Raw genomic sequence first — 69,238 nt, 5'->3', positions numbered from 1 at the left:
GTGACAATCATAGCGGGGGCGGCGGTGGGCGGGGCGGTGTGTGTGGGTGTGGTGATCGGGGCGCTGTTGTATATGAAGAAAAGAGCCAAGCCGCCCCCGTGTTACCCGCCGCCCGAACCCAGGCAGCGGTATCCTATCCCAAGACTGTGGAAGGATAGACGGCCTAATGCTACCGGTGAGTGTGTGTGTGTGTGTGTGTGTGTGTGTGTGTGTGTGGATGGGGAAGGGGAAGGGTAGGGGTCGTTTAAGTGTGTTTGTGTGTGTTTGTGTGTGCTTTTGTGTTGTTTGTGTGTATGGGGCGGTTTAATCTCCATCACTGTTCTCTCTCTCTCTCTCTCTCTCTCTCTCTCTCTCTCTCTCTGTGTGTGTGTGTGTGTGTGTGTGTGTGTGTGTATCTCCATCCTCTCTCTCTCTCTCTCTGCATCACCATTCCTCTCTCTCTCTCTCTCTCTCTCTCTCTCTCTCTCTCTCTCTCTCTCTCTCTCTCTCTCTCTGTATCTTCTCTCCCTCTATTCAACCTCCATCCATCTACTCTCTCTCTTACCCACTCACCTACTCTCCCCCACTCACTCATTCCACTCACCCACGCAGAGAAGCCAGTTGCAGATGAAGAGCGCGTGGAATTCCTGGAGCAGTTGGCGTGTCTGCGCGGGGAGGCCACTAATTTCCTAGAGATGCTTAGCCACACCCAAACCCGCTTCCGTTCCCTCGGCAGCCCTGACTCCCCCACTGACACCAAGGCGAAGGCGTACAGGTGAGAGAGAGAGAGAGAGAGAGAGAGAGAGAGAGAGAGAGAGAGGGCTGCGTGCGTGAGTGTTTTCTTTTCATAAGTTCCGCTACAGGTGTTAATAACTTCTACTACACCCTGTCAAACCTTTAAAAACCACAATAACTTCCACTACAACCTTAGTAACTTCCTCTACACCCCAATAACTTCCACTACACCCTGTCAAACCTTTAAAGACTACAATAACTTCTAATATAACTTTAGTAACTTCCTCAACACATTAATAACTTCCTGTACAACCCAGTAACTTCCACTACAGCCTGCCATACCTTAAAAACCCCAATAACTTCCACTACAGCCTGCCATAACCTTTAAAAACCCCAATAACTTCCACTACAGCCTGCCATAACCTTTAAAAACCCCAATAACTTCCACTACAGCCTGCCATAACCTTTAAAAACCCCAATAACTTCCACTACAGCCTGTCATAACCTTTAAAAACCCCAATAACTTCCACTACAGCCTGCTATAACTTTTAAAAACCCCAATAACTTCCAATACAGCCTGCCATAACCTTTAAAACCTCAATAACTTCCACTACAGCCTGCCATAACCTTTAAAAACCCCAATAACTTCCAGTATAATCTGCCATAACCCTAAAAACTTCAATAACTTCCACTACAGCTTGCCATAACCTTTAAAAACCACAACAACTTCCACTACATTCTATTAACTTCCACTACAAACAGATCGCGAACATTAAAAACCCCAACAATTTCTTTTAAAACAACCCCAAATGAACGAAAAACCTCAATAACCATCAAGAACCATCACAACCTTTATAAACCCCAACAAGACCACTACAACTCCTTAAACACTTACCAAAAAGTCCCACACACACTTTGAAGACCTCATTAAGTTACTCTCCTGCCTTCTAAACAGTTTTAAATAATCCTTTAAAACCCCATCAAAACCTACTTACAACCTCAAAATCACGTAAAAAGGAACCCCCCACATTTTGAAAACCCCACTAACTTAACCTAATCTAATCTAACCCCTCTATTAACTTCAAAAGACCATCGGAACCTTTTAAAACCCCATTAAAACCTACTTAGAACCCCATAACCACTTAAAAAAGACCACCCACACATTTCGAAAACCCCACTAATTCAACCTAATCTAATCTAACCCTCTATTAACTTCAAAAGACTATCGTAACTCTTTAAAAACCCCATCAAAACCTACTTACAACCCCATAACCACGTAAAAAAGACCCTCACACATTTTTTGAAGACAACCACTAACTTAATCTAACCTAACCCAAGCCAACTCAACCACAATTAACTTCAAAAGCCATCAGAACCCTTTAAAAACCATCAAAACCTGCTAATACCCCATAACCACGTAAAAAAGAACCCCACACATTTTGAAGACCCCATCAACTTAACCTAACTTAACCCAACCCAACTCAACCCCAATTAACTTCAAAACCATCAGAACCCTTTAAAACCCATCAAAACCTGCTAATACCCCATAACCACGTAAAAATGACCTTTACACACTCTACAAACCCTCTCAGTTACTTTTCTAAACCCCAGTGATCTTTTCCCCTCCAGGGCTGTAGTGAGGGATCTGTCCAGGGTTCTCACTCTTCTAAATAGACGAGAGGAGCACATACTGACTGTTCCTGGTGACTGGCGGCGGCTCCTCTCGTGGGCTGCTCGTGTCCTAGCTCGCTACAAGAGACAGAAGACAATGAAGGTATGAGATCTCGTATTTCTCACTTCTCTGCTTCACCGCCTCTGTTTCTAAAGGCTGTATTAAGTTCACACGAAGTTTTTTTAAAGTGTTTTTATGGTTCTAGAGGCAGAGTGACGAGGTTTCTATATTATTAACTGGAGAAACACTCTTGAAAATCCCGTTAGTCATCTCTGTGGCCTTTGAAAACAGTCAGGGTGAGAGGAAAGCGTTTCTGAACTAGAGAGAGAGAGAGAGAGAGAGAGAGAGAGAGAGAGAGAGAGAGAGAGAGAGAGAGAGAGAGAGTCATTGTGATATAAAAAAAATGAAGGGAAAAAAAACTGAAAAGATGAATGAAAGTAAAGAGATAGAAAAAGAAGGAAAGAAGGAAGGAGAGAAGAAAGTAGATAAAGAAAGAAAAATATACAAAAAGAAGAGAAAAACCTACGAAACAAACTAAAAATAAGACAAAAAAAAAAAAAAAACTGGTAAATGAACAAATACTCGTAAGAAATAAAGAAATAAAGAGAAAACGAAGGATTTTTTTACATGAGCAGAGAGAGAGAGAGAGAGAGAGAGAGAGAGAGAGAGAGCGATGGTGAAAGTGAAAGTTTTTTTTTTCTCGTGTGAAGATGAGGGAAGAGAGAGGAGAGGTAGAAGGTAGAGGTAGTAGTAGTAGTAGTGAATAGGAGTAGCAGCAGTAGTAGTAGTAGTAGTAGTAGTAGTAGTAGTAGTAGTAGTGATGGTGGTGGTAGTAGTGGTGGTAGTAGTGGTAGTAGTAGTAGTAATAGTAGTGGTTGTGGTAGTCGTCTTAAACATCATGTCTTCTCATTCTATTTTACATCTATTATCCACCACCACCACCACCACCACCACCACCACCACCACCACTCCTTCATCGCCTTCTACAGGAGAGCGGTGACCTGCCCACCCTGGACCCCCTATACGCTGGAGGCACTCTCTACCAGACCCGGAGGCAGACACAGGCTCAGCGGTGCCGCCTCGTGACCCAGGGAGCGCCACCCCCCCTCCCAGCGGTCACCCCCACGCCCCCCTCCACACACAGAGACTCTCCATTGAGCTGTCAAGGTAATTGTGTGTGTGTGTGAGTGAGAGAGAGAGAGAGAGAGAGAGAGTGTGTGTGTGTGTGTGTGTGTGTGTGTGTGTGTGTGTGTGTAATTTGATACGAGAATAATTAGTGATGTAAAAAAAAGTAAGAAAAAAAAGTAAGGTTAGGTTAGGTTGGATTAGGTTTAGTTAAGGCTGGTTTCAGTTAGGTTAGGTTAAGTTAGGTAAGCTTAAGTAAGATTGGGTTAGGTAGGTTAAGTAAGGTTAGGTTAAGTTAGGTCAAGTTAGGTCAGGTTAAGTTGGGTCAAGTTGGGTCAAGTTAGGGTCAAGTTAGGGCAAGTTAGGTTAAGTTAGGTGAAGTTGGGTCAAGTTAAGGCAAGTTAGGTTAAGTTGGGTCAAGTTAGGTTAGACTAGGTTTAGTTACCCTCCCTTACAACCATTCATTTCCTAACTCATCTAAAGTTAGGTTAAATAAGGTTAAGTTAGGTTACTCTCCCTCACCGCCACTCAATTTATAACTCACCTATTCTCTCCCTCATTCCTTAACCACACCTCTCTCTCTCTCTGTTCAGGCACGCCCATCAGCAGCCAGATGGGGTCCCGGTCTAACTCCATGGTGAGCCTGACGCCGATAATCCTGGAGGAGGCGGAGGAGGAGATGGAGAATGGAACCAGGGACACGGAACCATTTGAAACCTCACACTACAACCTCGACTTTGAAACTACTGACAGGCAAACACAAGAGGCCCAAAACAAGTACCTGAGGGGAAACACTGATGGTTCCCCCAACAACTACAACAACTACAACTACTACAAGCCCCCGACGCACATTAGTCAGAAGGGAAAGCAGTGCATGACAATTAGGGAGCAAATATTAAACCTTCGCAACATGGAGCAGAGACAAGAGGCCAGGAATGTTGACAAATACTTGACACCAGAGGGCAGTCCAGTCAGGGAACACACGCTGGTGGTAGGGACAGCAGAGACACAACAGCAGGAGTCCCCAAGCGTTACTTTAGGACCTGCTGTGTTTGAACGTAGTGCTGTTAACGCTGTGCTGCCGGGAAAGGATGTTTACACGAATGTTATACGTAAACCAGTGCTGCCAACCGTGATTCTGGCTGGCGATCCTTACAGAGATGATACGATAGACAGAAAAGAGCATTTAAGAAGGGAAACTGTGGTAGGTCAGCGCAGGTCACCCAGAAGCTGTAAGATGCAGGCCAGAAGACAGGTAGCAGTGCCCAGGTGTGAGCTGACCACTGACCTGTGACTTGTATATGTTAGGTCAAGGAGATGGAAAATAAGAGGGTAAGACAGTTAGACTCTCCCGTTTGGCTTGTAAATATAGCGTTAAGGAAAGGGAGAGAACAAGAATACAAATTTCCTGTAAATATGTGAAGAAAAGAAGACAAGATTAGAGTTTTTCTTCGACTTGTAAATATAAAGGAGAGAAGAAAAGAGAAAAAGAGGAAAAAGTATCTTCCTTGTAACGTGTAAATAAAAAGAGAAGGAAAAATTGAAAGAGGAAGAAAAAAGAAGACAAGAATTTCCTGATAACTTTGATATAGAAAATGAAAAGAAAAGACAAAAGAATAAAAATGAAAATAAGTAAAACAATGAAATGACAAAAAAAAGACGAAAATAAGAAAAAAAAAACTGAACTAGCAAGAATTGAAGTGTTTTTATTATCTATCTTCATTTTTAAACCGAAATTTGAGGAAAGAAAAAAAAGAAAGGTAAGATTTGTGACTCGTAGATAGAAGGGCAGTTATTTTTTTCTCATTCTTGTCACTTTTTTTTGTAGATAATGATGGAACTGATGCATTTATTTGTTTGTAATGAGATTAATATAGTTATTACTTTATTAGATGTAGTTGATTTCTCTCTCTCTCTCTCTCTCTCTCTCTCTCTCTCTCTCTCTCTCATCTTTATGTGTGTTTTATTATCTAACTTTCTCTTACTTTCTTCTTTTCTCCTTTTCCTTCTTTCCTTCTTTCCTTCTCTCTCTCTCTCTCTCTCTCTCTCTCTCTCTCTCTCTCTCTCTCTCTCTCTCTCTCTCTCTCTCTCTCTCTCTCTTCTACCTCAGTCATCCTGCTCAATGATAATAAAAATAACAATAATGATAACAATAATAATGATAATAATAATAACGCCCCTCATTAATACAGTATTCCTAGTCATTTCTCATCACACGTAACAGATTAATAAGAGAAAAAGCACCAAAGACTTTCCTCAGTGTATAGAAATGCATAAATGTTTTTCCTTCCCATCGCTTTCCACGACAAAAAAAAAAAAAAAAATGAAGATGTGTTTTTCGTGTGGATGGAGACGCAAGATAAGCTCAACATTTCCACCTTATTCCTCCTTTATTACTTTTCCTTCCTAGTGTTTTTCTTCTTATCGAGGAGAAAAAATAGTAAGTTCGTGTTTTTATCATTTGAAGACATTAATCCCTGTCATTTGGCTAACTCTATCGGCTCTATAAGGAGATTGGCATGTGAGTGGGCCATTTTTTTCTTTTTTTTTTTTTTTTTTTTTTTTGGCCAGTCCTCCTCTCTTACATCAAAAATGACATAGACTATATATGTTTTACTTTTTTCTTTTTCTTTTTCTTTTTTTTTTTTTTTTTTGTTGTCCTTGGCCAGTCCTCCTTTCTTACATAAAATAAACTATATATATATATATATATATATATATATATATATATATATATATATATATATATATATATATATATATATATATTTTTTTTTTTTTTTTTTTTTTCATTAGTCATGACATTTTTCTCATGTCATTACTTTTTTTTATCATGTCAATCACTACAATACAGTTTTTATCTATTTTTTTATCATATCAATCACTACAATACGATTTTTATTCTTTCTTATCATCGTATCAATCACTACAATACGATTTTTATTATTTTTGTAATCATATCAATCACTACATGTTTTTTTTCTGTTTTCTTTTTTATTAGTCATGGAATTCACATCTTACTTTTCCTCATATCAATGCGTATAGTTTTTATCCGATCATCATATCAATCTACACATGTTTTTTATTCGTTTTTTTCTTTCTTTTTCTTTAATAAATCATGGCATTCACTCTACATGTTACTTTTTCTCATATCAATACTTTTTTCATCATGTCAATCACTTCGTTACTTTTTTCATATTCTTTCATGTATTTTCACTAAACAAATGACTTTTTTTTCATATCAATTCGTATTTTTTATCATATCAATCACTTTTATGTTATTTTTCTCATATTTTTTCATGTATTACTTTTTTTTTTTAATTAGTCATTGTATTCACTATCCGTGTTATTGTTTTTCATATCAATACCTTTTTTTTTACATCATATCAATCACTACATATGTTATTCTTCCGTCTTTTGTTCATGTATTAAGTTTTTTTTATAAGTCACTTCATTCATTATTCACATTTTTCTCATATCAATATCATATCTTTATCATATCAATCATTTTCTTATTTTTTTTCATATTTTCCATGTATTTCTCTTATCAATTAGTCATTTCATTCACTATTCACATTTTTCTCATATCAACTCATTTCTTTATCATATCAATCACGTTTATGTTATTTTTCTCATATTTTTTTTATTTATTTCTTTACTAAATAGTAATTGTGTTCACTATCCGTATTATTGTTTCTCATATTAATGCGTTTTTTTTTTTCATCATATGAGTCACTGTCATTTTTTTCATTTTTTTTCATATATTTCTCTTTTTTCATGTCATTGCATTCATTATCCACATTTTTCTCATATCAACATTCATTTCTTTAACATATCAATCACTTTATTATTTTTTTTTCATATCTTTTTTATCATATCAATCACTTCCTTATTATTTTTTTTCCATATTTTTCCATGTATTTCTTTTATTAAATGGTCATCGTATTCAGTATTCATATTAATCTCCATCACATCAACGCGAAGTTTCATATCATATCAATCACTACATGTTATTTTATTTTTCTCGTTTTTCCTCGTTTTTTTACATATTAATTCATATTAATACTTTTTGCTTCACCATTAATTTTCTTCACCCTTGTATAGCATTGTCTTGTGAATAATGACACGTAACGACAGTATACAATGTGCACTGTATGTATGTATGTATGTATGTGTGTATGTACTGTATATGTATATTAGATGTATTACTTTTGTGTATTTTGTAGTAGTAATGAAAATAGTACTAATCTCAATAATAATAATAGTAATGATGATAATAGTAATAATAAAAAAATAATAAAAATAATATGTATAATGATTGATAATGTGTTTTTCGTTGTCTTCCTGAGAGAGAGAGAGAGAGAGAGAGAGAGAGAGAGAGAGAGAGAGAGAGAGAGAGAGAGAGAGAGGGCACAGGTGTTCTTAGTGTGCTAATTACAGGTGTATGTGACGTAGTAGTAGAAGTAGTAGTAGTAGTAGTAGTAGTAGTAGTGGTGGGTAGTAGTAGTAGTAGTAGTAGTAGTGGTGGTGGTGGTAGTAGTAGTAGTAGTAGTAGTAGTAGTAGCGGTGGTGGTAGTAGTAGTAGTAGTAGTAGTAGTAGTAGTAGTAGCAGTAGTAGTAGTAGTAGTGGTGGTGATAATAACAGTAGTAGTAGTAGTAGTAGTAGTAGTAGTAGTAGTAGTAGTAGTAGTAGTAGTAGTAGCAGCAGCAGCAGTAGTAGTAGTAGCTTTATATTTTCATATCTGACTATAATTTTATATTTGTGAACTAATAACCATTTTTCCCACACCAGAGAGAGAGAGAGAGAGAGAGAGAGAGAGAGAGAGAGAGAGACCAGAATACATTAAAGTGAATGCATAAATGTTACTAAAAAGAGACAAAAATTAATATCTTTACTTAATTTCCTCATTTTCTTTTTCTCCCCTCTTCAGTTTATTTTCTCCTAAGAGTTCTGAAGCAAAGTGAAGAAAGAAAGCGAAATAATGGTAATCTGTTCCATTTAGTTTGATCAGCTGACGTCAGAACTAACATCTATCCTTGAAGATACGTTAATAGCAGGTGTGTGTGTGTGTGTGTGTGTGTGTGTGTGTGTGTGTGGGGCGCGTCACCTGTGGAGCTTTCGGAAATGAGTTTAAGTGCTCAGTGGTAGTCTTACTTCACACAGTGCCACTCCTCGCTACTCTCCGGTCAGTACCTCACACACACACACACACACACACACACACACACACACCGTAAGCCGCGTTAAAGAAAGAAAGTGAATAATTTATGAATACAAATTTAAAGATTGCAAACTTGAAAAACCACAACGGGAACTTAATATTTGTGAACTGACACCACACACACACACACACACACACACACACACACGCCATCACTAACAACAACAACACTATTTACCAACGAAAACAAGCCCCAACACCCAAAATCAAAACAAAACAGTGAACATAGCAAGAAATTATCATCGTGAGTCGGCAAAGCGTGAATAAGAAGCAATACTGATTTTACTTAACTCTTTTGGCAGTGATTCAGAAGCGATTCCCAGCTCAAGACACAGTGATAAGGAGTTTTCATAAGCACTGGCAGTATAACGTGGATTTAACAAGGAGTCAGTGTACGAGAGTTTTCAAAATAAATAGTTTCACTTCTTTCACTGCGGTACGAAACAAATACTGCCAGATGTATGATGTATAGCTTTATTGTCTGTAGGAAAGAAAAGGTGGTTTAAAAAGGCATATATACTGTAATTTCTATTCAATTTAACCCCTCCAGTACCATGACGTGTTTCCATATTCATTCTGGTGACTATTTGGTGATTTTATACAGCTTCAGAAACTCGTGTAGGGGATTGAAATAGTGAAGACCGTTGCCATTAATCTTCTGACCTCCATAGACCCTTCCTAATGACAATAAAATGGTCTAATCGTACATAAATCTCCAGGTAAAAAATGTGTCCCAGTACTGAAGGGATTAAAATAGTTAAGACTGTGACCATTAATCTTTTGACCTCCATAGACCCTTCCTGATGTCAATAAAATGGTCTAATCGTACACAAACTCATGAAAAAAAATTAATTCCAGTAATGAAGAGTTTGATATTGATTCAGCTAACTCTTAATAATTCATGTAGCTCTTTGGAACATTAAACTCGTCCATTTAAACTCGCAATACTACAGAATTAATGCTTTTAAACCGAGAATTCTGACACACACACACACACACACACACACACACACACACACACACACACACACACACACACACACACACACACACACATCACACTTCATGGATTTTAAGTCAGAATCTGGAAAACTTCGTGAAATCGTGTGAAGGGAAACGGTACACTCATTTTTTTTTTTTATTTATTTTTTCTTTAGGGTAAATGCTTTGTAGTGAAGAGATACTACGAATTGACTTCTTTTAAGAGGAAGGTTTCAAGACATTTGTCCCTTTCTTTCGTCTGGCTCTTTGACCTGCAAGGGGACTAGTAATGAAGTGGGTCTTTTTTTAATATTTTTGTTGCCCTTATCTTGTTTTCTTCATGCGTATACAAGAAATCAGTCATTTAAGTAACTTCTTTTCTTGGTAAATGGTAAACAGTCATTCAAGTAACTTTTCTTCATGGTAAATGTATTGTAGTGAAGAGAAACCGTACTTTCATTTAAGTAACTTGTTCTCATCACTGTTATAAGAAATCAAAGTCATTTAAGAAAAATTGATTCATGATAAATGCTTTGTAGTGAAGAAAAACTGTACAGTAGAACCCGCACTGTCATGGAATTAGTTTGTTCTCTTCACTGTTATAAGAAATCACAGTTATTTGAGTAACATTGATTCATGGTAAATGCTTTGTAGTGAAGAGAACCCGTACTGTCATTTAATTAACCTGTTCTCTTGACTGGTATAAGAAATCACAGTCATTTAGGTAACATTGATTCATGGTAAATGCTTTGTAGTGAAGAGAACCCGTACTGTCATTTAACTAACATCTTTTCTTCATGTCATTTTAGCAACTTCTTTTTATGGTAAATGCTTTGTAGTGGAGAAAAACCGAACTGTCATTTAAGTAACTTGTTCTATTCATGCGTTCATATCAATCAGTTTTGCAACTTTTTTTTTATGGTAAATGTTTTGTAGTGAAGAAAAACCGTACTGTCATTTATTGTTCTCCTTACTGCATGGTGTAAGGAATCCCAGTCATTGAAGTAACTTTTCACGGATATAAGTGCATTGTAGTAAGTGTATTGCCATTTAACTTACACTTCCCTTCACAAGTATAGAATATTCATAAGTAATAAATTTCTCTTCTCATTAATGATTAATCTGCAGCAAGCATTTCATTTCCTAAGATTTCGTAATGCTAGACCAAAACCAAACTGCAGGAAATGTCTTCAGTTCACACGTCGCTATAAACTCAAAGAAATAATAATAATAATAATAATAATAATAATAATAATAATAATAATAATAATAATAATAATAATAATAATAGTAATAATGACAATAATGGTAATAATAATAATAATCAATAATAATAATAATAATAATAATAATAATAATAATAATAATAATAATAATAATAATGATAATAACATTAATACTACTACTAATAATAATAATGACAATAATGGTAATAATAATAATAATAATAATAATAATAATAATAATAATAATAATAATAATAATAATAATAATAATAATAATAATAATAATAATAATAATAATAATAATAATAATAATAATACCAATAATGGCAGGAAAGGCTTTTTATCAAGTAAGAAGTCGTGTGTACTGGAACGCATAATTCATCATGAAATTTTGGTGTGATTAAACCATTTCATTGACATCAGGAAGAGTCTATGGAGGTCAGAGGATTAATGGCCACAGTCTTCACTATTCTAATCCCCACATGAGTTTCTGAAGCTGTATAAAATCACCAAATAGTAAGCAGAATGAATATGAAAACGCGTCATGGCACTGAATTGGTTGAAAAGTGAAGGAAAACTGTTCATCTCTACCCAGTGCAAAATTATCTAGTAAAAAAACAACAACTCTTACCCAATACAAGAGTTGAGAGAGCAGTGTTAACCCCTTCAGTACCATGACGCGTTTCCATATTCATTCTGGTGACTATTTGATGATTTGATACAGCTTCAGAAACTCATGTGGGATTAAAATAGTGAAGACTGAGGCCATTAATCTTCTAACCTCCATAGACCCTTCCTAATGTCAATAAAATGGTCTAATGGTACACAAATCTCAAGGTAACAATGTGTCCCAGTACTGAAGGGGATAAAGTAGTGAAAACTGTGGCCATTAATCTTCTGAGCTTCTTAAACCTTCTAATGTCAATAAAATGGTCCAATCGTACACAAATCTCAAGGTAACAATGTGTCCCAGTACTAAAGGGGTTAAAATAGTTCCAGTCGTACACAGATTTCAAGGTTTCTGTGTCCCAGTACTGAAGGGGTCAAGATTTCATTCCTCTAGTGCGCTGCCTTGAGTTCTGAGCGGCTGAGCTAAATCACAGGTATTCCTTCACACCTGAGCCCCGCCACGCCAGGTGTTAGGTCACTAATGAGCGCTCACGTCACCAGGAATCTACAGGTGTGCCTTTGTATGTGTGTGTGTGTGTGTGTGTGTGTGTGTGTGTGTGTGTGTGTGTGTGTGTGTGTGTGTGTGTGTGTGTGTGTGCGTGCGTGTGTGTGTGTCTCTCTCTCTCTCTCTCTCTCTCTCTCTCTCTCTCTCTCTCTCTCTCTCTCTCTTACCATGTATGTGAAAGAAAATCATCTAAATTGTTATAATAGAGAGAGAGAGAGAGAGAGAGAGAGAGAGAGAGAGAGAGAGAGAGAGAGAGAGAGAGAGAGAGAGAGAGAGAGAGAGAGAGAGAGAGAGAGAGAGAGAGAAATCCCTTCCCTTCCCATTAGCTTCCTTTCAGCCATCTTCTTCCTCTTCCTCTCTTCCCCTCTTCTTTCTCTTCTTTCCTCTCTCCTTCCTTTATACCTCTATACTGATCACCTCTCTCCCTCCTCTCCCCCTCTTCCTCTCTCCCACTCCTACTCTCTCTCTTCCCTCTCTCTCTCTCCTTCTCTCCCTCTCCCTTTATTCTCCTCTCCCACTCCCTCTTCCGCTCTTCCCCTTTTTTTCACTCCCTCTCTTCTTCCCCTCTCACTCTTCCTCTTCCCCTCTTCCCCTTTCCCTCTTCCCTTTCCCACTTCCCCTCCCCTCTCCCACTCCCTCTTCTCTTCTTCCAATCTCTATCACTCTCTCTTCTCCTCTTCTCCTCTTCCACTCCTTCTTCCCCTCTTCTCCTCCCCCTCTTCCCCTCTATATCCCCCTCTCCCCCCCAAGTCTCTGGAACACCTGTGGAACTATAAAGACGGCTATCAATACTTTTACGTAGCTTTTCTATATATTTTACTATTTGTACGTGTTTGAATTAATGTATTTTGAAAAGTAGTGGTGGTGGTGGTGGTGGTGGTAGTGGTGGTGGTGGTGGTGGTGGTGGTGGTGGTGGTGAGGTTTATATTTATCTATTTATTCTGTTTTTTGTGTATTCATATTTTTTTTAGTTTTTTTCTTTTTTGTAGTGGAAAAATGAGTGTTTTTGAATATTTCTTGTACTTTTTTTTTATTAATTTCCATTTTTTGTGGTGGTGATGGTGGTGGTAGGGATGGAAATTAAGCTTATAAATTCTAAACTATTTTTTTTTTTTTTTACGTGGTGTTTTGAAGGTCACGGTGGTGGTGGTGGTGGTGGTGGTGGTGGTGGTAGTGGTAGTGGTGGTGGTGGTGGTTGTGGAATTAACTCATATTTCTCCTATATTCCCTTTTTAAGTGCATTAGTATTCCTTCAATAAAAAAAAAATTCACAAGTGCATTAGTAGTAAGAATAAAGAGAAAAAAATAGAGCTTCCTTTTTTTTTTTTTTTTTTTTCTTTTTTTATTTATACCATGTGGACTTTTCACAGGAATTTCTTGGCTAAAGGGGAAACTTTTTGTGGTACCTCCTATCTCAAAACCCACCCGCTAGGAAACCCTTGCCCCGAGTGAGGAAGCCCAACCTACACTCGGACCGTTTAAATACACACATTCTAAAGATCCAGTACAACATTACAAAAATCAAAACAATAACAACAACAACAACAACAATAACGAGAAAGAAATAAATTAAAACAGAACTTCTTGTCTTTTTTTTTCATTTTTAGATATTTACAATAAAAAAAACAAGAATATAATGCACTAAAAAACGAAAATAATAACAATAATGTAAAAATGAACTAAATTTGAAATAGAAAACGGCATCTTCATTATTACTACATCAATATCAAACTTAAAAATCAAAATAATAATAATGATAAAAAAAGAATTAAATTAGAACATGGCGTCTTTTTTATTTATTATTAAAATCAAAACAATAACAATAATAACGAAAAAATAATAAAATAGAACGTCGCTTTTTTTTTTTTTTTATTTATTTATTTATTTTCAAGAACATGCGTATACATATTTCATAATGTTTCAATTTTTTTTTTTTAAGTTTTTAGGGAAATGAACAATATCAAAATAGAACACGTCATCCTTTTTATATATTGTATTTATTTATTTATTTTTATGCAAGAGGAAAACTTACTAAGGGCAACAAAATATTTAAATAAAAGGCGCACTTATGCCACATCAATATTTAGGTCTATAACAAAAACAGTACATTAAAAATCAAAATAATAATAATAACGAGGAGAAAAAAAACTAAATTGAATAGAAAACGGGATCTTTAATATTACTACATCAATATTATGACCTAAAAGAAAAGAAAAAAAATCAAAACAATAACAATAATAACGGAAAAAGAAAATAAATAAAAACTAAATTGAATAGAAAACGGGATCTTTAACATTACTACAACAATATCATGTCCTAAACGAAAAGAAATTTAAAAAAATCAAAACAATAACAATAATAACGAAAATAAATAAATAAAAAACTAAATTGAATAGAAAACGGGATCTTTTTATTGGTGCATCAATATCTGGGTCTGTGAGGAAGGCAAACAGTGGTCGTAATAAATGCATTGAACTTGAGAGGCGCACGGCAAAGTTACAGTGTTTATTGGTGGACAGACAGGTGTGCAGGTGAAGGAAGATGCTCGCTCACCTGGCGTACATACCTATCTTAGTGTCATGTCCTTATTTATGTCTTCGATTCATATTTTTCATCCTTCCTTCTTCTCTTTCTCTTTCTCGTCTTCCTCTTTTCCTCGTTTCTCATATTTTTGTTTTGTTTTTGTCTTTTCATCTTCACTTCTTATGTTTCTCTTTTTCTTCCTCCTCCTCCTCCTTTCTCATTTTTGTTTTCTTTTTATCTTTCTTTCTTCTTCCTCCTCCTCCTTTCTCAATTTTGTTCTCCTTTTATTTTTTTCTCCTCACTTCTCCTCTTTCTCTTTTCTTCCTCCTTGTTTATCGTATTTTTGTTTTCTATTAATCTTTTCATCACAATTTTCCTTTTTCTCTTTTTCATCTTTCTCCTCCTTTCTCATATCTTTGTTTTCCTTTTATCTTTTTCTCCTCACTTGTCCTCCTCTTTCTCTTTTTTCTTCATCTTCTTCCTTTCTCACTTTTATTTCCTTTTATCTTTTCTCCTCATTTCTCCTCCTCTTTCTCTTTTCTTCCTCCTTGTTTCTCACATTTGTTTTCTTTTAAGCTTTTCATGCTCACTTCTCCTTTTCTTCTTCTCTCTCTCTCTCTCTCTCTCTCTCTCTCTCTCTCTCTCTCTCTCTCTCTCTCTCTCTCTCTCTCTCTCTCTTCATAATTTTTCCATTATAATTTTTTCCTTAGTTTTTTTTTTTTTATTTAAGTGTCCTTTAGATACACCTTCCTTACAAAAAAAAGAAGTTACCTAGAGATTCTTAAGGGAGACTAATCTAAAATTCTCCTTTCTATCCCAAATCACCAAACACACACACACACACACACACACACACACACACACACACACACACACACACACACACACACACACACACACACACACACACACACGTCAAACGAGAAACAAAAAAAAAAGTCAAATCCTTCGTGTTATTCATTAAATCATTTTCCTCCTCCTCCTCCTCCTCCTCCTAACACTCTCACATCCACCAGAGACATGAGGTCGTGGGCTGCTGTGGTGTGGCTGTGGGCGGCTGTGGGCATGTGTGTGGGTGCGAGCGTGGCCTCATCAAGGTCCCAGAGTTTGTTTGGAAGGGACCTTTCTCGCCCTGATCGTATTGTTGGTGGCGATCCTGTCAAGAGGGGTGAGTAGACAGACAGACAGACAGACAGACAGACAGGCAGGCCAAGATAGACAGACAGACAGACAAACAGACAGACCAAGATAGACAGATAGACAAACAGACAGACATACCAAGATAGACAGACAGACAGACATACCAAGATAGACAGACAGACAGACAGACAGACCAAGATCGACAGACAGACAGATAGAGGTAGACAGACAGATAGATAGACAAGGACATACACAGACAAAGACAAACAGAGATAGACAGACAGACACACAGACAGACAGATAGACAGATAGAGATAGACAGACAGACACAAACAGACAGAGATAGACAGACACACAAAGATAAACAGACATACACACAGACAGAGATAGATAGGCAGACAGACACAGACAGACACACAGACTGGCAGACAGACTGATAGACAGACAACCATAGAATACAAGAAGGGATAGATAAAACAAACGGATAGATGAAAAAATAGATAACTGCAGATAGATAGACTGACAGGCAGGTAGATAGATAGACAGACAGACAGAAAGATAGACAGAAAGACAAACAGAGAGAAAGATATATAGAAAAACTAACAGATAGACAGACAAACAGAAAGACAAAGAAAAAACAGAAACGTATTCAGAATCTCTTAAAACTAAGGAAAGACAATCAGAACCCTCTTAAAAGCATTCCAACCGTTTATAAACCCTCTTAATATAACCTTAACTTCTAAACACATTCAGATCACTCATAAATGATATAAATCCATTCAAAACCTCTTTAAACTAAAAATAAATAAATAAATAAATAAAAAAAGAGAAAAACAGAGAAAGAAAGAGAATGATGATGATGATGATGATGATGATGATGATGATGATGATAGTGGTGATGGTGATAATGATGATGATGATGATGATGATGATGAGGAGGAGGAGAATAATAATGATGGTGATGATGATGATGATAGTAATGATGTGGATGATGATGATAATGATGATGGTGATGATGATAATGATGATGATGATGATGATGATGATGATGATGATGAGCCTTCCTAACTAACCTTCCTAACCTAACTTACCTAACCCAACCTTCCTAATTTCCCTGAGGTGAGTGTCTGTGGCAGGTGTCAATCCAAGCACACGGGAGGCATTTTTGTGGTGGCACCTTAATTGGTCCTAACTGGGTGGCGACGGCTGCGCATTGTGTGGAGACTAGTTACAGGTGAGTACAGGTGTAATAGCTCTCTCTCTCTCTCTCTCTCTCTCTCTCTCTCTCTCTCTCTCTCTCTCTCTCTCTCTCTCTCTCTCTCTCTCTCTCTCTATTAATGTCCTTATTTGTGCTCGAAGTGAGATTTATGTTTTTATTTCTTTATTAAATGTAGTTGATATTTTTCCTTCTCTCTCTCTCTCTCTCTCTCTCTCTCTCTCTCTCTCTCTCTCTCTCTCTCTCTCTCTCTTACCCATCATTTTCTCTTGCACTCCTCACTTTTTCTCTCTCTAACACACACACACACACACACACACACACACACACACACACACACACTGACCCTCATCTTCACTCACACATCTCTCTCTCTCTCTCTCTCTCTCTGAACACGCAGGAAGGAGGATATAGCAGTGATAACAGGAGCATGGAACCTTGAGGAAACATCTGACCAGCGCCGCCACACTGTGCTGGAGATTGTGAAGGGCCCCTACAACTCTGACACCCTTGAGAACGACATCGCCCTTCTCTGGATCAAGGAGGAGGAAGCAACTGCTCGCAGAGACGGTAAGGAATTGAACTACGATACTTTTAACACTCTCAGTAGCATAATGAGCTTCCGTATTCATTCTGGTGACTATTTGGTGGTTTTATACAGCTTTAGAAACTCATGTGGGGGATTAAAATAGTGAAGACTCTAGCCATTAATCTTCTGACCTCCGTAGATGTTTCCTAGTGTCTGTAAAAATGTGTCCCAGTGATGAAGGGGTTAACTGTAGATGACAATGTAAATGTAGAAGAAACTAAAACAATCTTAAATAATTACTGGAAAATCAGGGAACAAAAAAAAAAAAAAAGAAAAAAGAAAGAAAAGAAAGAAGGAGACGAAGAAAACTAGACTGAAAGAAAAGACCGAGAAACAGAGACGCATAAGAGAGTGGCGCCGATAAAGGCTGTACTCCCTACCAACTGAACTGAACTGAACTGAACTGAAAACACTCTTGAAAACCACAATAGTTTTCACCAGAATCTACTAAACTTACACTGAAACCATGGAAACCTCCTTGAAAACCCTAATGCCTTCACTGCAGGGTTTCAATTCTTCACTGGAATCTTGAAAACACTATTAACCCCTTCAGTACTGGGACACATTTTTACCATGGATTTTAGGAGTAATTAAACGACTTTATTTACATTAGGAAGGGTTTATGGAGATCAGAAGATTAATGGTCCAGAGTCCTCACTATTTTAATCCCCACATGAGTTTCTGAAGCTGTATAAAATCACTAAATAGTAACCAGAATAAATATGAAGATGTGTCACGGTACTGAATGGGTTAAAAACTTGAAAATCTTTGTAGTATTGACGGGAGAAACAATCTTAAGAACCACGCTAATTATCTCTGTGACCTTGGAAATTAGTGGTGGTGAGAGACTGGCGTTTTTAAGGATGTTGGTTCTAGTGACAGATTAACACGATTTTTGCATTACTAGATACAGAAAAGTAAACAGAGAAGGGAGAGAAACAGACATATGCTCGTATTCTCAAACATTTATGCGCTTCACCTCCACTATTTCAAAATGCTTTATCTGAAATTTACACGAATTTTTAAAGGTGTTTTTTTACGGTTCTAGAGGCAAAGTGACAAGATTTCTTCAATGTTAACTGGAGAAACACTCATGAAAACTCCGCTAATCATTTCTGTAGCCTTGAAAAAAATAGTTGTGGTGAGAGAGAGAGAGAGAGAGAGAGAGAGAGAGAGAGAGAGAGAGAGAGAGAGAGAGCAGGAGCAATAGTGAAGTAAAAAAAAAGAAAGGAGAGAAAAAAAAGAAAAGATGGATAAACGAAGAGAGGAAGAAAAGGAAGGAAGGAAGGAAGAAAGGACTGAAGGAAATACATAAAAAGAAAAAGAAATATATATATACAAAAAAAAAAAGAAAAGAAAAAGTGTCAGACAAATACAAGCCTTATAATAACCCTTTCTGCTCTTCCTCCCCACGGTCCCAGACATCCCCCGTGGCACCCCCATAACGATTGAGACCAGGAAGGATTACGGGGCAGGGAAAAATTGTCTCATCTCGGGCTGGGGCAGGCTGTCCTCCGGAGGAAACTGACCCCTGTGTTAATGGCTGCTGATGTAAGGATTTTTTTGAATTTTCTTTATTAATTTGTATTTCGTTTGTATTTATTTTTCTGATTTTTCTATTCTTTTATAATTTCTTTCTTTTTTCAGTTTTATTTTTTCTTATTTTTTTTCTTTTTTTTATTTATTTAATTTTTTCCCAATAATTTCTTTTTTGTTTTTTTTCCTTTTTTCATTCTTCTGACTCTTCTCCAATTTTTGTTTTGGTAATTTGAGTTTTTCCATTATTTTTTTTTTTTTTTTTTATCAATTCTATGTGTTCTACTATATTCACATTTTGTCACTCACTCTCTCACTTCACCTTTTAAAAACCTTCACATTACAAACTTACTCATTCACTCCTCCACTCTGCCTCCCTCACTCCCTCACTCCCTCTCTCGTCACATGGAGGTTGACCACTCACACGCAAATTAACATTCAAGACATTTATTTATTCCACACTTTTGGACAATTCTATCGTTCTTTAAGGAAACTGGCAATCAAGTGAGCTTTTTTAGGGAGATTTTTTGTTGTTATTGGCCGGTTTCCCTTCTTGCATAAAAAAAAGACAGAAAAATCATAACAATCCCATTTCTTCTGCAACTTCATTCATAACCTTTCATAACAAACCACTACGCTGATTCATTCACTCCCTCACTCCACTCATCTCCCTCAAAACTATCTAAAAAGCTCCTTAATAACAAGTACTCCCTCACTTATCACCCCTCTCCTCCTCACCCTCTCCCCCTCTCTACCTCTCCCTCTCCCCTAATCCTTTCCCTATTTCTAGGTGGAGTTACGCACGGACGAGGACTGTAAGGCAATATTCACTAGTCAGTCCTTCTTCTCCGTGTACAAGAGCAACGTCTGCGCAGGGGGCCGGGAGAGGGACGCGTGCCAGGTGAGTACACGTGGGAAGGTGTTAGAAGTGTGGGTCGGTGGTTTAAGTTTGTTGGGTAGGGTGTAGGGGAGCAAAGAGAAGGCTTGTTAACTTGTTTGGTAATATTGTAGTAGTAGTAGTAGTAGTAGTAGTAATAGTAGTAGTAGTAGTAGTATAGTAACAATAAGAAACTCTTGTAACTTAACCCTTCAGTGCCATGACGCGTTTCCATATTCATTCTACTTACTATTTGATGATTTTGTAAAGGAAGGGAGGGGGGGTTTAAATAGTGAAGACTGTGGTCATTAATATTCTGACTTCCATAGACCCTTCGTAATGTCAACAAAATGGTCTAGTCGTACACAAATCTCAAGATAAAAATGTGTCCTAGTATTGAAGAGGTTAATGTAACTTAACCTAACCTAACCTAAGCTAACTTAACCTAACCTAACCACAGATAATAGTGGCAGTAATAACAATAAGCAACTTAACCTAACCTAATGTAACCTAACCAAACCAAACCTAACCTAACTTGACCTAAAATAACCCAGGGTGACTCCGGGGGTCCCTTGGTGTGCTGTGAGGGAGACACCAGGGACCTCTCGCAGTGTGCTTTGACCGGGATCACCTCCTGGGGCATTGGCTGCGCTACAAAGGGCATACCAGGGGTGTACACTGAGATCGCTTACTTCAACGACTGGATCAAGAGAGAGGTGAAGAAGCTGGATAGGAAGAAATCAAATGGTCTTTCTTTCTATGGAGAGAAGAAGAAAAAGAATAATTAGGTGTGAGATGAGTGTTGAAAAGGGAAAGGAAATATAGATGAATGGAAATAATGGTTTGTCTTTCTATAGAGAGAATGAAAAGGGAGAATAATTAGATTTGAGATGAGAATGTAATAGAGGGTTAAAAGAAAATAAAATAGTGTAGGTGTCTGGAAATAATGGAATGGTATTTTTGTTGAATGGTTTGCTAATAGGTGTTAGTAATGGACGAACAGGTGGTTCAATAAATGGGTTATGGAGTAACTTCTTTTGAATAACCCATCCCATTATCTTATCCCCTTAAAGATATTGTAATGCCTCATAATAACACCTGTATTTTGATCTGAAGAGGTAAACAAATCACCAATAAGTTCACCAGGGAATCGAACCTGTTACAAGGAATTCCAGATGCATAATTTAACCATTGAACCAGTTAATTAAAGACTCCGGTGATTCTATAGAGAGTTTAGTCAATTTTAATAGTTTCCTTTATAAATGATAATGTATTCTTTCGGAAGTTTGGGAAAATGAATAGAATAGAAAAAAAATGTGATTATTGTATTTCTTAAACCTACAGTATGATGAATGTTCAGGATGATTTAGTACTGATAAGTGTGTGTGTGTGTGTGTGTGTGTGTGTGTGTGTGTGTGTTTCCTTTGCCTACGGTCGTGTGATGGTAATCCAGGTATTCGTATTATTATTATTATTATCATTATTATTATTATTATTATTATTATTATTATTATTATTATTATTATTATTATTATTATTATTATTATTATTATTATTATTATTATTGATAGTAGTAGTAGTAGTAGTAGTAGTAGTAGTAGTAGTAGTAGTAGTAGTAGTAGTAATAGCTGATGTTGTTGTAGTTTATGTATATAATTGGGAGAATATGTAACTGTAGGGTTTAGAATTTTAGATGACACACACACACACACACACACAGAGAGAGAGAGAGAGAGAGAGAGAGAGAGAGAGAGAGAGAGAGAGAGAGAGAGAGAGAGAGAGAGAGAGAGAGAGAGAGAGAGCATTTCTCTGATTTCTTTTTTCCTCCCTTCCACTGTACCCCCTCTCCTCCTCCTCCTCCTCCTCCTCCTCCAAAATTTCTTCTCTCCTTTTTCCATGATTTTACTCTTCCTTACCTCTTCGTTTTCTTCCTCCTCCTCCTCCTCCTCCTCCTCCTCCACTATTTAACGAGTGTTTCTGGTAGTGCGGTACTCCTCTCTGCAGTCTGACCGCTTCTCTCTCCCAGTGTTGCCAACCGTAGGGCAATTGCCCTACGCGTAGGGCAATTTAGCCTCATATCCTGGTCTGTAGGGCGGTAGGGCAATTTTACAAAATTTGAGCAAAACGTAGGGCAATTACGATTTCTTGGTATGAGTGATAATTATTTTGCATCAAAAGATTAATTATGTAAACGGAAAGGAAATATGCTAAAAAAAAGGTACTAATTTTTAAAAAATTCTATTACCCTCTACTATGTAACAAAAAAACTTCTTCAACAATAAATAATAAGTCACAAGTCATAACATAAAATGCTTCTCATAAATAAATAAAGCATGGTAGCAAGAGAAGAAGATTGTAGAAATAAGGCAATTAAACCTGAACACTACAATCTACATAATGTATCTATGTATTCATTCAAAAATGTATAAAAATTATTATAATTATTTTTTGTAAATTAAGATTGGGTGGCTCCTATAGCCTATTTCTGTTTTGGACTGAAAAAGGACATAAAATTACAGTTAATCAAAATAAGAATATTTATTTATTTTTAAAAGAAGCTTGATTTTGATTTAGAGAGGCCAAATATCTATATTATATATTCAATTTTTTTTCAAGAAAGATAAGATGTAGGTCTATTCCTGCACTAAACAAGAGAAAACATATTATTTTTGTTGTTGCTATATAGCAGTATATAAATAAAAAAACTACCAACTAATATCGAGATATTTTCATGATTCATCCTGAATCGTAGGGCAATGAAGGAAAATGTAGGGCAATTTCAGTGTCTGTGTAGGGCGAAGTAGTCTGTAGGGGTTGGCAACACTGCTCTCTCCTCCTTCTGCTTCATCTTTTTTACATACAAGTGGATACATTGACAGTTACGATGATGATGGCAAATGATTTAGTTTGACATGTTTATACTTGATCATATTTAATTTTGCATTAGTGCATTAGAAGTGGATTGTGGATAGTGTTGTGTCCCGATTCGGCCAGCGCGCGCAGTCATGCAGTGGAGGGAGGGGCGGTAAGCCGGCGGACGGCAAGGCACCAGTTTGAGACAAGCAGTGACGGTATTAGGAGGGTGGCTGTGTGCTGTTGGTTCCTTATTTATCATGGATTTACGCTGGTCAGGACGGTGACACGGGCCGCGGCTGCCTGTGAGTGCTGGTGCAAGCTTGGTATCTGGCTGGAAGGTTCAGCCGTGGCGGGGAGCAGCTTAGGACGGCCAGCAACACTACAAGAGTAAGTGAGCCACCCAGCCACCACTTGTCCTGCTGGTGGAGTTTGCACAATGTGTTGTTGTATTAGGCTGTCTCTCTGATAGTGTTGTTCCTTGCGACAATTCCGCTAAGTGAAGCTAGTATGTGTTTTGGAGACCGCCAGACTGACACCATTCTGCCTCACTTAAGCCTTCATCACACCAAAACCTGCCAGTGACAGTTGTATCTGAACAGCTGATAACCAAGCATAGCCATGTGGCTCCATTTAGTGACACCAGTGGCTGGAAAACAATGCTTAGTGCGCCAAATATTAGCTAAACACAGCAAGCCGGCGGCAGCTGAGCCAGCCCCGCCCACTTGATGACGTCACACCCCTCGGCGGGGGAGCGGGCGGGCTGGTGACGGTTGGTGGTTTACGTTCGTATCGGAACTCATTTACAAAATGGAAAATAGAAAAAGTGAAGTCACGCCCGAATGTTTGATATTTTATGACTTGACAGATACTTTAACTAATATTCACAAAATCAAAACGTCTCCAGCCTAACTAGTTTTAGAGAATTATCCAAATTAAGTATGGTAAAAGTATAAAAACATTTTCATGTAAAACTACTGAAACGTCCATCCTTTTCGAGTGAATACGCATATTAGAAAAATATTAGACAATATGATCTACTTTCTCAAGTATCTAACACTTACCTAGAACCGAAGAGGAACAAATGAACATAATTTATGTAAAAAATAACATTAAAATCTAAACTCCTCAAAATCTCTTGTAAAGTCCCGTAATTTTCTCTTGGCGAGTATTCTGCCACACATTACAGAGTCTGAGCTATCTTTTGAGGCATTCTACAACGAGTGAGGCCGTGAGCCAGAAACGTAAACAAATAAAAAGAAAAATATAAAATTTACGTTTAACAGGATAAAACATCCCTTCAAAGTCCATATATTTCACTCAATAGATTAATTTCACACTTAAGAGAGCATAGGCGATTCTTTGATACCATAAAGGCTAAGTTACAGCTTGAAATAAAAAAGCTCTAAATGCTGAGATGGAAATTTTGATCGTTGGAAAAGCTCCCATCTACGCAATAAAACACTACAAAATGCTACATATTTACCGAACAGAGCCATAAAAAACTCTTCATTGGCAACGAAATATTTATAGAAACTAAAAATACGTAATACAGACACCGAATAATGGAGTTAAGAGAATGTGGGAAAAAGTATTTGAACCAGCGGACTAGCGGGTAGCAGGGGTTTGGCTGGAGGGAGGAGGGCGTTGCTTGGCTAACCGCCATCGTCTCAAATATTGTTTTATCACCTCAAAACAAGACAGTGGCGATACAGGTGAACGCAGTGAAGTGTTTTTATACCTGGAAGAACGAATGGGTCAAGTTATCAAAGGTAGCAATGAAGTAGCAGTGTGAAAAGCTTTTGTATGAGTGACGTCATCAAAGCGACACCCTCCTGCCCTTCAGTGTGTCTCCTCGTCAATATATACTGTCCTTGGCATCGTTCCTAGGTGTAAGGAGCATATTACTGGGCTGATGTGAGCATGAGTAAGCGGCAGTTGAACAAGTGTGTGTGTGTGTGTGTGTGGCGTGGAATGGGGGAAGCAGGGGTGGGACTAGTCTGTCATTGCTTGCTTCTATTCTTGTCTTGGTTTTCGCTGATTGTTGTTGCTAGTACGTTATTTGCAGTTTGGATATGATGACGAGGAATATACTGTAGAAATAGGAAAAAATAGAGGAGGAATAATCAAGAGGAGGTGGCGGCGGTGAAAGAATGTTGACTTAGGTTCCCCTGTCAATATGATCATTATTTTTTATTATTTCATTATATATGGGGGTGATCTGCTGGGTTCGGATGTGTGTGTGTGTGTGTGTGTGTGTGAGTTCGTAGTGACCTGTCTCCACGTACATCAACTTTTATCTAACCTTTTCCATAAATTTACGCACACTTTCTGCTGTTACAATCTCTTCACTCTAGAAATTCCAGATGTCCACCGTCCTTTGTGGAAAACTAACTTTTTAATGTTCCTCAAATTGGCTTTTCATGATCTTGGAGTGTCCTCTCGTCCGTCTTATCTCATTATCTCTTAGTTCGTCTCACCTGCTTGACTCAACTGGTTGGCTCACCTGATTAGCTATCCCTTATTACTATGATTAGGCAGTCAGGAAAGTAGTATATGAAAAACAAGAATGAATAAATGTGACAGCCAAATATGAGAGGGCCAAGTCAGTATATTTGAGAAAGGTCCGAGATGAAGATGGTCCGAATCGCACCAGCTGTTCCTGTGAGTAAGTGCTGTCTGACCTGGGGAAGGAGGGTGTGTCTCGTGTTTTCTCCTTTTATCCCTTATTTCCCGCTGCTCCTGGCGTAGTTTCCCTCTCCCACTCCTAGACGACAGGTGAGACATGTATTTCCCTCTACCTGCACCAGCAAAGGTAGACACGTTTGTAAATAAAGAATAAAATGGAAAAAGATGATCGGTGGAATGTGACTAATTTTGTTATTACTATTTTTTTTTTTTTTTTCCTTCTGTCACTGTCTCGTGTGTGTGTAGCTGTCAGTGTGTCTAGGTTAGGAATTTATGGAGCGTGTCTAAGTTAATGGGTTTCAATGGGTAAGTGAAGTTCTGAAAGTGAATGATAAAAAGGGAAAAAAAAAGTGATAAAGATTACGTCATTAGTTTTCATGTTTTTGATGTTGATATTAAACTAACCACTATTTATTTTCTTTTTTTTCTCGTTAGTTCGTGATAAGCCAATCTTTTTCAGCTGAGAGGGCATTACAAACACATGCATGATAAGAGATTGTGTAGATAAAATAAATAAATAAGTAAAGAATAACCGTATGTATGTGATATGTACCCTTCATTTGATTTTAACCCTTCTCTCTGGTAATTTTAACCCTTTACTAATGGTTCTTACCCTTTACAGATTATTTTAACCCTTAACTAATTATTTTAACCCTGTACTAATGGTCTTTACCCCTTATTAGACTTTATTTTCTAACAATCCAACAGGAAATACCCAGAATGTAACTTAAATTATGTAATAGATGGGAACAAGGAAAATATAGGAATTGAATGGTGTAATTAATGGGAACAAGGAAAATATATAGGAATTAAATGATATAGACAGGAACAAGGAAAATATAGGAATTAAATGGTGTAATTAATGGGAACAAGGAAAATATGTAGGAATTGAATGATGATATAGACAGGAACAAGGAAAAACATATGAAGCTTTGATAATATAAACAGACAGGGAAATAGGAAAATATATAGAAATAAAATGTAATAGACAGAGGAAAACTACATAGAAATTAAATGATGCAATAGATGAAATATATAGAATTGACACTTTTTACGTCACAAAAGGCAATATCCAGATTTTTACTGTACGCAGAATTGTGAATTACAACATACACACACACACACACACACACACACACACACACACACACACACACACACACACACACACACTATATGGTTTAACAATAACAAGTACTCTTATTTGTACATGAGAAAAAAAAGAAAAGAAAAATACAATTACGAACCACTAAATTCAGAGTTTTACACCAAATTCTCACTGTATTTTCTGATGGTTTAAGACAGTCATAATAGTGTAACTCCTTCAGTACAGGGATGCATTTGTACCTCAAGATTTATGTACGATTAGACCATTTTATTTAGGAAGGGTCTATGAAGGTCAGAAGATTCAGGGTGTGTCAGGCCCTGCAAGTGTGTGTATTGGGTTGTGACAGTGTGTTGGGGGTTGTGAGGGTGTGTTAGTGGTTGTGGGGGTGTGTTAGTTGTTGTGGGGGTGTGTTAGTTGTTGTGGGGGTGTGTTAGACTGATAGTGGTTGTGAGGGTGTGTTAGAGCCTTTCAGAGTGTGTTGGTCCCTGTAGGGGTGTGTCAGGGTGTATCAGGGTGTTGGGGTGAGATGAGATTATTTAAATCACGTGAAAGATAAAAGGTTTGGTTAAGTAATGTAGGATTATGTTAGGTTAAGTAAGGTGAAATTAGGTTAAGTTAAATAAGATAAAAATAAAGATAGGTTAGGTTAAGGAAGGTAAAAAGATAGGTTGGGGTAAATGAAATCAAGATAGTTAGGTTAGGTTAAGTAAGGTAAAGTTAGATTAGCTCAAGTAAGAGTTAGATTAAGTAAGGTAATATTATTTTAGGATAAGATAAGGTGTTTGAGTGTGAAGACTTGTGGTGGTGTGAAGAATGATAATGTGTGAGTGGATCTCGGTGTTTGAATGAAGCTTAGTGGAGTCTGAATGAAGCTTAGTGGTGTTTGAGTGGATCAGAATGGTGTTGAGTGAAGACTAGTGGTGATGAGTGAAGACTAGTGGTGTTGCAAAGAATAGTGATGTGTGAGTGGATGTTGGTGGTGTTTGAATGAAGCTTAGTGGTGTTTGAGTGAAGCTTGGTGGTGTTTGAGTAGATCATAATGAGGCTTAGTGGTGTTGAGTGGTGTTTGCATTATCTCATTGGAGTTACAGATTATGATTAGATACACTGCATATGTCATTACATCTTATCTCTTTCCGCACACACACACACACACACACACTTTAATGAGTCACAGCATCATATGTTATTTACCTCATCACTCTTATGTCACGTCATCAAGTACGTCACCAAGCCAAGAGAGTATTATGCCATGTACTTCCCTTACAAGAACACAAGGGTTGGTGCAGAAAGCCATCACACCTACACATGGCAGTCCCTTTATCAACCCCTTCAGGACGTGTTTCCATATTCATTCCGCTTACTATTTGATTTTATACAGCTTCACAAACTTGGGGATTAGTGAAGACTGGCTATTAATCATCTGTCCTCCATAGACCCTTCTTAATCTAAATAAAATCGATCATACCCAAAACTCGTAAAAAAGCTTCCCACTCCTGAAGAGATTAATCCTTTCAGTACTGTGGTGTGTTTTCATATTCATTCTGGTTATTATTTGGTGATTTTAAACAGCTTCAGAAACTTGTGTGGTGTTTAAAATAGCAAATACTCTCATCCTTAATCTTTTCACCTTCATAGATCCTTCTTAATGCAAATAAAATTGTCCAATCTTACCTAAACATTGTGGTAAAAATGCATCCCAGTACTGAAGAGCTTAACGTTCTATAGGAAATAAGAATGAGGGGAAATTAGATAAATATTTCTTAATCAGTGATGTTTTATAGTTCACTTGACACAGAGGGCTTATCAGATAGGCTGGTATAAGATAAGGCTTGTCAAGAGGCTGTGACAAGGGCAAGGCTACCACTACACTCGCTCATTGGAACTCAGACCATCAGGAATACACTCTTGGCTCCCCGTGACAATGAACAGATTGCGGTTAGTGTTGTGATTAGTGAACAGACCGGTTAGTGATTAGTGAACAGATGCTGGTTAGTGATTAGTGAACAGACTGTGGTTAGTGTTGTGATTAGTGAATAGACTCCGGTTAAGTGATTATTGACTGTGTATTGAATTTGTGCTTTTTTTCCAGTGAACTCTTTAAGGGAACCAGCATTCAAGTGGGCTTTTTTTTTATTTATTTATTTATTTTTTTTTTCTCCTTAATATTTTGTTGTCCTTGGCTCCCTTCTGCATGAGAGAAAAAAAAAGTGAAGGCTGACTTGTTAATCTTTCTCTACCTTTCTACTGTTCCTCTTTGTGTTTCCCAGTGAAGGCCGAGTGGTTAATCTTACCCTACATTTGTACCTTTTCTTTTTCCGTTTCCCTGTTGAAGGCTGAGCAGTTAATCTTGCCTTACCTTTGTACTCTTTCCTCTGTGACCATTTGAATAACTCCATGCTGTTCTCTTCAATAACCCTGAATAATTTTACTTTCCCTCTTCAATAACCATGTACAACTTTTTATTTTCCTTGGTGGTGCTTTGAATAACACTGCTTTTCTTCAGTAACCCATAAAAAAAACTATATTCTCTTCACTAACTCAGTAACTTGACCTCCTTCCATCAATGATCCCGTATAACTTTCTATTTTCCTTGGTGGTGCTTTGAATAACTACTTTTTTTTTCAGTAACCCATAGGAAAACTACATTCTCTTCATTAACTCAGTAACTTAACCTTCTTCCATCTATAACACCATACAACTTTCTACTTTCTCTGTGCCTTCTTCCATCAATAACACTGTACAACTTTCTACTTTCCCTGTACAATTTTTACTTTCCTTGTACAATTTTCTACTTCCCTCACTCACCCTTCAAATAATAATGTACTTTCTCCGGCAGTGAAAAGAGGATGCAGGCTGGGGGAATGCCACCAATGGGAGGGCCACCGGGACCCCCTCAGATGGTCCCAATGAGCAAAGTTGAGATCTCTATATCTGCCAAGTGAGTGTCCTCCTTTTGTGACCTGTTGACCATTGCACTGAGATGAGAGGGTATGTTGCTGGTCTGGAGAAAAGTTTAAGGTGTTAGTAAAATATGTAGTTAGAGTTGCGAGTTCTGAAGTGTTACTAATGTAGTTTGAGATATATTGACCATTGCATTAAGAAGAGAGGGTAGGTTGCTGGTTTAGAGAAATTTAAAGGTGTGAGAAAAAGATGGAGTTATAGAATTGTGCATTGTGAAGTGTTATTAATGTAGTACAAGTTTTGGGACATTGACCATTGCACTAAGATGAGGGTGGAGAACAGTTAAAGGTGTTAGGACCATTGCACTGAGATGAGGGTGAAGAACAGTTAAAGGTGTTAGGAAAATGTATAGTTATGGAGTTGAGTTGTGAAGTGTTATTAAGGTACAAGTTTTGACCTGTTGTCCTTTCACTATGAAGATGAGAGGGTGTTGCTGGTCTAGAGAACAGTTAAAGGTGCGAGAGAAAGACGTAGCAACAAACCTTTTTCTAGACTATATAAAAAAAACTGCAAAAACCCAAACATGACACTTTTTCTCTCTACAATCCCCAAAAAAGCTACATTTCAATAAATTTCCTGAGTAACAAACTACTTTCTAGATTTCAAAAGATTTAACTTGTAACCCAAAACGTCTCACATTTTTAAACTACAAGTAGAAAAGGTACGTTTCTTTACATTTCCCCAACAACAAAGCAGTTTCTAGACTTCAAAAATACTTACATATTACCCAAAACACTTCATCTATTTCAAAAACAAAAAAAATCAACATTCCAACACATATTTCCACCATCAAACCACTTTTTCCCTTCTGTTATCCTGCAGAGGGCTGAAGGATAAGGACGCGTTTAGCAAGAGTGACCCCCTGTGCATTGTTTACGTGAAGGAGATGGGCCAGGATCGCTTCCAAGAGGTTGGGAGGACTGAGATGATTAAGGACTCTCTCAATCCACAGTGGGTTCGGAAAATTGAGCTTGACTACAGGTTTGAAGAGAGACAGGTGGGTTGTGTGTGTGTGTGTGTGTGTGTGTGTGTGTGTGTGTGTATTTACCTAGTTGTAGTTTTACAGGTCCTGGGCTTTATGCTCGTGTGTGTGTGTGTGTTTGTGTTTGTGTATTCACCATAGTTAACTGTAACACCTCCTCCACTATCCAGCATTACCCACTACTTCCATCTCTCTCCAGTTTATTCTTTTACAGTTGTCTCCTAATAGTATTTTTCCATCTCTTCTTATCATATTATCTAAGCACTCAATCACCTCACCTTGCATTTCCTTATGTTTCTCAGTTCTCCATGTATTTGTCTTTGGTGGCATATGTGTAACTATGATTCTCCTTGTCTTCAACTCTTCTCTGTGTGTGTGTGTGTGTGTGTGTGTGTGTGTGTGTGTGTGTGGATGTGATGGGGGTGGATTTCTTTTGCTGTTTTTTTGTTTGTTTGGTGTGGAAATGTGAGGTTTGATTGTGACCGAGTGGAAAGGATTGTGTGGTTTTGTTTGCATATGTATAAAACGTTTTACCTTGTTTTAGTATCAGTTTACTAATACACAAATATTCAGTATTAACACACTCGATACGCAAAAAGAACACACAAACAAAGCAAAACAAAAACGCATATAAAAACACACCAAATTTGTGTTTTCTCCTCCTAATACACAAAACACACAAACGCACACTATATAACACAGACACTAAGACAACACAAACACAAAAATACAACAAAAAAACCACACACGAAATTAATCTTTCCTCTTAACACACAAACACTTACGAAGAAACTTTATAATGGACACAGATGGAATACTATGAGATTACACACACACACACACACACACACACACACACACACACACACACACACACACACACACACACACACACACACACACACACACACACACACAGGACCGGGGTTCGATTCCCCGGCCGGGTGGAGATATTTGGGTGTGTCTCCTTTGACGTGTAACCCCTGTTCACCTAGCAGTGAGTAGGTACGGGATGTAAATCGAGGAGTTGTGACCTTGTTGTCCCGGTGTGTGGTGTGTGCCTGGTCTCAGGCCTATCCTAAGATCAGAAATAATGAGCTCTGAGCTCGTTCCGTAGGGTAACGTCTGGCTGTCTCGTCAGAGACAGCAGCAGATCAAACGGTGAATTGCACACACACACACACACACACACACATTCATTTTGACTCCCTTTTCCTCCTGTCAGGTGCTGCGGTTTGCCATTTATGACTGGGACAACAAGAGCTCCAAACCAGATGACCAGGACAAGCTAGGCACTGTGGAGTGTTCGCTTGGGGAGATCATGGGGCGGCAGGGTTCCCAGGTGAGTGTTGCAGTGTTGGGGGAGTGTGTCAGGGTGTGGGGGTGTGTTGGTGTGCGTGTGGGAAAGTCTTGGTCAAGGATTGTTTCAAGGTTTGTGTCAGGGTTGTAAGGGTAAGTGTGAATGTGTTAGAGGGTATTTCAGGTGTGTGTGGGTGTGTCAGGGTGTGTGAGGGTAAGTGTTAGGGTGTGTGTTGGGGTGTGTCAAAGTGTACCTATGTTTGGGTGTGTCCCAACCCGACCCTACCCTACCCTACCCTACCCTACCCTACCCTACCCTAAAAAACCCCAACAAACTAGACCCAAATCCACCATTGCCTAACTCACCCGTGCCCCCACAGCTGAGCAAGACCATTCAGGGCGGCACAGGGGTCCTCACGATGGAGGGTGACGAGGTATCATCATCTAAGGAAGTCGTCACCATGGAACTCACAGGGACAGACCTCGACAAGAAGGATTTCCTGGGCAAGAGCGATCCTTTCCTTATCTTTTACCGTTGCAATGACAGCAGCCAGTACCTCGCAGCGCACAAGACAGAGGTGATCAAGAAGACGCTCAACCCTGTGTGGAAACCTATTATTGTGCCCTCCAGGACCCTCTGCTCAGGGGACCACGGCAGGAGCATCAAGATCGAGTGCTATGATTGGGACTCGGACGGCTCACACGATCTCATTGGGGAGTGTTACACCAATCTGGAGAGGTGAGGAGGGTGTGTTGAGGTGTCTTGGTGGGGTGGAGTGAGTCTTATATGGGTTTAAAGAGTGTTATAATAGTTTAACCCTTTCAGTACTAGGATGCATTTTTTACCGCGAGTTTTGAGTGTGATTAGATGATTTTATTTGCATTAGGAAGTATTTATGGAGGTCAGAGGATTAATGGCCAGTCTTCACTATTTTGATCCCCACATAAGTTTCTGAAGCTGTGTAAAATCACCAAATAGTAATCAGAGTGAATATGGAAATGCATCATGGTACTTAAGGGGTTAGAAGTGTGTGAAAAGGTGTTAAGAGTGTTATAATCATTTTGAGATATGTGAAAAGTGTTATGATAGCTTTGGAAGGGAATTCTGTGTTTTTAGGGGAAAGAAAAACCTGTTAACAACTCGATCTAATCCACTACACAATGCCTTCCACTACCACCCACTACCTTATCCTTTGTCTAATCCACCCTTTTATCCATCCATTATATTATCTTCTGTCTTATCCATCCTCTTTTTTCATCTAACCTAACCTAAGGTGGTGGTGGTGGGATCGGGCAGACGTCCACGCGTAGGTTTGAATCCCACCACGTACAGCCTTAAAACACATTGCCATTTGTCGAGTGGTTTAAAGTTACTTACTTGTCACCATGATACCCAGGTTCTAGGTGGTTACACCCAAGATAAGCTTCGGGGGTGATATGGGCCCTAATATGGGTACCACTAAAAATAAAATTGCCTGCACCACTAATGGGCGGAAGCTGAACAGTGCTTCCCATACTCTTCAAGTGTGCCTACAGGCGCTATAGGCCTAAAAAAAAAAAAAAAAAAAAAAAAAATCTGTCTTATCCACCTTTTTTAGTCACCTAACCCAACCCAACTCAGCCCAACCTAACCCTAACCTAACCTAACCTAACCCAAACACAACCCCAAATCCCCCGAAACCACAACCCAACAACCCAACAACCCAAATCCAATCCAAACCAAACCAAACCAATTTTATCTAACCAAACCTAAACCCAACCTATCCTATCCTAACCTACCCTACCCTACCCTACCCTAGCCAAACCTAACTCCTCCACATCCCCCGCAGACTGCTGGAGGGGCCAGGGAACACCAACATCTACCAACTCATTAATCCAAAGAAGAAAGCAAAGAAGTCAAGTTACAAGGACTCGGGGAAACTCCACCTCCGTAGCATCTCAAGTCACGTGGAGCCATCCTTCCTTGATTACATCCGCGGAGGGACCCAGATCCACTTCACAGTAGCAGTGGACTTCACAGCCTCCAACGGGGATCCACGCACCCCCACCTCACTCCACTACCGCCAGCCAGGAGTGGATAACCAATACTCCATAGCTATCAAGGCTATCGGAGAGATTATTCAGGATTATGACTCGGGTGGGTGGTTGTTTCTCTCTCTCTCTCTCTCTCTCTCTCTCTCTCTCTCTCTCTCTCTCTCTCTCTCTCTCTCTCTCTCTCTCTCTCTCTCTCTCTCTTTTCTTTTTTTTCTTTTCTGTCTTTTCTGTCTTTTTTTCTTTCTCTTTCTGTCTTTCTCTTTCTTTCTCTTTTTCTTTCTCATTTTTTTTTTTTTTTTTTTTCTGATTCTGGTGGATGTTTTTCTTTTTCTCTCACACTCTTCCTCTTCCTTTTTTTTCTTCCTCTTCTTCTTTCTCTTCTTTTTTCACTTTCTCTTTTTCTTTCTCTTATTTTCACTTTCTTTTTTTTCTCTTCCTCTTTTCTTTATCTTTTCACTGTCATTTTTTCTCATTTTATTTTTCTACAGTTTCTTAGTTCCTATTCATTCTTGTTTATTTGTTTTTGTTGATTTGTTTCTCGTCCATCTTTTTATCCTTCCCATTCTTTCATTTTTGCACATCTTATTTTCCTTCTTTTTTCCCTCCCAATTTCTTTTTCATTCTTCTCTTTCGCTTCCTAATCTAATTTTCCTCTACCATCTTTCCCTTCCTCTAAGTCCGTTATCCACCTTTACCCTCACACACTCCACATTTCCACATTCGTACATGATTTCCACATTCCTTCATAATTTCCACATTCCTATATGATTCTCACATTCTTACATGATTGATTCCCACATTCCTACATCATTCATTTATTTCCACTTTCTTTTTCGTTCTTCCTTCCCAATCTTTCATTTTTTCCACTTCTTTTTTCCCTTCCATTCTCATATTTTGCACTTTCTAATCCATTAACTTCCTGCAACATCTTTCTTCTCCCTTATCCACCACAGTCTGGCCTCACACCCTCAACATTCCCACATTTCCACATTGCCACATTCTTTTATTCCCACCACATACTCCACATTCCCACATCATTCCTTAATTTTTACCACATACTCCACATAGCCACACCATTCCTTAATGCCCACCACATTATCCACATTTCCACATTCCCCCATCATTCCTTAACTCCCACACACATTCCACAATTCCACATTCCCACATCATTCCTTAATTCTTTCCACAAACTCTACATTTCCACATTCCCCACATCATTCCTTAATTCACACCACACAGTCCACATTTCCACATCATTCCTTAATTCTCACCACACACACTCCACATTCCCACATTCTTTATTTCTCACCACACATTCCACAGTTCCACACTTCCACATCATTCCTTAATTCCTTCGACATACTCCACATTCCCACATCATTCCTTAACTCCCACTTTCCTCCGCCAGACAAGATGTTCCCGGCGCTTGGTTTTGGTGGTCGCATTCCTCCTGAGTGGGTGGTGAGCCATGAGTTCTTTCTGAATGGGACTTCTGATAATCCTTACTGCCAGGGGGTCGCTGGTATCCTGGAGGCTTATTTCAACTCCCTTCAGACTGGTTGGTATAGTTGTAGCTTAGTCTGTCTACTGTTCTGAAATAAGTAGGCTGTTTTCTTAGATAAATTTATGGATGGGGAGGATAGATGGAATTAAGTAGCTTTAATCATACAGGGACTGCTGTGTGTAGGTCTGACAGCCTCTTGCAGATTCCCTCTTTTCTTATATTCTTGTTCTTTTTTGTTTTATATTACCCTTGACCAGTTTCCCTCTCACATAAGAAAAAAAAAGGATGAAATTTATGAAGGTAAGTAATGGTGCCAGTTCGTAGGAAGCTATTTAACTCTCTGAATCTTCCAGTTGGACTCTACGGACCCACAAACTTTGCCCCGGTGATCAACCATGTGGCACGTTTTGCTCAGGCTCACCAGGACGGCAACCACTACTTTGTGCTGCTCATTATCACTGATGGCATTATTTGTGGTGAGTTGCATTAGGTTAGGTTAGGATTTGTGTTCTATTTATTTTTCTCCTTTTTTTTTGTATTTTATCTCATTTGGTTAGGTTAAATCGGATTGTTTTTGTTGGGATTTGTTTTCTGTTTATTTTTCCTTTTTTTCTTTTATCAAGTCTCCTTTTTCTCTTGGTTTTTGTATTTTCTCTTTCTCTTTCTTATTTGTGGTTTTGTCAGGATATGTTTTCTATCTTTGTTTTTCTCTTTTCATCTTTTTTTAAGTCTTGTGTATCTTTCTCTCTATTGTATTTGATTTTCTCCATTTTTGTACTTAATTATATTTTTCTTATTTATAGTCAAATAAATAATTTTCTGATTACCTACTTTCAAATTATTTTCCATTACTGTACTTCTCTCCCTCCTAAATAAAGCCAATCTTAATTACAACCACATTCATCACACAGTAAGTCAACATTTCCCCAGCAATACAACTCCCTTTACAGACATGCCAGACACACGCAGGGCTCTGGTGGAGGCGTCAAACCTGCCCTTGTCAGTCATCATCGTTGGCGTGGGTAGCGTTGACTTCTCTGCCATGGAGGAGCTGGACGGTGATGAGAAGAGGTTGAGTTTTGGCGGGAAGTATGCCAGCAGAGACATTGTTCAGTTTGTAGGTAAGTGGATCTGGAAGGAGATGGAAGAAGGTTTTTGGAATATAAACTAAGGTATATTTAAATGTTTCAAGTGTTTATAAGAGTGGGTTTTGCAATAGAGAGGCAGTTTAGTAGACAGGAAGTGTACCAGCAGATATATTCACTTGGTAAGAAATGGATCTGAGAGGAGGTTTTTTTGGCATATAAACTAAGGCATAATTAAGTGTTTCAAACATTTAAAAGGGTTTATTTTGTGGTAGAGGTACAGTTTAGTGGAAAGGAAGTATGCTAGCAGAGATATTCAGTTTTTAGGCAAGTGGATCTGGAAGGAGACTTTTAGGGGTGTAAACTAAGCCATAATTAAGTGTTTCAAATGTTTAAGAGAGTTTATTTTGTGGAAGAGAGGGGCAGTTTAATAGAAAGGAAGTGTACTAGCAGAGATATTTAGTTGGTAAGAAGTGGATCTGAGAGGTTTTTGGAGTGTAAATTAAAGCATAATTAAGTGTTCCAAGTGTTTTTAAGAGGGATTATTTTGTGGTAGAGAGGCAGGTTAGTGGAAAGGAAGTGTACTAGCAGAGATATTCAGTTTGTTGGCAAGTGGATCTGGAAGGAGACTTTTAGGGGTGTAAATTTAAGGCATAATTAAGTGTTTTCAAGTATTTATAAGAGTGGTACAGTGGAAAGGAAGTATTCTAGCAGAGATATTGTCCAGTTTGTAGGCAAGTGTTGGATCTGTAAGGAGGTGGAAGGAGGTTTTTGGGGGTATAAACTAAGCTATAAGAAGTGTTTCAGGTGTTAATTAAGGAAGTATGTTAGTAGAGATATTCAGTTTGTAGGTAAGTGGATCAGGAAGTTTTTTGGATACAGACAGACATAATACAGTGTTCCAAGTGTTTGTTTCAAGTGTTTAAGAGGGATTTTTTTGCAGTAGAGAGGCAATTTAGTGGAGAGAAAGTATGTCTAGTTTGTAGGTGTTAATCTGTAGGGATTTTGTGGTATGAGGGATGCAGTTTGAGGGATTTTTTGGGGTAGAGAGGGGATTTTGTGGTGTAGAGGGATGCAGTTTAAGAGGAATTTTTTTGGGTAGAGAGGCACATTGTTGGAAAGGAAGTATGCCAGTAGAGATATTGTTCAGTTTGTAGGTAAATGTTGGATCTTAGAAGGGGTTTGTGGGATAGAAGGACAATTTAAGAGTTTGTTTTTGGCGTGTAGAGAGGCAGGTTGGTGGAAAGGAAGTATGTTAAGAGAGATTTTGTCAAGTTTGTAGGTAAATGTTGGATCTGAGGGGGTTTGTCGGATAGGAGGACAATTTAAGAGTTTTTTTGGGGTAGAGAGGCAGGTTGGGGGAAAGGAAGTATACTAAGAGAGATTTTGTCAAGTTCGTAGGTAAATGTTGGATCAGCAAGGGGATTTATAAGGAGAGATTTTTTTTTTTTTTTTTTTTTTTTTATAGAGTGGCAGGTTGGCAGAAAGGAAGTATGCCAAGAGAGATTTTGTCAAGTTCGTAGGTAAATGTTGGATCTTAGAAGGGGTTTCTGGGATAGAAGGGACGTGGTTTAAGCATCTTTTCTTTGGGTGTAAAGACGAAGGTTTGTGGAAAGTGAGTTAGGTTAGGTAATGCTTGGAAAAACTTTAATCTTGAATAATGAATATGGTGTCTTGAAATTAGAGTATAAATACAAGGAAGTGAAAGTACAATAACAGAAGTAGAAAGTAATCTACAAAGAGAAGAGGAAAGAGTAGTTAGATGTTGAAGAGTTTGTAGAATGGAGGAGAGTAGAGTAGAGAAGAGTAGAGGAAGTTAGGTGTTGAAGAGTTAGTGTAGATTGAAGAGTTAGTAGATTGAAGAGTAGAGTAGAGTAGAGTAGAGTAGCAAGAGTAAAGGTTAGGTGTTGAGTTAGTAGATTGAAGAGTAGAGTAGAGGAGAGTAGAGGAAGGCAGTGGTTGGGTGGTTCAAGTTTAGGACGATTAGGAAAGAGAACAGAATGGTCATAGATTTATTTTTAGGAAAGATTTAGTGTTTTTGTTTTTGTGTTGAGTTGTATGTAGCGTTAATGTGTTGCGGTGATTCTACTACGAGTTTTGAGTCTTTCTATTGTGTGTGTGTCTTTGTGGTGTGTTCTGGGCACTTGTTTCTTCTTCCACCAAGCTTGTCATTTCCTTTAGTGTGCTGTAGATGGTTTAAACACGGTGGTGGTGGCACAGAGAAATAATTTAAATGTCATGGTGGTGGTTTTATAAAAGGTAATCAATATTTCTCTAGTTTTCATTGTGTTCTTATATTTCCCCTGTATTTGAAGCAGATGATAGAAAAACTTGATATCTTATAGGTTTTGCAGGTGAGGGAAAAGCAGAACAGTCAAAAAAGGTGCATAAAAAAATCCTTATTGTGCTTTTAACTTTTTACTATCTTAAATTCTATAGAAAAATTGAAACTGGTAGATTGGCAGCTAAGGGATTAAATTGAGGGAGGAACAGAAAGCAGTAAAAAAAAAGATTTCCCTTGTATTTCTTGCATCTAATTCAAATCCTATAGACAGCTTAATAAATGGTAGAATTGCAGGTGAGGATAAGCCACAAGAAAAAAAATTTACAGGCTTCAATAAAATACCCTAGAAATAAGATGTAGAAGATATAGAAGAAATTAAATGGATTTGCATGTGAGGATAACCCACGTAGAACAACAATTTACAGGCTTCTGAATAATAGATAAAATAAAACGTAGAAGACATGGAATAAATTAGACCTTAGTTTCTCACCCATTTGTACCATAACTTGTATAAAGGGCACTGTGAGGTGCATGGTACAAATTTGATACATCACACTGTACCTTAAGTTACATGAAAGATGCTGTGAAGTGACTGGGGTGCTGTGAAGTGGCTGGCCTGCTTGCTAGTGAACTGTTGAACTCTTGTAATGTTGGCAGCCGTTGAGGTATGTTGTGTTGTGTGAGCCGCCGCAAGCCTTAAGGTAACAGTAAGCAGCCTGCCTCCTGTGTTGCCTTGCTGTGTCTAGGTAGTGTTGGTGTGTTTTGAGTTGCAGATAGCAAGCTGGGGCAGTGTTTTCTTGTTTTTGTATGTGGTTAAGTTGAGCGTTGTGTTAAAGTGACTGAGTTTCTTTTAATGTATGTGGCAGTTTAAGTGAAGTGGTGACTGGTTCTTTTTGTGCTTGTGTGGCAGGTGATTGGCAGTTAAGTGATTCAAATTATGACTTTAGAGTTCCTGGTGGGGAGTGTAGCTATGCCATATTCTGTGTTAAGCTTGGACAATGTTGTGCTTGGGGTAGATAGTGTAAACAGAACACACATACGCAATCCCACCATGCAGTAGAAAGGTCAACATTTATATGACAAAAAAATTAATGGGAGGTTTAAGTTTTGTATTTTCTAGACAGTGGAACAGGAAAAGGTGCATCCAAGAGGTCTACTAACACTAAATATAAAACTAGATAAACTAAAACTAAACTAAAGAATGAAACTAAATAAACTGAAACTAAACAGATAAGAGTGAAAGGTAGAGACAGTTAGGTAGAGTTACTTAATATCTTTCCTGTTAGTCAAATGTTAAAAGTAAGAAAGTAAGTAAGACAGGCTGATAAGATGCAGAGGCTGGCCAAGGATGTTTGTGTGTTAGTGGAAGTTATTTACCTTTGCTAACCTTCAAAGCATCACAAAAATAAACTACATAAGAAGTGGGATATTTCAATTAGGGTCATCTCAAAAGAAATTGAATAGAATTTTTTACTGTTCTGACCTTCAAAACATCAAAAAAATAAACCACATTAGAAGAAGTAGGATATTCTTAAGCAGGATCACTGAGAAAAGACTGAAGTGTTAAGTGTATTTTGATTTATAAGTATCTGAGTAGCTTTATAGCCCACAACTTTTGACCTAAGCTTATTTTTGGCCTAGAGAACTATTAAGCTGAACCAAACTGGAAAAACAAACCAGTGAATGAGTAGGACGTAACAAAAGCTTGGCTGCTGCTTGAGCCTTCGTGTAGAGCAGTGGTTCTTAACCTGGGACGTCAACAATCTCCAAAGGGGACTCGAGCCCTTAGGAAAAAAACTGAAATTTCAAGTAATGAGTAAGGAGTATATGAAAAATGCACAAGTATTGCCTTTTTCTTTAACCCCTTCAGTACCATGACATGTTTTCATATTCATTCTGGTTACTATTTGGTGATTTCATACAGCTTCAGAAACTCATGTGGGGGATTGAAATGAAGACTGTGTCCATTAATCTTCTGACCTCAGTAGACCCTTCCTAATGTAAAAAAGTGGTCTAATCATTCACAAATCTCAAGGTAAAAATGTGTCTTAGTATTGAAGGAGTTAAAGCCTGGGAGGGAATGGTATAAATAGATGGAAGGGTGACAAGGAGGGAAGGACATTTAGAAGGGTCTTGATAGTAAAAAGGTTAAGAGCCACTGGTATAGAGACAACCTGAACCGATTCTCTTTCAACACTCTCTCTCTCTCTCTCCCTCCCCCTCTCCGCGCACCAAGAACTGAGGCGTCACTTGGGGCAGAGGGGCGGGCAGCACAGCCAGGCCTTGCTAGCGAAAGACGTCTTGATGGAAATTCCGCAGCAGCTGGTCTCATGGATGCGAACTCACGGGTACCAACCTCGCCCTCCCACTGTTCAGGCGCCACTTAACACTTACGGACTTGAGTAGCGTTAGTGAGGACCGTTCTTGTTTGCCCCCTTGGAGGTAAAGAGCGGAGGCAGAGGTGGTGGAAGGTCTTCAATAAGCTAAGGTCTCGTTAGTTCCCTCCTTTCCTCTTCTCCATTTCCACGCCACCCCTTGTAGTGCATGCTTGGTGGTGGTGGTGGTGGTGGTGGTTGGCTAAATTCATGGTCCCCTTTTTGAATGTTACTGTTAATACACACTCATGCAATCCTCCCTTTCTCTAGTGACTCTTTTGTGGAATTTGGGACCTGGTGTGTGTTTTCAGTACAATATTTATGAGTTCTTCAGTGTGTATGGGAGAAATACACTCAAAGACTCCCTTTCTGAAATATGAGTGTTCTTTCAATACTTTCTCTTTAGCCAGGAATGAGTCGGTGTTTTATAGATTTGATACATTTAGAGTGAAGAGTTTAGATTTTACAAGTCCACTTCATTCTATTTGCACAATTAAATGTAAGAACAGCTTCAGTATTTGCCTCAGGTTTTGTACTTCTCAAAGCTTGCTTCTCTCTGCACCAGTGAAGTGAGTGCAAGTGTAGATGAGGCCTTCACTGCACTGCCCTGCACTGCCTACCCACATGTTGCTCCTCCCTCACCTGTTACCAGTGTGCTGTGGCTCTGTCCTCCCTCACCTGTTACCAGTGTGCTGTGGCTTTGTCCTCCCTCACCGGTTACCAGTGTGCTGTGGCTCTGTCCTCTCTCACCGGTTACCAGTGTGCTGTGGCTTTATCCTCCCTCACCGGTTACCAGTGTGCTGTGGCTCTGTCCTCCCTCACCTGTTACCAGTGTGCTGTGGCTCTGTCCTCCCTCACCTGTTACCAGTGTGCTGTGGCTTTGTCCTCCCTCACCTGTTACCAGTGTGCTGTGGCTCTGTCTTCTCTCACCGGTTACCAGTGTGCTGTGGCTCTGTCCTCCCTCACCTGTTACCAGTGTGCTGTGGCTTTGTCCTCCCTGACCAGTTACCAGTGTGCTGTGGCTCTGTCCTCTCTCACCAGTTACCAGTGTGCTGTGGCTCTGTTCTCTCTCACCGGTTACCAGTGTGCTGTGGCTCTGTCCTCCCTCACCTGTTACCAGTGTGCTGTGGCTTTGTCCTCCCTCACCTGTTACCAGTGTGCTGTGGCTCTGTCCTCTCTCACCGGTTACCAGTGTGCTGTGGCTCTGTCCTCCCTCACCTGTTACCAGTGTGCTGTGGCTCTCTGTCCTCACTCTAACTCTGTCTTAAATTGTACTAACTTACTAAGGTTTTGTTGGCTGGCTGGATGGATGAATGGCTAGCTGGCTTTTGGAATGACTGACTAGTTGGCTGTGTGACTGGTTGGGTGGCTTGGTAAATGACTGACTGACTGACTGGATGAATGGCTAGCTGGCTTGGGGAATGACTGACTACCTGGCTGGCTGACTGGTTGGGTGGCTTGGTAAATGACTGACTGACTGACCTGACCTGACCTAACCTAATCTAACTAAATATCTAAGTGAAATATCTGAGTGACGGACAAGACTTTTCACTCCTCACAGTTTGTCAATGGCAGTAGTAGTGGTGCATGAAGTGAGCTTAAACCATTGTCTGTTTGTTATGAAGGTCTTGCCACCAGGAAGTTACAGCGTTCCTTGATGCATATGTCTATTGCCTGAATGAGGAACTGGCATCAAAGTGGACCTTTTCTGTGTTTTGTTACTTTTGGCCAGATTTCACCTATTACATAAGAAAAAAGATCTCATAGTCTGATCTGAAGTGTATGTTTAGAAACTGACTCCATCTTTTCTCTCCGTTATATTTGATCTGATTCCAGCCTTCCTTCCTTCCTTTCTATCTTTCTTTCTTCCTTTTTACAATGTCTGTCTGGTTTTGTAATTAATTAATCTCTTGCTGTGATCTAAAATGTATGCTGGGAAACTTGACTCCCTTCTCTCTCTGTATCTTCTCTCACTTCTTGCAGTTTGATCTGATTCCATCCTTCCTTCCTTCCTTCTTTCTACAATGTCTGTCTGGTTTTATAATTAATTAATCTCTTGCTGTGATCTAAAATGTATGCTGGGAAACTTGACTCCCTTCTCTGTATCTTCTCTCACTCCTTGCAGTTTGATCTGATTCCATCCTTCCTTCCTTCCTTCCTTCTTTCTACAATGTCTGTCTGGTTTTATAATTAATTAATCTCTTGCTGTGATCTGAAGTGTATGCTGGGAAACTTGACTCCTTCTCTCTCTCTCTCTCTGTATCTTCTCTCACTCCTTGCAGTTTGATCTGATTCCAGCCTTCCTTCCTTCCTTCTTTCTACAATGTCTGTCTGGTTTTGTAATTAATGAATCTCTTGCTGTGATCTGAAGTGTATGCTGGGAAACTTGACTTCCTTCTCTCCTCTCTATCCTCTCTCCTTCCTTGCTGTTTAATCGGATTCCAGCCCTCCTTCTTTTTACTGTGTCTGTTTGTTTTAATTAATCTGTGTGATCTGAAATGAATACTGAGAAAGTTTACTCCCTCCTTGCTGTGTGATCTGATTCAATCCATTCTTCCTTTTTTCACTGTGTCTCTGTTTTTGTTGTTAATTAATCTCTTGGTGTGATTTTATGTATACTGAGAAACTTGACTCCCTCCTCTCACTCCCTCTATATATAATTAAATTCTTTCTTCCTCTTTTTTTACAGTGTGCCTCTTGTTTTGTTATTAATTAATTTCTTGCTGTGATTTTAAATGTATGCTGGGAAACTTGACTCCCTCTTCTCACTCCCTCCATATATAATTCAATCCCTCCTTCCTCTTTTTTACTGTGTTTTTGCCTTGTTTGGTGTGATTAGACTGGCAAGGTGGTATCAAAAAAGGCTTAGTTTGTGTCTAGTCCTTGTCTTGGAACTTACCTTTTCTCCGACTACAAGGAATTGACACCTATGGGCTGCTTTATATGCCTTTTATTGCCCTAAAGCTTCTTACTGAACAAAAATAATATAAAGCTAGTTTTCTAATGTACATATGCTTGGTCCTGAAACTTGATACCACCTTGTACATGATTAATTTCCCCAGCAACTATGCCATCCAGGTGTCAAGAGTTAACGTCATCTTTTAACGTATTTTAACAATCTCCACTATTTCAAAAGGCTTTATTTAAATTTATGGAAGTTTTTAAAGGTGTTTTCATGGTTCTAGAGGCAGACTGACAAGCTTTCTATATTACTAACTGGAGAAATACTCTTGAAAACCCTGCTAATCATTTATATGGCCTTGGAAAATAGTTGCGGTGAGAGAGCAAAGCATTTCTGAATATGGACCTATGACACACAAACACACACTTAACAACTTTCCCCTTCAGAACTTTGAAATTAGTAGTGATACATTAGTCTCCCTTGTCTTTCCTTGCTTTAGTCACTCACACCATGACACACACACACACTAGCACCTTCCCCTTTAGTGCTTGAAAAGATACATTAGCTTTAGTCACTCACACCTGGACACACAAACACACTAGCACTTTCCTCTTTAGTGCTTGAAAAGGGTGACACATTAGCTTCTCTTGTCCGTCCTTGCATAGTCACTCACACCACGACGCACATTCATTTTTAGTGCTCAAAAAAGGTGATACATTATCCTCTCTTGTCCTTTGCATATTTAAAGCCTTTGCATCATAACACACACACCACTTTCTCCTTCAATGCTCGGAAGTTACTAAACGGATACAGTTTGTTGGTTCAGAGACACAGTGTTGGATAGCAGTGTTTTTGTGAATGTTAGGTCTATAGATGACATGTTTTGAGTTGTGTGATGTTAGGAGCAGATGTTTTTACTATGCATCAGATTGAATAGGTTAAGTATAGAGAGACTGTTGGTAGTAGAGTGTGCCTTTGTGAGTGTTAAGTCAATAGGTGGTTTTGAGTGGAGTGTAATTAAGAACTAGATGTTTTTACTATGCATCAGATCGAGTAGGTTAGTAAAGAGGCACAGTGTTGGTAGTAGTGTGTGTTTGTGAGTGTTATTAGTAGAGTGTGTGTGTGTGTGAGTGTTAGTAAAGAGGCATGGTGTTAGTAATAGAGTTAAGTCTATAGATGGTATGTTTTGAGTGGAGTGTGATCAATATGCAGTTTGAGTAGGTTAAGTAAAGAGGCACAGTGTTGGTAGCAGGTGTTGTGTGATGGCTGTAGTGGTGAGGCAGCACTTGTTAGTTAAGATACAAAACAACACTTTTTTATTCATTTCTAGTTATACAGACATTTTATTTTACCTTTGCATTAAGAAAGATATAGAGTACCCCACACAAGCTATCATTATCTCCTTACAAGCTAGATAGAAGTACATACCAAACGAGTGAAAGAATATCCCAAAACAATTTTAATAACCCCACACTTTTGAAATTAGTCTTCTGAAGTGGTATTTAGAAAGTTAACAAAAGGTAGCTTCAAAAAATACACCATACTAAATTAATTCAGCCTCACCAAACACAAACACCTGTAAACAACTTTAACACACACACACACACACACACACACACACACACACACACACACACACACACACACACACACTGCAATAAGTCTCTCTCCACTCATCTACAGAAATGCGCCGGTTCCTCAGTAACCAGCAGGAGATGTCTCAAGCAAACCTAGCGAAGGAGGTACTGCGAGAGATCCCTGCCCAGCTGCTCTCCTACATGCGACACATCCATGCTGTCAAGTAGGATACCACACAGGGCTCCCTCACTGCAGGATTCCCTTGATAGGACCCTCTTACCCCAGGACTCGCTTGGATACCCATTACAAGGACACGCTGACAGAAGGGTATCATTACAAGGACACACTGACTCTAGGACATCGTTACAAGGACACACTGACACTAGGATACCCATTACAAGGACTCTTATTGTAGGATACCCCTGAAAGTGATCCATATTGACTCTAGGATATCTCTTTCAAGGACCTCCCCAGACTTCAGGACCTCCCCATACACTTCAGGACACCCCATACAAGGACCCCACCATACAAGGACCTCTATGACAAGGAACCCTCCTACATACAAGGACAACCCATACAAGGACCCCATTCAAGAACCCCCATACAAAGACCACCCCATTCAAGAACCCCCATACAAAGACCACCCCATTCAAGAACCCCCATACAAAGACCACCCCATTCAAGAACCTCCATACAAAGACCACCCCATTCAAGAACCCCTATACAAAGACCACCCCATTCAAGAACCCCCATACAAAGACCTCCATTCAAGAACCTTCATGCAAAGACCCCCATACAAAGAACCCCCATTCAAGGACCCTCCCCCTTACAAAGACCCCTTATGATGAGGAATCCTGCTCCACAAAAGGACAGCCCCACTGAAGACCCCCATAAGTATTGATGAATCGATATACATAGTTATTTTTCTTGTTTTTTTCTTTTTTTATTAGTGAGAGGATTGTTTTTTTTTTTAGCTTTTGACGCTTGGAAGGTTGCCACATTTAGTGTCTTTTATGTTATTTATCGCTGTCGTTGCTGAAATGCTTAGCTAGAGCATTAACCCCTTCAGTACCAGGACACATCTTCATATTTATTCTGCTTACTATTTAGCAGTTTTATACAGGTCAAGAAAATTGTGTGGGGGGATTGTCTAATCACATACAGGTTCAGAAACTTATGTGGGGGATTAAACTAGTTAAGATTGTGACCATTAACCTTCTGACCTCCATAGACCCTTCCTAATGTAAATAAAATTGTCTAATTGTACCACAAACTCATGGTAAAAATGCATCCCAGTACTGAAGGGGTTGAGTCACTGCATATTTTCTTGGTTATTTTAAGAAAAGATAAGATTAAGGTTTTCTATGTCTTGCCAGTGTGTTGTGTGGCTGGGTAACAAATTTCAATGGTTAGTGGTGGTGCAATTGTCATTCTTTTTTCATTGCATTTGTATTTGACTCAAAGATGTGAAAAATGTATACATGTATTACTGATATTTCAATGGTTAGTGGTGATGAGAAGGCTGTTGTTTTATTCATTGTTTTTTATTTATTTATTTTTTTTATTTATTCACTCCAACATGTGAAAAAATATATACATGTTACTGATATTTCACCGCTTAATGGCGATGGACTGGTTATTATTTTATTCATTGTTATTTTTTTTATCAACTCAAAGATGTGAAAGAAATATTAGTGTTGTCATTGTTAATTACTGAAATAAAAGAGTACGAGGCAAAAATAGTGACGAGGATAAGAAATATTAACTTGCCTCTAAATATTTTCCTTTTCAAAGACTCTATACATATGAGGATACTCAGATTAAAAGGCCATTTATTTGTAGGGATATTACGATGCATTATAGATGTTCTTGTACATTATAGGTGTACTTCTATTACTTCCTATTTACTGGCTTTTTCTATTGAATGATTTAGTTTTTTCCATGATTAATATATGTACTTAACCATGAAATACACTACACGCGTCACACACACACACACACACACACACACACACACACACGTGCCAGGTAGCTCAGTGGTTAGAGCGCTGGCTTCACAAGCCAGAGGACCGGGGTTCGATTCCCCGGCCGGGTGGAGATATTTGGGTGTGTCTCATTTCACGTGTAACCCCTGTTCACCTAGCAGCAAGTAGGTACGGGATGTAAATCGAGGAGTTGTGACCTTGTTGTCCCAGTGTGTGGTGTGTGCCTGGTCTCAGGCCTATCCGAAGATCGGAAATAATGAGCTCTGAGCTCGCTCCGTAGGGTAACGTCTGGCTGTCTCGTCAGAGACTGCAGCAGATCACACACACACACACACACACACACACACACACACACACACACACACACACACACACACACACACACACACACACACACACACACACACACACACACACACCCGGTAGCTCAGTGGTTAGAGCGCTGGCTTCACAAGCCAGAGGACTGGGATTTGATTCCCCGGCTGGATGGAGATATTTGGGTGTGTGTCCTTTCACGTGTAGCCCCTGTTCACCTAGCAGTGAGTAGGTACGGGATGTAGATCGAGGAGTTGTGACCTTGTTGTCCCGGTGTGTGGTGTGTGCCTGGTCTCAGGCCTATCCAAAGATCGGAAATAATGAGCTCTGAGCTCGCTCTGTAGGGTAACGTCTGGCTGTCTCGTCAGAGACTGCAGCAGATCAAACACACACACACACACACACACACACACACACACACACACACACACACACACACACACACTTTCCACCTATACCTTTAGTCAATAATTTGTTTTAACTAATTTTATACGCTCTAGATACAGAAAAACGACAAAATATGCTTCGCCCTCAATAACTCGGTACTGTTTTGCAATTCTGAGCCAAACGTCAATGTTGATACCAACATTTCGACGACCACAAACATCAAGCACATTTATATTAACGATTAACATTGACTTAGCAACTCATTAATTCATTCAGGTGCAATTTCTTCACACTGGGGCCAAGATAGAGCTGTGTGTGTTAATTTGAGGCGATTCGGTTTTTTAAAACATCACCATTCCAGGATAAAGACCTTTTGTACACTTCAGGAACCTTCTCTTCTGAACTACCTCAGCTGACTACTCCTTACTGCCATTTTATTGTCTTGGTCTCTCTCTCTCTCTCTCTCTCTCTCTCTCTCTCTCTCTCTCTCTCTCTCTCTCTCTCTCTCTCTTCTTTATATTTGGTAGTTATTTTGTGGTTTGTTTTTTTATTTGTATTTCTAGTGATCTTTTTTTTTTTTATTTTCTCATGTTCTTGTGATGGTTTAGTGTTTTTCTGATTTTTTCTTGGTTTGTTTTCTTTGTTCTGAATTCTATGGGTATTTTTCTTTTTCTTTATTTTCATCTTGTGTTTTTGACATTTTTTCTTTTTATTTATGGTTCTCTTATTTTCTTTATTTTCCTAGCTATCTTTTTCCTTTACCTTTCTCTTTTCTCTTTCCTTGTTTTTTTCCTCTTTATTATTAGTTGTCCTCTCATTTTCTTGATTTTCCTAGCTATTTTATTTCCTTTATCTTTCTCTTTTTCATTTTCTGTCTTTTATCGTTTCCTTCCGTCCCTGTTCTTCTTTGTTCTCTCATTTTCTTGATTTTCCTAGCTATCTTTTTCTTTTTATCTTTCTCTTTCAGTTTGTTTTCAGTCTTTTTCTTTATCCTTTCCTTTCATCTTTGTTCTTCTTTGCTTTCATTTCCTTTATTTTCCTAGTTATCTTTTCCTTTATCTTTCTCTTTCAGTTCATGTTTTTGTCTTTCTTTCTTTATCCTTTCCTTCCGTCCTTGTTCTTCATTGCTTTCTTTCATTTTCTTGATTTTCCTAGCTATCTTTTCCTTTTCTTTTTCTTTTTCAGTTCGTTTTCTGTTTTTCTTTTTTTCCTTTCCTTCCATCCTTGTTCTTGCTCTTTCATTTCCTTTATTTTCCTAGCTATCTTTTCCTTTTATTTTTATCTTTGTTTTTCTGTATTTCTTTATCCTTTTCTTTTACCTTTCCTTCCATCCTTGTTCTTCTTTACTGTTTCTCTATCTTCATATTAAAAAAAAAGCTGCCTTGATAGATTTGAAAGTAGCTAAACAAATTTCATGCATTAGATATTTATATAATCTGCCAATTTAGATGTTAAAAATTAGCATATTCTACTGTTAAAAAGCTTATAGATATATGATAGATTTAACTTTTAATGTATTACAGAATTAGTGGTACACAATTTATTATGTGAAATCTTTATGAAAATGTGAAAAGTTTTAATGTATTAATTGAGAAACTTCATGTATTAAGTGTTAGGGGATGAGTGTGAGGGAAGATTACTGTGAAGAAAGAACCAGGTGTAAGGTGAAGGAAGTTTGCATTAATCAGGTGTGAAGTAATAAGTGAAGGAAGTTTACTGTAACCAGGTGTGAAGCAATAAAGAGAAGGAAGTTTACTGTAATCAAGTATGAGGTAATTAAGTCAAGTTAGGTGAAGAAAGAACCAGATATAAAGTAGTGCAGTTGAATTAGATGAAGAAAAAATACCAGGTGTAAAATTGTGAAGTAAGGTGAAGGAAGTTTAATGAATGTGAGCAGGTATGAGGTAATTAGGTTATTAGGTTAAATAAATCAAGAACTAAATATGAGGTAGTGAAGTTAGGTGAAAGGTGAAGAAGTTAACTATAAACAGATGAGGTAATAAAAGAAGTTAGGTGAAGGAAGAACCAAGTGAGATAGTGAAGTTAGGTGTAAGGTGAAGTGAGCAGGTATGAGAAGTTAGGTTAGATGAAAGTTTAGGTGAGAGAAGGTACCCAGATGTGAGGAAGTGAAGTTAGATAAGGTGAAGGAAGTTTATAAGCAGGGATAGTCATGTTTATTGGTCTTTTTTTCATATATTTTCTTGCCATTACTGTATATATGAAAAGTGAGGTAGAGGTTCCTTGGGTGATGATAGGTTAGGTTAGGTGAAGGAAGTTTTTGAGGAAATGAAGTTTATTATCAGGTACTGTCACCATTGTGCATTTTTTCTCTTGCGTTTGACTCGTACAGAAGAAAAAAAATACTAGATAGAAGTTTCTGGGGTGATGTTAGGTTAGGTGAAGGAAGTTTTTGAGGAAGGAAGTTTACAAGTACAGACTGTCACCATAATACGCATTTTTTCTCTTGCGTTTGACTGTTGCACAAGAAAAAAAAAATACCAGATGAAAGTTTTTGGGGTAATATTAAGTTAGATTAGGTGAAGGAAGTTTTTGAGGAAAGGAAGTTTATAAGCAGGGCCTGTCACCGTTATGCTCTTTTTTTCTCTTGCGTTTGATCCGTGCACAAGAAAAAAAGGTGCAAGGTAAAAGTTTGAGTGATATTAGGTTAGGTTAGGTGAAGAAACATTTTGAGCCAAGGAAGTTTATGAGTAGGACCAGTGACCATAATGCACCTTTTTTTTTTTTTTTTTTTTTTCTCCCATGTTTGACCAGTGCACAAGAAGAAAGAGGCAAAGTAGAGATTCCTGGGGTTGATAATTAAGTTCGGTTAGCTGAAGGAACATTTTGAGGAAAGGATGTTTATGAGTAGGGCCTGTTGCCTTAATATGCTTTATTTTCTTTTGCCCTTAACCAGTGTCCCTATACAAGAAACAAAAGGTGCAAGGTAGAGGTTCCTTAGGTGATATTAAGTAAGGTTAGAAGGAACATTTTAATTAAGAATAAGGCCTTTTTTTTTTTTCCACATATATCTTTGGTGAGTGCCCTTGTATAAAAAAAAGTGAGGTAAAAGTTCCATAGGGTGATATTGAGTTAGGTTAGATAAAGGATTGTTTTACGGAAAGAAAATTGGTTAGGTGAAGGAACATTTTAACCCTTCAGTACCGTGACGCATTTTCACGTTTATTCTGGTTACTATTTGGTGATTTCATACAGTTCCAGAACTTGTGTGGGGATTAAAATGGTGAAGACTGGTCATTAATCTTCTGACCTTCCAACTGTCAATAAAATAATATAATCATAGCCTAAACTCAAGGTAAAAAATCGTCCCAGTACTGAAAGAGTTGAGTAAAGGAAGTATCATACATAAGCAGAGCTCTATTTTTTTCCACACTTTTCTTTGGCCAGTGCTGGTCTTGTATTAAAAAGCAGGTACAAGTTAGAGATTCCTGGTGTGATATGTTGTTTGTTCCAGGTTAAGCAAGGATAGAAAGCACAGTGTAGAAGCCATTAAGACTCCCTCCACATGAAACCACTGCTGGCGACTGACGATAGCTATTGAAGGGGTTAATTACTAAGAGGACATGAATTTGGTTTAACATGGAGTGTATGGTTAACCCTGCCACTGAGGTAACCTGGTGGCGGCAAACAGGGGACGTCATATGGAAGGAGTCTTGACACTTCTACTGCTTTCTGTCTTGTGTTGCTGAGTTACTTTGCGTCCATTTCCGAGTAATCTAGCGCTGGATTTGATATTTTTGTATGCGTACTAATAGGAGGGTGGTGGAATGTCTGTTTGTGTGTGTTTTTATAAGCTATCAAAATGAAAACTGATAAAAAAATGAAGGTTAACAAGTGGACTCTGCTTTAATGAAATAGTGAAGTGAAAGGAGAAATTAATGTACTTATGCTTAATTTTGACTAATGTTAGTGTGATCTTTATTTCAACAATCTGTATCTTGTCTAAACATTTAAGATAGTTATAATCCTGCCTTGAAATTTTTAAGTCCTCATTGTTAGTATTAGTGGCAAAAGATGGGAGTTTATGAAGAGAAGTGTGTTGGCATGTTGAGGTGTTGTCCAATGTTGAGAGCTACCCAGATGTCATGTGTTGCCTATAACCTGATGAATGTGTCGTACCTGCTTCCCTAACCTAACCTAATCTAACCTAACGTGAATTTTTTACTTAGGGAATATGCATTAAGTCTTTTATGTATAGCTTACTCCATCAAATCTCTATTTCCTCCTAATCTAACCTAGTCTAATCTAACCTCACTTGAATTTTTACTTAGGGAACGTGTATTAAGTCAGTTACCCATTGCTTACTCCATCAAATCTCTTTATTTACTTCCCTAACCTAACCTAACCTAATCTAACTTAATCTAATATGTTCTGTTCTAATGTAACTTGAATTTTTACTTAGGGAATATGTGTTAAGTGTGTTACCCATTGCTTACTTCATCAAGCCTTTTTATTCTCTTCCCTAACCTAACTTAACCTAACTTAATGAAACCAAACCTCTTTACTTAACCTGATTATTTATTTATGTATTTTATTTATTTATTTATGTATTTTATTTAATTAATATTTTCTGCCTAGGGAACATGGATTAAGATTGTTGCCCATAACCTTCTTCAATATTTTCTCATTTTTTCTCTAACATTATTTATTTTATTTATTTATTTATTTATTTATTTTTTTGTACTTAGGGAACATGTATTGAGTTTGTTGCCTATACCTCATCAAATCTATTCTTTCCCTAATCTAACTTGACATTTCCCGAACTCAACCTACCTTTCCCTAACCTAATGATTTTTTTCCCCAACATAACTCCATCAAACCTTATTTTCCTTCCCTAACCTAATTCTTGGCTGAGAGATCATCTTACCTCATTCCCTAACTTAACCTTACCTTACCTTACCTTAACCCAATCCAACCCAACCCAACCAAATCCAGTCCAATCTAATCTAATCCAACCCAACTAAATTTTTAAATGGTAATTCTATAAAGGGAAAATTGTAACAGTAACTGCTGCTCTCCTAAGTGTTTAAGGTGTTTGGAGGCTGCTATTGAGCTTGTTTGCCTTATGGTGTGTGTGATGCTGAGCTGTAGGGAAGGATAAAGGGCTGAGAGGTGCATAAGATTCTTCATTGCTTGTTTACACTATTCATTGTCTTGTATTTACTGTATTCACCAAGAAAGTTTTAAGTCAAGGTTTTTCATTGTTTACGTACACTATTCATTATCTTTAAGAAATTCGTAAGCTAGAATTCATCATTGCTTATTTTACACTATTTACTATCTCAAATTTTGTATGTCATGTTAATTTTACCTATTTTTTCTCATTCTTTCTATTTTGCCTTTTTTTTTTTCCATCAAAACTCTTCAAGCTTGTTCTAGTTTTACTCTTTTCCTTGTCTTCCTCCATTATCTCTTACTTCTATTCCCAAACCATCATAAACCACATTCTAGTTTACCCACTGTCTGTTCTTCCACTGTGTTTTCCCCCAATTCTCTCCCTCTATCAATTCTTTCCCTCCCAAATAAACCACTTCAAGAATGTTAGACTACTGTAATAATGTCACTGCTTATTTGGGTGTAGTGGTGTGGTAAACTGGCTGCCTGTTGCTACTCCATTCTCTCGTGTTTTCTAGATGACAAGGAAACGGGGGAATGGAATCACGTGGGTTGAGTCTTCTGGTTGTGGCTACTGTAAGGGAAATGTATGTAGAGGGAGAGGAATTGTGTGGGAGATTGTAAAGGTTAAGTGGAGTGTACTTGCCCTATTCTGAAACACTTCTGTCACATTGCCACTTTTGATAGACTAGTTGAAGTGGTGCTGGTTTTTTAGCTTGTGAGTTTCTAGTGACAGATTAATGAGCTTTCTGCATTATGAACAGGAGAAACTTTGAGAACCTGGCTAATTGTGTGGCCTTGGAAAATGGTAAAGGTGAGAGAGCAAAGTGTTTTAAGGATGTTTTTATGGTTATAATAAGACTAATGGTATTTCTGCATTATGAACAAGGGAAATGGTCTTAAAAACTTGACTGATCATCTCTGTGGCCTTGAAAAACAGTCATGCTGAGAGAACAGAGCAAAGTGTTCCAGAATATGGCCATTGGCACTAATGAAACGCTTCCCTCTCTCACTGTGGCCATTTTCAAAGACTACAGAGTTCTAAAGCTGGGTTCTAGAGTATTTGTCCTTTTGATAATGTAGAAAACTTAACATGTCACTGGAATTACAGATACATCCTTAAAAACCTGTCACTTCAAATAGACTCCTTTGAAAATAATGAAGGTGCAGTGTGGAAGTGTTTCAGAATATGGGCCATTGATTGGTGATGATTGTGTTGTGTACTTTGATGAAGCTTTGCCATATGTAAATTATAGACTAAGAACGATTCAGTCATTTAGCATTTTCATCATGGACCTTCCCTCAGTGTGGCCAGCATGCCTGACAAACATTGGTGGCACAGTAATGTTTTTAGAAGCACTGACTCTCCACAAAATCAAGTAGAAAGAATAGTGTGAAAGTTATTGGGTGTATTTTCCTACCGTTGGTCACATGAAAGTGTTAATGTACACGTGTAACTTTAAGGTATACAGTGTTGTGTACTATTTTTGTACTGTAATTCCTGGTTCTTGTGTTTGTCCAACGCTAAACAACGCTAAACAAAGCCTGTCTGCCACTCACTACTTGCTGTGACTGAGTGGCAGGCAGTGGTGCAGTGATGCCTCAAGTCTCTCAAAGTTGTGTTCGCTGCATGAATGGAGATACAAGATTCTCATTAAAATGTGAACTAAAATGAAATTTCTGTCTTTTACAACTCTTGGAATTTTGATACACTGGTCAAATGGTATTGGGTAGACTTGCAATGTAGCCTAAGCAGTGTTGACCAGTGTTGCCTTTAGGACATTAAACCTTTCACATCCTGAACTCACTGTTGTGTTAGCTGTAATGGGTTTAGTTTGAACATTACAGATGTTCAGAAAGACAGACACACTGCATAGAGATGAAGTTGTGCTTAAAGGTGGGCTGAGTATACACTGATGGGAGGACGACAGCAGAATGTGTACGTATACCAGTTTACCTGTCTCTAGTTGCTCGTTTATCTTCTGTTTTTCTCCATCTAGTTTTGCTGTTTTATCCGTTTCAAGTACTGAAATATTGTGAATTTTTATTTACGTTGCTTTCATCTTCCAATTCTTGTTATCTAACCTTGATTTGCTATTTTGTAGTCTTATCTTTTTATCTGCATCATTTAAACATAACATTGATGTTAAATTTTCATCTTAGTTATCAATAGTTATCAGTCGGTTATCTCAAAAATTCTTGTTTGTTGTTAAATACAATCGGTATAGCTACCATACTTTAGTGGTGAAGATAGATGCCATCCTTGCATCTGTTTAGTGCCTTGTGGTGTTTGCAGATTGACTGGCAGCAGCTGAAACAAGGTCAACCAGCTGTTCCTTCACTGGCAAGCTGAATGTGAATGTGGCAGACTGGAAGAGAACATTGAGACTCCATACATGGTAAGCTGGAGGCACAGTGCATGTCTTGTGAGAATGTTATGTAAGTGGATTTGTGAAGCAGGAAGATTGAGAGGACAAGCCACTGGGATGCAAGGAATACATTGTTTCTGAAGGTGAATATCTGTGTATTGCCTGTGAGTCATCTAGTTTAATCCCTATTTTTGAAAGCAGCAGCAATTTCTGTTATCAGTTGTTGGGAAAAGGTGCACCAAGGCAGTCAAAGGGTTAGTGAATATAAGCATCCAAAAAAAAAAAAAGACAAATTGCTTAAAAAATGTTTATTTATTACTAGATTATATTGTAAAGTAATGGTTTTAACTTTGGATTCACTGTTTATATTCTGATGCAGTACATGAAACTCTTCCATCCTGGGGAGTGGCAGGACGTCCCGGGGAACTCTGGGGTCATAACATGCACAGAGTGGCTCCTCTTGTCTTCCCTGTAGCATAGTGGATGGCATGGCAGCTTTGTTCGTGAAGTAAATATTTTCTCCCACTTGTTAGATCCCACACCGGTGCTGGATGAGTCAACACTGCCTTGAAATTAAAGTTTTGTTTTGGCACTAAAATAGACTTTCACTGCAGCATTCCCAGATAAAGTTTTCCTTTTGCTTGTCATATCATTCACAATAATTTCTTGACCCAAATCCCAACTTAAACACCAATTGTAAGAAAGAATAGATTCCAGCATTTTGCAGATAAAACAAGACTTCCATTTTACTAATCTAACAGTTGTTCACAAACATAACTTGAACACTAATTGTAATAAAAGAAATGAGTGAACAGCACTGGTGAGGGAACAAGCTAAGGGAAGGAGCAAGTCTGTCTACCACAACTGACTGACTGACTGACTGACAGGAAAGCAAAGGGAACACACTAGAGGGACTGCAGTGTTGTGTTGTGACTTTAAGTACTTACAGACCACACCACCCTGCACAAACAATACAATCCCACCAGTTGAAGTAAACTAAACCTCTCCACAGAACATAAAAATGTGTCCCAGTACTGAAGGGATTAAGGTACCAGTGTTAATTTTAAATGAGTGTGTGTGTTTGTAGGTATGTATGTGTGTGTGTAGGTATGTGTGTGTGTGTTAGGTTCTATGTGTCACTTTAAACCTCCTTACTCTTACTCATTCCTATCATTAACTTTTCAGACTGGCCAGCACTTTACTCAAGCTCTCCCTGCCTCCTTTTATAAACACACTGAACCAAGAAGCCATTGAAGTTTGTGTGGACTGAAGGAGAAACAGGAAGTGGTACACTTTGACAGGAGTTAAGGACAAGAAGCCACAGACCAGCCTTGTTTGGTGGTGATCCTATGGACTTCCATGAATCCTGGAGAGGAACACACACGAGGAGAAAACAGAAGACACATGACACGACACACGAGGAGAAGAGAGAAGAGAAGAAGACACGACACACGAGGAGAAGACACGACACACGAGGAGAAGACACGACACACGAGGAGAAGAGAGAAGAGGAGAAGAGCACACGAGGAGAAGACACGACACACGAGAAGAAGAGCACATGAGGAGAAGACACGACACACGAGGAGAAGAGCACACGAGGAGAAGACACGACACACGAGGAGAAGAGCACACGAGGAGAAGAGAGAAGACGACACGACACAAGAGGAGAAGAGAGAAGACGACACGACACAAGAGGAGAAGAGAGAAGACGACACGACACAAGAGGAGAAGAGAGAAGACGACACGACACAAGAGGAGAAGAGAGGAGAAGACACGACACAAGAGGAGAAGAGAGGAGAAGACACGACACAAGAGGAGAAGAGAGAGAAGACACGACACAAGAGGAGAAGAGAGGAGAAGACACGACACAAGAGGAGAAGAGAGAAGACACGACACAAGAGGAGAAGAGAGGAGAAGACACGACACAAGAGGAGAAGAGAGGAGAAGACACAACACAAGAGGAGAAGAGAGGAGAAGACACGACACAAGAGGAGAAGAGAGGAGAAGACACGACACAAGAGGAGAAGAGAGGAGAAGACACGACACAAGAGGAGAAGACACGACACAAGAGGAGAAGACACGACACAAGAGGAGAAGACACGACGACACAAGAGGAGAAGACACGACGACACAAGAGGAGAAGACACGACGACACAAGAGGAGAAGACACGACGACACAAGAGGAGAAGACACGACGACACAAGAGGAGAAGACACGACGACACAAGAGGAGAAGACACGACACAAGAGGAGAAGACACACGACACAAGAGGAGAAGACACGACGACACAAGAGGAGAAGACACGACGACACAAGAGGAGAAGACACGACGACACAAGAGGAGAAGACACGACGACACAAGAGGAGAAGACACGACGACACAAGAGGAGAAGACACGACGACACAAGAGGAGAAGAGAAGAGAGACAAGAGAAGGAAGACACGACGACACAAGAGGAGAAGAGAAGAGAGACAAGAGAAGGAAGACACGGCGACACAAGAGGAGAAGAGAAGAGAGACAAGAGAAGGAAGACACGACGACACAAGAGGAGAAGAGAAGAGAGACAAGAGAAGGAAGACACGACGACACAAGAGGAGAAGAGAAGAGAGACAAGAGAAGGAAGACACGGCGACACAAGAGGAGAAGAGAAGAGAGACAAGAGAAGGAAGACACGACGACACAAGAGGAGAAGAGAAGAGAGACAAGAGAAGGAAGACACGACGACACAAGAGGAGAAGAGAAGAGAGACAAGAGAAGGAAGACACGACGACACAAGAGGAGAAGAGAAGAGAGACAAGAGAAGGAAGACACGGCGACACAAGAGGAGAAGAGAAGAGAGACAAGAGAAGGAAGACACGACGACACAAGAGGAGAAGAGAAGAGAGACAAGAGAAGGAAGACACACGACACAAGAGGAGAAGAGAAGAGAGACAAGAGAAGGAAGACACGACGACACAAGAGGAGAAGAGAAGAGAGACAAGAGAAGGAAGACACGACACAAGAGGAGAAGAGAAGAGAGACAAGAGAAGGAAGACACGACGACACAAGAGGAGAGAGGAGAAAAGAGAGAGAAGGTACATGAGGAGGAGAGTAAACACATGTACATATATGGTAGAGGAGACTGTTCCTCCTCCATTTTCTTAATGCTTCTCTTCCCTCAGATGTGTCCACTCAAATTTACAAAGGTACCCCCACACCAAGAAGCCACACCCTTTCTCCTGTCCAGTTCTGCCCCTTTTCATTTACTGGCTTCAATGGCGGCTGTTAATGAAGGAAGTACATCAAAACAAGACCAAGATTATTTGTGCTCCAAGATGAAAAAAAAAAAAGCCTCATTTACTTCTATGACAGTAACACGAGTTATTAATCTTTGAGGTCTCTCTCTGATATGTTTGCTTCATCAACAGCCCGGGTCAGGTGAAAGGAGGCGGAGTCTTGGCAGCAGAGAAGGTGTGGCTTCCTGATGCAAGTTATAGATTCAAGTACAATATTTTATTACCTTCATAATTTGAGTGGACAAGAGGGAGTTTGGCTTTCTGGTAAAAAATTTACCTTCATAAATGGAGTAACTATTCATGAAAATTAAATACAGCTGTACGTTAAATGTAATAAATAGACCAATAAATGTTTTAAATTCATATCCAGCAAGTTGCTTACATGCTACTATCACCTACCTGGCAATCTTGATTTCTCAAAACTTGGCGAAGATTGACAAGACTGACTGTTATAAGTAAGTCTTACTGTTAATAATTATTTTAATTTTTACCAAGTTTGAATGAAGTAAGTTATTATAATAAGCAAGACTTGTAAATCTTCGCCAAGTGGCGATCTCTTTTTTTCTAGTTCTATGCCTCTTTTTTTTCATTTTTTTTCAGTTTTTTATATTTCCTGTTCCTTGTTTTTTCCCATTCCTCTCTTTTCATACCAGTCTCTATCCCTTTTGTCACCTGAATTCTTCTCTCTGTCTTTCCTTTACCAATCCTTTCTTCCTCATTTGGATAGTCATATGAAAGTGAGATTATTTTGATTTTTACCAAGTTTGAAGTAAGAGTTATATTATAATCTCACTTTTATATGACTATCCAAATGAGGAGAAAGGATTGGTAAAGGAAAGACAGAGAGAATTCAGGTGACAAAAGGGATAGAGACTGGTATGAAAAGAGAGGAATGGGAAAAAACAAGGAACAGGAAATATAAAAAACTGAAAAAGAAAATGTAGAAAAAAGGAGATCGCCACAGAAAAAAAAAAGCACTAACGAAACAAAACAAACCGAAATACACACAAACCTCACTCCTCTCTTGGAACGGTGGACTCCTCTTCCTCATCCCCACTGTCTCTACCTCGGTCACTCTCCACAAACTGTAGGATGACTTGCATAAGCAGCTCTGGCAGTTGGTGAGGCCGGCACCTTCTCCATTATCCTGTTCAAGATCTCCGAGTGCTGCACCACATAATTCTTAAAAACGTTGATCAGGAAAAACGTTGATCAGGGGTAGCGTGACACCAAGGTACTGAATCTGTTTGTCTGCAAGAGTGAGGGGGTCTGTTAGTGTTTGAGTGTGTGGCAGTGTTCGGTTAGGTTAAAGTAGCAAGTGTGTGTGGAAGTATAAAATTTCAAACACGTATAAATTGAGAAATCCCTGCGCTGTCTTGTTAATCTCACTATAACTATTCCTGTCCAGAGACAAAACAGAGAAAAAGGAATATATAATTTGATACAAGTATTGGTCACTTCAACATTACCAAAGAAACATCACAAAAAAACAAACAAAAGCGTTTACATCACTACCAGGATGCATTTTCATATTCATTCTGGTTATTATTTGGCAATTTATAAAGCTTCAGAAACTTATGTGGAGGATTACAATAGTGAAGACTCTGGCCAGTAATCTTCTGCCCTCATAGACCCTTTCTAATGTAAATACAATCATCTAATCACACCAAAAATTCATAATAAAGATGCATTCCAGCACTGAAGGGGTTAAATTCACTACTTACAATACAACTTTCACCCCAGCACCATTTCCATATTGTTCATGTAAATGTTTCCTTTCCACTTGATTAACACTTCTCTTGTCTGAACTGAAGGCTCAAACATGCTCAAGAGTCTGTTTCATTAGTCGTTTTCATAATTGTAAGTCAAGTAACAGGAAAAGTAGAGGAACAGTCCTATACTTTTCTCTTCCTTCCTTTCATTCCTCAACTTTTTAGCCTACAGTTTTTTTTCATAATTGCTTTTGTTAACATTAAAAAGTATGCAAACAATGAAACTGCATGAGGCAACTTGCTACAATTGCTTAGTTTCTCTCATCCTATTGGGTTCCGAACATTATCGCAGCTACAGAATGACTCGCTAAACCCACATAATGCAACACAAACCACCCATCATGCAACACAGAAATCCAAACTCTTTCTGAGGGAAGCAATAGAAGGGACACAAACACATCACTGGCATCCCTACAAGCCTCACACCAGCTGAACCATACCAGATGCAAGAAACACAACCATTCATCCCTTTCTCTGGTACACTCTGGAACTCCCTTCTTGCTTCTGTATCTCCTTGCAGTTTACCAGAATGAATAAAAACACAATTTTCACACCTTTTCTCCTTTCATCACTATACTGTCCACCTCTCTAATGTGTTAACCAGTACTCTCAATCATTCACCACTTCTCTGGTACACTCTGGAACTCTCTGCCTCCTGTATTTCCTCCTTCCTTCCTATGTCCACCTCTCTAATGCAACAGTAAACCAATGCTCTCAACCATTCACACTTTCTCTGGTACACTCTGGAACTCCCTGTCTGCTTCTGTATCTCCAACTAACTATGACTTGACTTCATTTAAGAGGAAGGTTTCAAGAAATTTATCCCTTTTGGTTAACTTTATCACAAACCTGTAAGGGAATTGGCTACTAAGTGGGCCTTTTTTACATTTTTTGTTGTCCTTGCCCAGATTTTCCCCTCTTACATAAAAAGGGGAAAAGAAGAAAAAGGAGGAGAGGAGAGGAGAGGAGGAGGAGGAGAGAGAAATTCTTCATTCCAAGCTAAACAAAACAAACAACAGGACGCTGCCATTCAGAAGACTCACCTGCGACATTAGGCAATTCCACACAGGGACTTGTGAAGCCGACCCATGGCCACCACCACTCTGCGGGAGGTTGGCAACAAAGGTTTGGGTCGTGGGTGCTGTGACCTGCGCATGGATGGTGGCTGTGGGCGCTGTGACCTTCTTGTACGCTATGGTGGTGATGGTGGTGGTGGTTGGAATTGACGCAACTTGAGGGTTCTCCGTACAGGTTGTGGTGGTGGTAGAGGCTCCCTGGGTGCCACACCTGCTGGAGTGTCATTAGGAGGCTGAACGGGGTTGGTCCTCCTGTGCTCGGATGCCAGTTGGTTTCATTTAGTGCTTTAGTGTGCTGATGAGACAGTAATTTAATTTAGTGTTTTACTGAGCTGATAAGACATTTAAGGTAATTCATGTAGTGTTTTGCTGTGCTGGTAAGACAAGGTATCTATAGTCCTGCTCGTCTAAAAATGTGGATTGGGTGCGGCCCCCATGGGAAATAGCGGGAGTACAGCGTTGCCATATCTTTAATCCCTCGTTGGCTACCCCCCCTCTCCTTCTTCCTCCCCTCTCTTTCTTCCTGCCTCTCTCTTACCCCTCTCTCTTCGTGACCTCTTTCTCTCTCTCTCGTTTATTCAACCTGAATTATGTTATTATAATAGATAAATTCAACCTGATTTATATATTATGCAACAATACACAAGCTGTGATAATGTACGATGAATTTTATTATATTCTTTATGATTATACGTACTGTATAAATATATTTGACCGACTTTATTTCCACACCACCTGAGAGGTAAAAGTCATGGCGCGTTTTTTTTTAAGAGGTATCCCCAGTAAGCCTATTCCTCTGTCTTCACAGCATCTTCGATAAGTTAGGATGAATCCTCGTCATCAGAAGGTGTGAATGTAATGATGAGAGTGTCAATGTAGCCGTCAACCACGACATCTCTCGCTGTATCTTCTGTCTGTAATTTTTCAGCATGTATTACAGCATCTCTCCAGTTCTCCTTTGTGATGGACTCCTCAATGAGTGGCTTGAGAGAGGCAAGCTTGAAAGTATTTCTTTTTGCCACATAGTCCTTAACTTAACCCGAAATCAGCTCAATGGGGTTATATTGGCAGTGGTAAGGGGGGAGTCGCACAACTTTATGGCCATTATCTGAAGCCATCTAGTTGACAACGTAATTGGTGTCGGTAGATGAGACGTGTTGGCTGACAAGGTGCACAAGGTTGGTCTTGAGGATAACTTCTGGCACCGCTATGCCTTTCTCTTCCAGCCACTGTCTTATTGTAGCTTTGTTGTCAGCAGCTGTTGGTGGCTTGTGAATTTTTCTTGAATGATAGGGTGCATTATCCATCACAATTATTGACGCCGGAGGAATATTGGGTAGCAGTTGGTTTGTGAACCATTTTTCTAATGTCTCTGCATTTAACTGATCATGGTAATCTCCTGTGTTTTTTGCTTGGAACACAAGGGCGGCTCCGGGAACAAATCCTTCCTTTGATCCAGCGTGCAGAATGATCAAACAACTTCCCTTCCCGGTCGGCACCCTCACTCCTGTAGCCTATCCTGCATTTTCAGTTACCCAACATTTGGAAACCATGTAGTTTTGGTTTACCCAAGTCTCATCCAAATATATGATGTGCTTGTCTGCCAAGTGTTTCCTCATTTCTCGTAGGAACCTGTCTCGTGCATATTCCACATCATTCCTTTCCAAAAGGAATTTCTGGCCATTATGTTTCGCAAAGCAAAATCCAATCCTTTTCAATACTCTTCTCAGTGTTTCACAGCTGCCAGGATATCCTATGCCCTCCTTCACTTCAAGAATTTTCTCCAGTGTGGGGATTTCCTTCCTCTCATAGAAGCGTAATACTGTTCTGTGAAGTACACCTTCATTGAAGTTGTCAAAGAAGTCTTCTGCGATGGGCTTTGATCGTTGTCGTTTCTTGGGTGACGTAAACTTCGGTGCGTGATTCTCTGCATTTTCCCTTCCTTCTCTCTTAATAGTCTCCACTGTTCTTTCGCTGACGCGAGCTGCTGAAGCTGTGCGGCGATTGACTTGTGTGATGGGTTCAAGAATGCTTCCATTCTGCTTCTCCTTTTGAAAATATTCGCGGACGTTGAAGATAACTTCATTTGCTTGGCTGTGCAGATTCTGGGAGCGCATTGGATGAGCTGCCATATCGAGCGTGTCTGGTCGCCGAGTGACCCCTGTCCACCTGACCTCCTTAACGTAGCGGGCGTGTCTGGTGTTGCTGCCATAGAGATTTGAATGTTTTTTTTCTGTTGGTTATGGTAACTTATTTTCAAGTAGATTCCTTCACAATATACCTGTGAAACTATTTACTGATTCCAAAAAGTAAGGAAAGCTTGTAGTAAGTATACATATATATTTTGCCTGGTCAAGGACGCCAGCCGACCTCTTATCACCTACCTTGGGATGGGTGAGTGGCGCGCGACTGGTGCTGCTGCCATGAACACTTTAATGTATTTTTTTCTTACTTATGTCAGCTTATTCTAACATAGATTCCTTCACGTTGTAATCTAAATAAAACTGTACGACTATTTACGCACCCCAAAAAGTAAAGGAAACTTGTAATAAGTATATATATATATATATATATATATATATATATATATATATATATATATATATATATATATATATATATATATATTGCCTGGTCAAGGACACCAGCTGACCTCCCATCACCTGTATGGATGGCGGGCGTGATTGTTGTTATTGCCGTGAGGATTTGAATGTAGTTTTTTTTCTTACTTATGTCAGCTTATTTTAAAGTACTTTCCTTCACGATGTAATCTAATTATAACTACCGAACTATTTACCCATCCCAAACCGCAAGGAAACCTCTTTATAAGTATATTATTTTTTTTTTAACAACACTGTAAAATATGTATGCCACATTTCTTGCCAGGCTTATGAATATATTATCAATAATACGTGTTCTCTCATACGTTGTAATACTAAGGTTAAATGCGTATGTATATTTGCTAACCATATTTGCTAAGTTTTACTAATATTAGAACTCTGGTGCATAGCTGGCTATGAGACATGCGGTACCACTGTACAGCGGGAATTCCCCAACACAGCCGCACCCAATCCACATTGTTAGACGAGTTATAGTGTAGTAAGTAAGTAAGAAGTTTGAGATTGTATAGAGTAATGAGGTGATGTTGATGTGATTGTAGAGTTCTGTTCTTTGTTTTGTATTTCGATTATGCTAACTGGTTTTTTACTTTCCATGCGACTGTAGCACAGATTTTGCAGTGAAGTAAAGAGAACAAAGTGTTAATTTGTTACAAGAATGCCTCATTATATCACAAAACCTCAAGACATCTAATGCATCAATAAGACAAGTTTGACATTTTGTGATGTAATGAGGCATTATGTTAACAAATTATCTTATTCTTCTTTTTACTTAATTGCAAAACTTGTGCTAGTCATATGGAAGGTAAAAAAAAGTTGGCAAAATAAAAGTACACATCAAAGAGGATTAATTGAACAGAACACTACAATCATGGCTGACTGACACACAAGCTAACAGTTCCACAACTCAACACATGACACAAAGCACACACGTCACCAGGCTATGCACACCAACACACCTCTTGAGCCTCTCGGAGCGACGCACTGCCACAGAGTTGTTACTGACGATCCACTGCTGCAAAACTTGGATTGTGCTGCATCAAGCCATGTCGAAAGTCTGCAGAACAATGCCTCAGGTTAAAGCTTTCTTCACATTAGCAAGTTTCACAGTACTTTTCAATGGGAAAATTCATAATTATATACAATTATATACAGTTACTTATAAAATAAGAAACATCCACAGTATTCTCCAACATTTGGGCAACTCATAAATACTTGCAATATCATCACAAGTACTTTTCATATTTAGGAAGATACACAATTACTATAAAAATCAGAATCATCTATGTATAAGTAATGTTTCTCTCTGAGGTTTCTGTGCAACACCCACAAAGTACCTGCTGTGTGGATGGTTTGACTAGAATGGCTGACCCACTCCTCGCCGGGGGCCTCCTGGGAGCAGATGGCGCTCTCCAGCTGCATAGCGGACTGGTAGGGTGGCAAAAGTATATATGCTGTTCCATCTTCCACTGGTCCATGACTCAGGAACCACCATCACTTCCTAGGAGCGGCAGAGTTCCACCACCAGAAACATCGCTCCTGCAGACACAATAAAGGCTTGAGGTCACCACTGTCAACACAACAACACTAGGGTTAACTCTGAACTTCCTGCCTGCTCCTGTATTTCCATTTGTGACCTTAACTTGTTTAAGAGGGAGGTTTCAAGACATCTGTCCCATTCTTTTGGCTTAGCTATTCCAGTTAGGTTAGGTAAGGTAAGATAAGGTGAGACTAGACAGGACAAGGAGACAAGACAAGATGAGATGCGATAAGGTAAGGTTTAGATTAGATAAGATTAGATTACATTAGGTTATGTTTAGGTTAACATTAAACAACAAATTAATCTTTCTGGTAATTTGTGGTCTGTTTTGTAATGATTTGCTTCATTTCACCGCAGGATCATGTTTTTGGAAGGGACAGGCTGGGGGAGGGGAATAAAAGTATTAATTTGATAGGAAATGATGTGCAGAATAACCAAAAACACAAATAGAAAACAAACAGAAAAAACAGTTTTGTCCTGAAGTGAGAATATGGTGTAAAATTATCAATTTATCCACCCTGTAACCCTCACACTACAATGAACCCAGAAATAACTAGGAAAATAGGTACAAATAATGGGTAACAAGTGGGAGAGTGAGTAGGGAGCAGGTCTAGCAAGAATCTCCCTGGTAGACAAATGTACATACACTATCAACCATTACATTCCACTAATACATTACATACCACTAATCAATTACCTTCATTATCAACTATTACTATTATCAACCATTACATACCATTTCTCCATCACATACGTCACTATCAACCACTAATCCATTACATACACTAATAAACCATTACATACACTAATAAACCATTACATACCATTATCAACCATTACATGCGACTAATCCATTACATACCATTATCAATCATTACATACACTAACCATTACATACCACTAATCCATTACATACACTAACCATTACATACCACTAATCCATTTCCATTATCAACCATTACATACACTATTAACCATTACATACTACTAATCTATTACATACACTACTATACTTATGCCAATATCAACCACTGATCCATTACATACACTATTAACCATGAAATACATTATCAACCATTATATACCACTAAACCATTACATATATTATTAACCATTACATACTACTCAAATGCATTATATACACTATCAAATTCACCACTAGTCCATTACAAAAACACTTAAATTTCCTCAGCATTATTTTACTTTAACCTTCTGAGTAATAGGACATTTTTTTTTTTACCGAGTTTGGGGTATGATTAGAAGATTTCATTTACATTAGGAAGGATCTATGGAGGTCAAAGGTTAATGTACAAAGTCTTCACTATTCTAATCCCCACATAAGTTTCTGAAGCTGTATAAAATTGCGGAATAATAGGCAGAATATGAAAACACATACCAGTAGTGAAGGGATTAACATGAATAGTAAGTTAATTGGCTTTTGTTACCCTTCTCGTCGTAAAAACCTGAATTATTGTTCTGATTTATTTGAACCCATGCATACCTGTCGCAAATTGTTCTTTATTAACTTTTTTTTTTTTAAGATTAAACGCACAGTTATGTCAATGGCGGAGGGCGACACACCACATGAGATGGATGGACAAGAGGGTACTGAGGAACACGAGAGAGAGAGAGAGAGAGAGAGAGAGAGATGCTTAGCTGCAAAAAAGAAAGTGTATATTTATTCAAAACAGATTAAAACCTAACAAAAAAAGAAAAGAAAATTGATTCGCTTTGCCGCAAAATAGTGTTTACGGAAGAGCCGGAACGGGGGACGGGGATGAAATAAACGGGCTTGGGACGGGAACGACGGGCATATTAAATCAAAACGAGTCGAAATGTACCAGAAAAAAAAAAAACATCTAGAAGTGAGCTGTTCATGTTACTGTAAAAATTCACCCTTTTGTCACTATCAACCATTAATCCATTACATATACTATAACCATTACAAACCATCAATCCATTACATACATTATCAAACATTACGTACCATTAACCCATTACATACTATCAATCCATTACACACTCCCATACTTACGTTGTTAGTGGCGCAGGTGACACACAGGTAGATACACCAAGACACCCTCACCCTCACACCAGCCTGTCAGTGTGTCGTGTCAGTGCCGGAACAGTAAGAAGCTTGCCTCACTATCACCATCAACACCTCACGTTGCTGATGGTGATGATGCTGAGTAAGAAAAGGAGAAAATATGAAAAAAAAAAAAATGGTGATGAAAGAAAGGGAGAAAATTGATAAAAGTTGATTGTTAAAAAAATTATGAAGTTGGTAGTTGATAGTGAAAGGAAAGGAGGATATGGGAAAACAGTTGAGTGAAAGCAAAGGAGGATAGAGGAAAATGCTGATAACGAAAAAAAAAAGGGAAAAATAGGAGAAATATAGCTAAAACAACTAACAGTCGATACAAAAAGAAAAGGAAAAAAATAGGACAAATGATAATGAAAAAAAGGAAAATATAGATAAAAGTTCATTGTGAGAAAAAGAGAAAATATATAAACCTACAACGAAAGTGAGGAAACCACATCAGGGGGAGGGGCGTTGCAAAGGCTAACCTCCGACTCTACAATTTACATGGGTCTGTTGGGGGTCTACTAGGGGTCTTGAGATCAGCTGGGGCATATGTGGCGGTTGACTCAAAGTTGCAGTTGCTACCGTTACTACCACTAATAATCCATACGATCTAATTTCATTGATATCTTTCTCTTTTTTTTTTCTAGATATTCCTTATTTTCTTACCACCACCAGTCACCTCAATGCACCAACAAGGAGAGGTAGGTTTGCCACGTACTGAGCGGCATGTGAATCAACGCACTATAAATCTCTCTATTAACCTTTTCTTACTCGTCTCCATCTCTACTAGGGTCAGTATATACCCAACACATGCTTAGGACACCCTGCACCGCTGCTGAACACTCAAAACAACTAAAATGCACACTAGAATACACTTACAGCACCTAACATTGCAAAGAATGGCAAGACTGTAAGGGAGACCACTAAATATAAAGGATTTTTCCTTCAACACACCACAACACTTGAAAAGCACACAAAACATCACACAACACAGTCAAGATACGTAAAAATACAACTTAAATATCTAATGCA

The 69,238-nt window shown here is 38.7% G+C and overlaps 3 protein-coding genes, 2 long non-coding RNA genes and 1 pseudogene across 12 annotated transcripts in view; 5 read left to right on the top strand and 1 right to left on the bottom strand.

Moving 5' to 3' along the window:
* Positions 1 to 5,088, top strand: part of LOC123509508 — a 30,481-nt gene extending 25,393 nt beyond the window's left edge. The window contains exons 3-7 of one of the 2 annotated variants that reach the window (XM_045263849.1): positions 1 to 175; positions 592 to 754; positions 2,344 to 2,488; positions 3,376 to 3,553; positions 4,105 to 5,088. The exon at positions 1 to 175 is cut by the window's left edge and continues 35 nt beyond it. In XM_045263849.1, coding sequence (XP_045119784.1) covers positions 1 to 175; positions 592 to 754; positions 2,344 to 2,488; positions 3,376 to 3,553; positions 4,105 to 4,805 — 1,362 coding nt within the window. In that variant the 3' untranslated portion in view covers positions 4,806 to 5,088. The remainder of the gene's footprint in view (positions 176 to 591; positions 755 to 2,343; positions 2,489 to 3,375; positions 3,554 to 4,104) is intronic. The other variant, XM_045263857.1, reaches the window with a different exon arrangement.
* A 3,505-nt stretch (positions 5,089 to 8,593) lies between these two features.
* Positions 8,594 to 21,315, top strand: LOC123510055 (annotated as a pseudogene).
* A 4,173-nt stretch (positions 21,316 to 25,488) lies between these two features.
* LOC123509492 (copine-8-like) lies at positions 25,489 to 45,893 on the top strand. 3 transcript variants are annotated; one of them, XM_045263822.1, is made up of 11 exons: positions 25,489 to 25,626; positions 29,484 to 29,585; positions 30,431 to 30,605; positions 31,816 to 31,932; positions 32,270 to 32,628; positions 33,719 to 34,026; positions 35,332 to 35,481; positions 35,781 to 35,903; positions 36,378 to 36,548; positions 41,033 to 41,238; positions 45,757 to 45,893. In XM_045263822.1, the coding sequence occupies exons 2-10, from the start codon at positions 29,494 to 29,496 to the stop codon at positions 41,200 to 41,202; spliced, it is 1,665 nt and encodes a 554-aa protein (XP_045119757.1). In that variant the 5' UTR covers positions 25,489 to 25,626; positions 29,484 to 29,493; the 3' UTR covers positions 41,203 to 41,238; positions 45,757 to 45,893. The 3 variants fall into 3 exon arrangements, 2 of the variants coding, with proteins under 2 accessions (XP_045119757.1, XP_045119743.1); XR_006676206.1 differs by lacking the exon at positions 25,489 to 25,626 and adding an exon at positions 28,509 to 28,582 and having other exon boundaries at positions 41,033 to 41,284; positions 45,757 to 45,889; XM_045263808.1 differs by lacking the exon at positions 25,489 to 25,626 and adding an exon at positions 28,509 to 28,582.
* On the top strand, positions 45,759 to 46,496 carry LOC123509720 (early nodulin-12B-like). Its single transcript, XM_045264238.1, has 2 exons — positions 45,759 to 45,874; positions 46,115 to 46,496. The coding sequence occupies exons 1-2, from the start codon at positions 45,759 to 45,761 to the stop codon at positions 46,494 to 46,496; spliced, it is 498 nt and encodes a 165-aa protein (XP_045120173.1).
* Positions 46,497 to 49,597: 3,101 nt separating this feature from the next.
* On the top strand, positions 49,598 to 57,256 carry LOC123508880. 2 transcript variants are annotated; one of them, XR_006676023.1, is made up of 3 exons: positions 49,598 to 55,410; positions 55,768 to 55,870; positions 57,026 to 57,256. It is a non-coding gene; the product is annotated as an uncharacterized LOC123508880 (long non-coding RNA). The 2 variants fall into 2 exon arrangements; XR_006676022.1 differs by having other exon boundaries at positions 49,598 to 55,870.
* LOC123508888 overlaps positions 55,889 to 69,238 on the bottom strand; it is a 13,703-nt gene continuing 353 nt past the window's right edge. The window contains exons 1-6 of one of the 4 annotated variants that reach the window (XR_006676025.1): positions 68,156 to 69,238; positions 65,918 to 66,119; positions 65,540 to 65,637; positions 61,930 to 62,257; positions 60,127 to 60,365; positions 55,889 to 56,406 (exon numbers count right to left, since the gene is read on the bottom strand). The exon at positions 68,156 to 69,238 is cut by the window's right edge and continues 353 nt beyond it. This is a non-coding gene — a long non-coding RNA (uncharacterized LOC123508888). The remainder of the gene's footprint in view (positions 56,407 to 60,126; positions 60,366 to 61,929; positions 62,258 to 65,539; positions 65,638 to 65,917; positions 66,120 to 68,155) is intronic. The other 3 variants (XR_006676031.1, XR_006676028.1, XR_006676030.1) reach the window with 3 other exon arrangements.

Source organism: Portunus trituberculatus, chromosome 3, assembly GCF_017591435.1.
Source record: "Portunus trituberculatus isolate SZX2019 chromosome 3, ASM1759143v1, whole genome shotgun sequence".
NCBI lineage: Eukaryota > Metazoa > Arthropoda > Malacostraca > Decapoda > Portunidae > Portunus > Portunus trituberculatus.
Note: the sequence above shows the minus strand (reverse complement) of the source record. Positions and strands in the feature narration are given on the sequence as shown.

Coding starts and splice junctions, on each gene's coding strand:
- LOC123509492 (XM_045263808.1), top strand. Junction 34,027..35,331: donor TATTCAGGATTATGACTCGG/GTGGGTGGTTGT, acceptor TTCCTCCGCCAG/ACAAGATGTTCCCGGCGCTT. Junction 36,549..41,032: donor AGACATTGTTCAGTTTGTAG/GTAAGTGGATCT, acceptor CCGCGCACCAAG/AACTGAGGCGTCACTTGGGG.
- LOC123509720 (XM_045264238.1), top strand. CDS start 45,759: ATGCGCCGGTTCCTCAGTAACCAGCAGGAGATGTCTCAAGCAAACCTA. Junction 45,875..46,114: donor CGACACATCCATGCTGTCAA/GTAGGATACCAC, acceptor ATCTCTTTCAAG/GACCTCCCCAGACTTCAGGA.